Source organism: Centruroides vittatus, unplaced genomic scaffold, assembly GCF_030686945.1.
Source record: "Centruroides vittatus isolate TY-2023 unplaced genomic scaffold, ASM3068694v2 contig_343, whole genome shotgun sequence".
Classification (NCBI taxonomy): domain Eukaryota; kingdom Metazoa; phylum Arthropoda; class Arachnida; order Scorpiones; family Buthidae; genus Centruroides; species Centruroides vittatus.
In genome coordinates this window covers 29627-101715 of record NW_027122168.1, presented here as the reverse complement: position 1 = coordinate 101715, position 72089 = coordinate 29627, and the positions used below count along the sequence as shown (strand labels likewise).

At 32.5% G+C, this 72089-nt stretch overlaps 2 protein-coding genes and 1 long non-coding RNA gene across 3 annotated transcripts in view; 2 read left to right on the top strand and 1 right to left on the bottom strand.

The window, feature by feature from the left end:
• Nucleotides 1–35340: 35340 nt before the first annotated feature.
• LOC136974137 (uncharacterized) lies at nt 35341–39654 on the bottom strand. Its single transcript, XM_067268937.1, has 2 exons — nt 39625–39654; nt 35341–37208 (listed from the first exon to the last, which is right to left on the bottom strand). Exons 1-2 carry the CDS (start codon nt 39629–39631, stop codon nt 35341–35343), a joined length of 1875 nt encoding a protein of 624 aa, XP_067125038.1. The 5' UTR covers nt 39632–39654.
• A 24264-nt stretch (nt 39655–63918) lies between these two features.
• Nucleotides 63919–65208, top strand: LOC136974136 (uncharacterized protein F54H12.2-like). The gene has a single exon (XM_067268936.1). It carries the CDS (start codon nt 63919–63921, stop codon nt 65206–65208), a length of 1290 nt encoding a protein of 429 aa, XP_067125037.1.
• A 3230-nt stretch (nt 65209–68438) lies between these two features.
• Nucleotides 68439–72089, top strand: part of LOC136974135 (uncharacterized) — a 4673-nt gene continuing 1022 nt past the window's right edge. The window contains exon 1 of the long non-coding RNA XR_010880608.1: nt 68439–68539. This is a non-coding gene — a long non-coding RNA (uncharacterized lncRNA). The remainder of the gene's footprint in view (nt 68540–72089) is intronic.

Below are 72089 nucleotides of genomic sequence, written 5' to 3'. Positions count from 1 at the left end.
CTATAGATTACCACCTATGGAATTTCAGAACTTTGATTACATATTTGAACTCAGGGGACCGAGACGAGTTCAACGGTACTCTATTTTTGGACCGGAGACGAAAAATAAAAAAAGTTATCATACTTTTTAAGTTATCATACCTTTTTAATGCTCTCATGAAGACGGCACCATAGTTGCTAGTACTGCCATCTTGCGGTAAAGTCTGCAAACCATGACGTCGGACTACTGTCGTCTCCAGTAGGGCTAAACACGTGATACGAGAGCGGAGAGAGCGATGCGACTTTCGATCATCGCGCGATCGCCATTTCGGTTAATGTTACTTATGGCAGCGAACATGGCGGCCGTTCGCACTGTTCGTGCTCCCGACTGACCTCCCGGAGGGGAGCCGCCGGCAGGCCGCCATGTGCTAAATGTCACTAGTTATTGATTCACGGTAGTTCTTGAACGAAGTTAAAATAAAGGGGGGGAAATGTCTACTAAAGGCAATTTTAACGGCAAGCGATGCGACTCCCGATCGCGATAGCGAGGCCGACTTTAGCGGATAGAGCGACGCGACTCCCTATCATCGCGCGATCGCTGGAAAAAAGTATGATAACTTTTTTATTTTTCGTCTTCGGTCCAAAAGTAGGGTATCGTTTAACTCGTCTCGGTCCCCTCAGTTCAGAAATATACTCAAAGTCCCAAAATTCCATAGGTGGTAATCTATAGTATCCCCAAATTTTTTAACGAAATCAAAAAATTTCATAAAACTATTAAAATTTAATAAATTTCTTCATTTATATTATCTTTAATGTGCAATAATTATGTGCATAAGTCAGATGTCTTATTTTTAATAAGCAGCAACACTAATCAGAGCTCAAGTTTTCTTATCATGACCAAATATGGTAAACATTTGTAAAGGGGACAGAGCTTAATGGGCATTATCGTCGCGACCAACAGTAGCGGGTCCAATCCTGATTCAAATAGTTTGTCAATTTTCTTAAAGTTCGATAGTGATTTTGATAGAAATTTGGGAATCCTTATAAGTTACGCCGCATCGCAAGTAACCAAGTGCTGTAATATAGTGTCATTTTGTAATAATATTATTTACTATTATTTATTGGTATTGCAATTTATTATTTATTACCCTGATATCAGTGAAAATGCCAAATGAAAGAAAATACACTCAAAAATTTCGAATAGAATGGCTAAGTGACGATAGGTATAAAAATTGGTTGCAGGAAATAAAAGGAGAAAATACAAAGTGTCGCTGTAAATATTATAACTGCATTTTGATAGCAAAAGTAAATGATTTAGAAAAGCATAGGAAAACTCAAAAACATATAAAAGCCGAGCCATCGTTTAGTATTCAGCGGAGTAGTGAGACTCGTTGGATGTCAATTAAGACCGCTATTGATAGAATTTTGAAACAATGGAATGATTTAAAAGCAAATTTTAATTTGGCCAGAACAAACGAAAGATGTTATACGGCAGAAATTTTGTTCTCAATGTTTGATGATCAAAAAAATTTCTTATTTCTTTTATTTCTTAAACCTGTACTTGATGAAGTTCAGAGATTAAATAAAATATTTGAATCTGAGAATACGAAGTTGCAACAGGACTTACTAAATTTAATAGAATCTTGTTGTTCTAAGATTCTTATTCCAGGAACAAAAATAACAAATGATGTAGTGATTGAAAACCATTTAGCACTTAATCCATATTTGGGTTATCAGTTTGAAACTGAAATAAACAATTCTGTACTGTTAGATGAAGTAAAGAAAAACATTCGTAGTCGCTGCATTGCCTTCCTTTTGTCTCTTATAAAACAACTTCGGCAAAGGTTACCCGACAATATATCAATGTTGAAAACCATAACGTCACTAAGCATTGACCATTGTCTCGACCCAATTAAAAGTGATATAATAAACCTTGCGAAAATGTTTTTCACTGATGATGCAGTATTAACTCGCATTGACTTTCAATGGAGGAAAATCCCTACAATTTAGTGATAAGAAACTTCCAGCACGATGAACCCGTGGATGGAGGTAGCTCAATACCGAGATGCTGCCAGAAAAAATCCCTTTCAAGACTTGGTCAATTTTGTTCTAAAAATTCTTTTATTGCCTCACTCAAACGCAGATGTAGAGAACGTTTATTTAATCAGATGAATATTCTTAAGACCAAACTGCGGAATAGATTGAATATTATTTCACTCGGTAGCATATTAAGGATTACCCTGAAGGAGTCGGCTTCTACTGTTCTATATTAGATGCGGTGCTTTGCGTTTTTGCGGGAAATCGAAGATATTTTGACCCATCTAAATTTCTCTAATTAGTTTTAGAAGACGGTGACCTAATTCTTACACTCGATGAAAACGGATAAGATCGGTTATAATTCAATAATCTTATTCTTCGCTATCGTTACTATTTGCCCGAGCAACGTTGGGGTCACCTGCTAGTTATATTTCATGTGTAGATATAATAAGCTTTATAATAGTCCATACTTTTTAATTCAATTTAATAAATATTATCGTTGCGATAAGCTTTTATTATTTTCACAGTTTACAAACTAAATCTTAATAACCGACTTTAAGCAGAACATCCTGCAGGTGCTCCAATTAACACGAACAGAAGAGAAAGATATAGAAACTTGGACAGACTGGGACAAAGGGTGAGGAAAAGTATAAATTTCAAGAAAAATGGTGTCAGAATTTTAGATCAACCCCTTATATAAAATATAGCTTAAAGGTTTACTTTACACGTATTAAATACAGTAGCGAAGATAAAATAATATTTTTTTTTTTTGTAAAAGTTGGCAGTTAAGGAGACACTCTCTTTCCGCTCAAAGAGCACTAAGAGAGTTACAAGAGTGTATATTTGGTTTCAAGAATGACTCACCAATGCACAGGGAAGCTGCCCATTCGGTAGTCTGTGGGACAACACCATGTAATATACCGAGAAGAGATAGAGATGTAGAAGTATCACCAAGCCTCTGAGCATTCCATGAATTGTACATATAGCTTATTATACTAATCAAAATAAAAATAGAGGGCTAAATCTAAACTTATATACAAGAATAAATACTAAATTAAGACTTAAGTAACATATAGTTGTAGACACCAACACCCAAACGTAATATACATATAAAGACAAGAAACACAAAACAGTATAATTGGTTTTTTTTTTATTTATTTATTTTTTAAATTGTATTTATTTATTTATTTTTATATCTTATTATTATCATTATTATCATCGTTATCACCACTACCATTATTATTAGTATTATTATTTTATTATTATTATTATATATATATATATATATATTTTATTTTTTGTATTATTATTATATATATTTTTTTTAAATATAAATTTATATATACATACAAGTAACACAAACAAATACAAAACATAACAAATTATAAATAGATGACAAACAGAGTACAGTAAAGTATACAAAGTACAGTAAAGATAGGAAAACGTTATTTGTCTAGTTTGGTTCATATTTGTTGAAGCTTTCTATGATGCAACGTTTGAAGATTTTAAGATCGTCTTCGTTCTGTGTGAGTTCACTTAGTGCCACGGGCCAGGTAATTAATTTGTTTGTGAAGTGTGTAATGAGTTGCCTCCGCCAAGGGTCGAAAAGAGCACAATTATATATTATGTGTTCTACAGTGTCGGGTACATTATCTCCACAGTTGCAGTTCGGTTGATTTATAATTTTGAATCTAGTTAGATAATTATTAAATTTGCCATGTTCTGTAAGTATTTGTGTTAGCCGAAAATCATAGGTTATAATTTTGCAGTTGTGTCTAGTTTCTAATTTCGGGAAGAACTTGTGTGTAATCTGTCCTTTATTATCTTCATGCCAACGAGTTTGCCATGTCCTGATTGACCAATGCTGGAGATGTAAACGAGCGAATACCACAGGTACGTCACTGTATTTAATTGTATCATTTAGATAAGCGGTTGTGGCAAGCAAGTCGGCAAGCTCATTGCCGCCACAACCTGAATGGCTTTTTATCCAAGAGATTTGCGTGTTGTGTTTGGTGTAACTTGCTTTGAAGAGTAGGTAAGTGTTGTAGTATAGTTTACTGCTAATTTTAGGTGTGCTCAAAATTTTAATTGATACGTTTGAGTCTGTACATATGAGTGTGTCATTATATTTATATTTTAGAATGTATCTTAGTGCGTGATTGATGGCTAATATTTCTGCCTGTGTTATTGTGCAGTGATTTTCTAGCTTAAATGTTGAACATTGAAGTACTTTATCATCCTTGATGTGACAGAAACCAGCACCCACACCTTTTGATTTGGAGCCATCAGTATATATGATGGAGCGTATGTTAGAAGTGTATTTGACTACTGCTTGTGCATGTGTATATGACGGGTGAGGGAGGGCGCGAAAATCGGCTGGAGAGTCTATTTCATAATGTTTTGTATTTATGATTAATCTGTTTGTTTTTATTGTGTTGTGTAATTCCATTTTACTTTTTATGAGTATGTCTATAGGAATTTTATTAGCTAGGACCAAGTTGATGGCCGAGTGGTCAAGGTGGCAGCCTTTACATGCTCTGGGGGACCCGGGATCGAATCCGAATGGGTTGAATAATCCCCAGGAATTTTTCGGGGGGTGGTCCGTTCGGATATGTCGGGCCCCGTCCCTCACCACCCAGGTCGCCCCATTGTGGGCCTGGCCGAACCCATAATGGGCCTTCTAAAAGAAGCCCTCTTAGTGCCCACAGGGTGGAAAGAGTTAAAAAAAAATTTTTTTTATTGGCTATTACCAACGTTGACTCTCTTGAAAGTGTTCTGTATCATTTTAATGCAGATTTTTCGTTGAAATTTTAATAACTTTTCACAAAGATATTTGCGATTTAGCGCATGACCCCACACCTGGCAGGCGTATGTTAGTTGTGGGAGGAGGACACCTTCATAGATAGTGTCTAATGTGTTTGAATTTAAACCCCAACGTAAGGTAGCAACTCTGTGTAGCATTAGCAGCATTCGCTCAGCTTTTTGTATTTTTGTATCTATATGTTCTTTCCACGTGAGTTTTGAGTCGAGATTGCAACCCAAGTATTTAATATCTTCTTGATATTTTAAATATTTACCCTGTAGTCTTAACGTAGGTTTTTTGTGCTTACCTGCTTTGTGTATTAGCATTAACTTAGTTTTATCCGTATTAAATGTAATTTTGCACTCTTCCCCCCAGTTTTCAATTTTACGAAGGATTGATTTTGCTTTGTTTTCTAGTGCCTTAATGTTATCAGCAACAACTGTTACGAGGGAGTCGTCAGCAAAGCAAAACAGTTCGCAATGTGCTGGTAGTTTGATATCAAATATTGTGTTCATTAGGATGTTCCAAAAGCCTGGCCCACAGGCAGAGCCCTGGGGGCAGCCCAGGGAGACATTCCTGGTATAAGTGTTATTGTTGTGTATTAGTGTTGTGCATCTGTTTTTAAAGTAACTAACTGTTAGATCATATAAATTTTTTGGGCAGTTATATCTACGTAATGTGTAAAGTATCTTAGGAATCCAGGCACGATCAAACGCCGCGGAGATATCAAGTGATATTAGTAAACAGTAATCTTTGTTATCTTGACTATTTTTAATTATTTTGGTAACTGCAGATAGGGCGTCTACAGTACTACTTTGTGGGGTAAAACCAAATTGTTTTCTATTAAGTATGTTATTTTTGTGAAGGTGATAATTAATTCTGTTTATTAGTAATTTTTCCAAAATTTTTCCCATAACTGGTAGGAGACTGATCGGCCTGTAGTTTTTGGGTTCACTGAGAATTTGGGTGCCAGGCTTTGGAATTAATTTGCATATTGCCATCTTCCAGGTATTTGGAAAGGTAGCTTGTTTTAGACAGCTATTGTAGATATTGTGTAAGATATCGGGAGTTATCTGGAATATATGTCTTACTATCTCTGGAAGGATCCCGTCGTGCCCGGGTGCTTTTTTATTTTGAAGTGCTTTTATTACATTTTGGATCTCATGTATCTGAAACAGGGAGTCATTTTCCTTGAGATATGGTTCATTAATGCAGAGACGAATTGAGCTATGATTGCTATTGTCTGTGTTTTGCTCATCCTTAGGATAAAAGTAGTCAAGTATTGTTTTTGCTTCATCCTCGCTAGTCATACATTTATTTCCATTTTTATCCTTTAATAATACAGTTTGTTGGTTGATGTTGCTTTGGTGTTTTAGAAATTTATATACTTTGCCCCATGGGTTTTGATTTCCTACATCAGTACAGAATTCTTTCCAAGAGTGTGCTTTGGATTGTTTGATTAATTTTTGGTAATTGTTTCTTAGCTGGGTATATGTTTGTCTTAGTGTGTCTCGTTGGGATTGTTGCTTACAGCGTTGGTACTTTCGCCTCGCGTTATTTAATAGTCTCCTCTGTAGGGTTAGTTCGCTAGACCACCAGGGAACTGATTGTTTATGTTGGGAGTATGTAGGGATATTTTTATCACAGCAATGTATGATTTTCTTCGTGTATTCCTCGAGTATTTCGTTAATGGGTAGGTCTAATTGTAAATTATGTCTAATGCTTTGTGCTTCATTATTGTAATCCAAGTTAAAGTTATCCCAATTTGCCTTGTGTATATTATATTTTTTAGTTATTGCTGTGTTTCTTTGATGTTGATTTCCTATGAAAAGGCTAAATGTAATATATCTATGTCCTGATAGTGTTTCTGTTAGCAGTGTTGACCAGTCTGTAATATGCTGGCCTATGTTCCCAGTGGTTAGTGTGAGGTCTATATGGCTAGAACCCTGGTGGTTATAGAAAGTAGGCGGGCCTTTAGTGTTTTGTAGTGTGATGTTGTTGTTCAGTATGAATTCGAGAAGTGCAACGCCACGGCCATTTCCAACCCTGTTCCACCATGCTGTAGATCTGCAGTTTGAGTCTATTCCTATTAGTAATGGGTAGTTTGCTTTTGTTAAAAGGTATTTTATGTTTGGAATCTGCTCGTTAACATTGCCACTTGGTCGGAAATAGGTGGAGTTTATTAGTAATTTCAAATTATTAACTTCCAAATAAACTGTGGTCATTATCTCATTGCTGAGCTCTTCTATTAAAGTAGCCCGTAGTTCAGGGTTGCAAACAACAATGGCTGTGTATTGATTCTTTGTGTGTACTTTGAATCGCTGGGGAAAGCCCTTGATCTGATCTGTATGGTATGGTTCTTGAATTATTGCTATATCTGTACTGTTTTCTGTGATATATTTTACCAGGTGGTCCGTAGCACTAGAACCTCTATCCAAGTTAATTTGTATGAAGTTAATTGAGTTTTTCTTTAATATTCGCATACTCTTGCTTTAGCTACCTCACACTGATATTTAAAGACAGGACAGTTGCGATTTCTGGCTCCATGATTGGTATTAACCTTATCTTGCTCTCTTCGGCATGATTTGTTATATTTCTCACAGTTGATGCATTTTAACTCGTGTAACTCACACTCGCATTCACGTGAAGTATGACCTGCTTTTGAGCAGTCAGGGCAGTGAATCCCGGCATTACATTCATTCCCAAGATGTCCATATTGAAAGCACTTGTTACAGCGCTTGAAGTTATAAAAGTCTCTTATCTTTGAGCTGTTCCAGCCTATTGAGATTATGTCTCCATTGTCCTTTAATTTCCTGCGACAAGATGGCATTAGTTCTAACACCCAAGCACACAATTCCGTATGCTCGTTCTTGTTGATGGGAAAGAGTGGTTTGAAGTTATCTTCTTGCAGTTCTGTGTTATATATCATCAAGTTTTTTTTTACGTCTGTGTTTTTCCAGCTCAAAGGTATTTTGTTTATTGTAATCTTTGGGTTTTGTTTTCTGGGAGCCTTTGCCTCGAATTTGTTAGAATTGTTTATTTCAGATTTTAGTCTCTCTGCTCCCTCCTTGGAGCTGCATCTCAGTATAACTCCATTTCTTATTTGTCTCATATCCTTGACGCCTACTTTTATTTCTTTAATGTCAATTGTCTTCTTTAGTTCTTCATCCATCTCTGTTGGTTTTATTTGTGATTCCTTTGGAAACACCATTATGTCTGTTTCTGTCGTCTTATGTATTGGTTTTTTCAAGATCTCTGCATATAATTTTTTCTTATGTTCAGGTTGAATAGTCATGCTTTTAAGTGTTTTCAACTCTTCTTCAAGCTTAAGGGTTCTATTTCTTTCCTCATGGTAGAGTAACAATAAGTCTTCAAACAGTTCAGACACACAATCGACATGTGTTAGGGCACTCTTTTTTAAAACTTTATTGATGTTTTTGCTTTGATTAATGCATCTCTGTATTTCTTTGATGCTGTTTCTGTATTCTTTTACTTTGTCACCATCGTTTTCTTCTACTTCCTGGATATCCTTTGTTTCATCTGCAGACATTTTGAGCAGCGATACGTACAAATACGGCTCAAAAGATTTGCGTAAACACAGTAATAAACTACTCCTTAACTAAATTCCCTATCTCAATAATATAAGACAAACGGGAAATCAAGATGAGAAATTTTTACAAATTGGTAACTAGACAAAGAAGTAGTTTTACTGAAAGTGAATTAAAAATAAAACTACTGAACTGATTTCAAAAATAAAAACGGCGCGTTAATCTACGCAACGAGCCAGGTACAACGATATTTTACTATTGATAACCCGCATAAAACTAAAAAGTTACAAAACACGTGTCTAACAACTAGACCCGTAAGCCTAACTAGGCTTAGCTGCCTTTGTTTAAAGGTAAAAACTTTAAACTCTAGTAGCTTCGCAAATAATTAACAGAAATTAATGAAATAACCAGTGAAATGCTCAGAGTAACTTAATGAACAAAACCGTGTATAAGAAACACTCACCAAACAGCGATAAACCACTAAAAAGTCCAAAAAACAAGAAGCGCACAAAAGTGTGGCCTCTCACTACCGAGACCAACTGCCAACCGATAAAATAATATTAATAAAGATATAGTTAAAAGAATAACGAGTTTCGTAATGTATGATAATCGTATCGATAACAATATTTTTCACTACAAAACAATACAGTATATCAACATTTTAGGTTATTTACAGTTATCAAGGTAGATTTTAGAAAAGTTTTGTCAGAAGATCAGCAGAAAATACTAAAACATTTCAAGGTTAAAATGCAGTTTCGTTTTCGAATTTCATAAAACTACTTCCTTAAGCTTTCAACATCGTAAAGTGATGTGACGAAATTTACTGATAACGTGGATTTAGTAACGCGCTATGGGAGAGATCCCACACATATTTTCATAGGCCTTAACCCTTCGGAAAAGTAAGAAATTTTGCTATTTTTTAAAATGAATTCATTAAAATATAATATCTTTCCAAACTAAGTTAAGCATAAATATTTAAATTTAAAAAAATTATTTATAAGACATATAGGCCTATTACTTTATAGTTAATCTGTTATTATACGTAATACACATTTTTCGTTGAATAAAGAAAGTTTGAACATAGTGTACACGTTAGATTTAAATATCTATACTTCTCCTGATTGTAATTATTAAGATTTCAGAATTTCGTTGTAAATTCGTACAGTTTAGGATTAGAATATCAACTGTATAGAGTAGGACAGTTTCATTTATAAAACGTCTGATTTGTATTGTATGAAAATCATGTTTCAAGTTTTTTCAATTTTTCACTATGATGAAAACAACACAACATATGCAGCATTAGAAGACATTTTGATATTTTTCTGTAAAAGTCGTTTTCTTTCAGTTCCGAAATGAGTTTGGTGGCTTTACTCTTGTACTCTTTAAACATTATTTCAATGTATTTTAATTGATTTTCCATAGAAAACCCTTCTATCGAAAACCTTATCTTCGTGTCCTCTCTGATTACTTTCGCTGCTTGAGGTCAACTCGTAACCACAATCGTCATTCGACGAGAAATATCGTAAGATTCTTCTTGTAAAAATTTTATAATTTTAGATTTGTCTACAATCTCATCGAAACCGTCCAAAATCACCAAAATGTTTCGTTGTCTGTCTTGTAGATTCCAATCTTTATCAGTTGGTGAGTATTTACGCGTGTCACCGAGAACTGCATCTTTTGCACTTCTATCGCCAAATTCTCGTAGAATTACAATAAAAAATAGATGAAAGTGTTGCAGATAATTGGTAGATGCCCAATCGTACGCAATTTTCTTGCATAGAGTAGATTTGCCATAACCGGCATCTCCTGTTACTAAAATAGTTTGATGTCCGTCTTCTTGTATGGAAAATATGTCGTTCAAACTTATATTGTCTCCTCTTTCCTTCCCAAATAAATCTGTTTTTTCTACTGTCAATTCTGCAAAGTAATCTTTTAGTGGAAAATCGTTCCTCTTACTTCTCCTCAAGAAAGATCTCATGTAAGAAAAAGAAATCACATATTTGTCCTTCATCTTCTGACGACAATTGTTCAATATTTCTGTAAGTAAATAACAGTAATCTTAATTAATCTAGTATAATGTTAGTAGGGTTTATTTTATTATAGTAGTAGAAGTCACACAAAAATTACATCTCTGTTTATATATATAAAATTAAAGTTTTAAATATTTGAAAGTTTTCAGATGTATATATCTATAATTGCCGCGGTATACTGTCGAAATTTGATGCGATCACGTAAAGTTTCATATTGCGACAATGATAGAATACAACCGATGGATTTATCATAAAGATCTGAATAACATTGCAATGCTATCAATTTCTCGTCGAATTGATGAAATAACGCGATCTGCTAAAGGTACGACTATCTATATGAAAGTGACCCCTATTTAGGTGCTAGATACGCGAAGAAAACACGGAAAACGCCACTTGGCCAGCTCGTTGGCAAAATAAGATCATTGTTCAGAGGTTTAGTTCACCCAGCCGCTAATAAATCGGAAGTATATACAATAATATGTCTCGTTTAAAATTATTCAGTTTATGTTTAGGGCCATGATGGGTTCGGACGGGTGTTTTGAGACAGGTCCTAGAAGATCATCTTAAAAAGTTTACGGCATCACAAAACAGAAATCGAATCCGGATCCTCAGTTGCAACTATACCAGTGGACATTCGGACATTTTAAAAGTCGTCTAGCCCCTTGATGACTAAATTTATTTTAAATTAACAAGTCCCGAGGCTTGGATTTTTTATAAAATAATTTAAAATTGCCATATTTTTCGTAATTTTTGGGCTAGACACGCGCTGTCTTTTTATTTTGTCTATAAACACTTCTCTCTTTCTCTAATTATCGTAATCTGATCTCCGAAATTATTTTTACATCTTTGTTTTCTTTATTATCTCTACTTTTAAACAGTGTAAAATATTTTTATATCGACAAAAATGCTTTATTTGCGTCGAATTTAATGTAATTTGTTACGAAAAACGCAAAAAATAAATTATAAAAAAATATAAAAATTGACATCGCTCAAAATATTATTCAATCCATTGAAATTCTTTGCTGATAGTTTATATATAAATGTTTCCTGTGCATTAAATGAAGCAATCAAAGTAATAATTGGTGAACCATAAAAAATTCGGCAACTTACGACATGGTGTCGAATGCGTAAATTTGTTTATTTATAACTAAAAATATTCTCAAAATTTTATCCAAAAAAATGCATTTGCAACAATACCTAAATGAAATTCTTACGCAAGAAAAAAAATTTGTACACTTAGCGCAATTTGTATTAGAGAAATTAATTTTGAAAATTTTTGTGCTGTTATTTCTCGCAGAGTATAATGAGACTTTGCTGAGTTTGATAATATATTGAGATATCTCGCTTCTAAATCGGGCTAGAAACGATCTTTTTCTTGAAAAAAAAAATTGTTGGGAGAAAAGAATTGATAGCAAAAAGATGCTCGCGATCGACAATAGCAATTATCGCAAACTTGTTTTTTTATCCGATTTTTTTCTAACCGAATGGTCGCGTGGATTCTGTGATATGGGGGCATTTTTTCGACTTTTATCCCGCGTAAACTCGGCGCGCAACAAAAACGTTATTTATTGCATTTTTCTCAGCTTGACGAAATAGAACGTGAAGTTTTTTTCAATATTTTGAAAAATTTCCGAAAAAATGCGACTAAAAAATCCGCCAGGGGGCTTCTAGTGGAATTCACGTGATAAAATTTTTAAAAAGACAAAAGTTTGACGTATTTAAGTTTTAAAAAAACATTATTTTAAAAAAATTGTATTGTTTAACATACTGGTTACAAAGTTGAAGTGTTTCTGCGGCTATCAAAACAAACCCTGGCATTCTAGCTTTAGTAGGACCTACAATGGAATAATCGTTCCTGTCTCAGTTAGTGTCCTTGAATGACCGTTTGAACATCTGTTATAGTTATTTATAACTCTGTAAACCAGTGGCGTGCCGTGACCTTCGATGATAGGGAAGCTGTGTTTCTGTAAGAAGCCGACTTACAGGGACAATCAATTAACTGCGTGTCAGGGCCCGTTCCTATTCGTTTGTTCGATAAGCCAGTAAAAACCGTATACTTCTTTAAAAGTATTTTTAATAGATTATCTGACGTACTTAATAAATAACAGAGGTAATTATATTGAACTTTCTTATTAGATTCAATAAATTCCCTATGCTGTCTAAATGCCAATTCTTGCTTTGAGAAAAAACATATAACATCTATTAATTTAGACATATCTATTAATCGTAATTATCTCGTTATAATTTTCAATATTTATTTTATATTGTCTACCAATGTTAAATTCTATTCTATTTTGCCTCCTTTGTCGCATCACTAGTATATCTCAAAAGACGCCACAGGGCTGTTGTAAATTTTAAACGTTTCTCACCATAGATGTAAATATGTTAAACTTAATAGTCATTTGTTTTCTAACTACTGTAATTCGTTTTAGTACCAGGTGTACACGGAAATCAGTTCCCCGCTGTACTGAACTAGTAATTGGTTCGGTTAAGCTTTTGTTTAACTAAGTAAAATTCTGGTGCTTTTGGCAGGGTTTTATTTATGTCCCCATTCCCTAATCTCTTAATTATTTAACTACTTCTTAGTAGAAATAAGTCGAAACCAGTTACTTTGTAATTGAATATCTGTAGTCTTGGGAAAACATTGGAAAGACAAATTTTTATGACAATGGATATGTAAATCGTAAATGTAAGGAAAATAAATTCTAGAGCTTTTTTCGTACCATTATATGTCTCATTCATTAAATTTGGTTGTAAATGATGTTGCCAAAGTAACAGTTAACTTTTTTAACACTGTACTAGAATTGTACACGTATTTTCTGCATCCCCTTACAGATGGGACATACGAAATCGTAATATCACCGGTTTAACATTGAAATCCGTAAGTAATACAAGATGGGAGAGCGGAATAAACGCAGAATAAATATATCAAATGGATTTTTTTAACTCCAGTCAATTATACAGAACTAGAATAAAAACATGCCAGTAAAGTCCTATCGGTTGGGTTAAGTTATAAATCTAATCTACTCATGATTCACATAATCGGGCGAGGGTGGCCGAATATCTAGCAGGCGGCTAACAGCCCAGAACCGCTCCGGGATATAAAATTGGATGCTTTATGCGTGTGTTGCTTCTACCAGCTAAACCGTCACGTTGGTGCTCTGTAAAGCGCATGCGTCAATGCCTATAATCTGGCTGCTTGGGAGTTGACAGGCAGGCGGCTAACAGCTCAGAACCGGTCCGGGATATAAAATTGGACGCTTTACGCGTGTGTCGCTTCTACCAGCTAAACCGGGTGAGGTTGGTGCTCTGTAAACCGCATGTGCCAATGCCTATATAATATGGCTGATTGGAAACTGACCCAGTTTCAACATTTCTTCCGCCACCGAATTATTCGAATATACAATAGCAATCTTATCGTTTTTTTCACATGTAGTATAGAAATTTGTAAAAGATACATAATGCAGTTATAATAAAATATTAATTTTAATTAATTAAAAGTACGTTAAAATATGAAAATTTATATTTTATAAAATACAAGGGAAGGTCATTGGAAGGTGGAAGCGGCACTTCCATCGCTTCCAATGACGGCACGCCACTGCTGTAAACAGTGAGTAGCGATTTAGCGGTAATAAATGTAATGAACGAACCGGAATTGCAGTTTAACGTGTCGCAACGCGATGGGGGATTATAAAATCGGTAAATAAGTGAAATAAAGCAAAAAAATCATTCAAAAAACATAACCTTATTAAGAATCCAACGAATGAAACCGAAAAAATCGTTAAATACATGGTATCTTATAACACGAGTTCACGCAAACGCAATAAATTTTATGAGAAGGGCCGTTAAAAGTATGACGTCAACGGTTCTACGCGGCTAGCACCATGACGACATGTCTCTCGTGATAATGTAAAATCTGAAAAATTTAATGAGAATTATGTAATGCTATTTCCGAGGAAACAAGATATTAATTTTATTCCATAAAACTTAGCAATTCAAACGCTTGTTAGTTTGATAATGTTTGCAGAATAAATGAATACACGAATTACGAGGCACATTAATGTTTACATTTTTGAATATGTTTATGATATGTAGCAACCTATAGCGATTATTTCATTAAGTTCGTGTCACGTTAGTGTATATTAGGCTATTACAGTACTTCAATTTCAGTTAATAGCTGAATTAAGATCGATTGAATTCGATTAGCTTCATTACCGATATAAGACAAGGCACTTGGGCAATCTGCCAAATGGGAAATTATCCTCCATTTAAAAATTAGACGCGTGAATAATATATGTGAAATTTTACTTTACTAGTTCCGAAGTGATGAGCGAAATTACCACCAAATACAAGTGTCCAAATTACAGTAATGATATGCAAAATTTGGTTATTATGTAATCGAGTACGTTACGAGACATGTTATTTTAGTGTAATTCTTGCTTTGACTAGTGTTAAACGTAATTATCAATTTTTTATGTGAACATTAGGAAGTGGTCTTCATTAACTGAAAAGTGAACAGAATGGTCAATTTACTCTTACCGGAAGTAGTTTTCTCGCCTTTTCTGATACTTATGAAATGTATTTGTGCAGATTTATCTTTTATCACACCAAAGAGAAAAAGATTTATATATATATATGCAACGGTTTTAAAATTTCTGTCTGTAGTTAGAAGTATAACTTACGTCGTTATTTTATGTGCCGGAACAGAAGATATAGCATTATTTCTGTGTGATGATTGCGGAGTATTCCAGAAAAACGCAAACGATGTAAGATTAATATATTTTTTCTTAAGTCTTTTCAATTTGTATTATTTTCGAGTGTGGAATTTAAAAACTATGAGGACCCCCATTGAAGAAAATCGATTCCTACTGCAAGACATCATAAACGAACCAATATTCAGGCACCGAAAACTCCCCAAACTCTTAAAAATCCAAAATATACTTGTCTTATCGTGGATTATTATTATTGTAATTTCAATCATTGCTATAATAACGGTAAACGGTTATTTCTTTCTATTACTAGCCAACACTACATGGACAATTCGAGATTCTATATGTGTAATTGCAATGAATATAAACAATATTTACATAGCAATGAATAATATTACTATCTTATTCTTTATCATTCTGTTCTGTGAAATGTTAAAGATGCAGTTTTCAATATTGTGTGAATATTCGAAAAATGAGAGCAGAAACATTCCGTTAAGAGTTGTAAGAAAATGTTTACAAAATATCAAAGACAATTTGAACTTTATCAACGTTATTCAGAATGAATTTACAACTGTAATAATAATTACTGTAATATGCCTTCAATTTTCACTAGGAAAGATCATTCTGTTCAATTACGAAATGAAAGACACGTTAAAGTTCTGCATCGAAATGTTTAATATTAGCATTTTATTTCTCTGTTTAAGTTACCCGTATTACTTGTCGACCTTGTCGAGAAATGTAAGTAACTCTTTTAAATTAATTTACTATTTTTCATTTACGATTAAACAGTGTATAAAATTTTTTAAACGTAATATATTGTCAGGAGATTGCTCGGAATTAGGTATATAGTTGTGAAAACGTGAACTCATTTTTTATATTTGCCATCTCCAGCAGATGGATAGAACTAATTGTTTTTTTACTTTCCCGGCCCTTATACGTAACAGAGGAAATCACTCCCAAGAGTTTTAGGCTAGGGACACTTTAAACGTCGAGAAATGCAAGATAGTTTGAGGGTTTCTTTTGTATATATGATGTTAGTGTGTGTCTGTTTGTGGCAGGGATGATTTTGTTTATCTACTTTAACCCTGTGTTAAGCGCACGGGGTGACTGCACACGGTTAGGCGCACGGGGTGAATTTGCAGCCCGCGTGACTAAAAGTGTTACTGAAAAAATCAAAATTTTTTTCGCGATTTTTTCGTTTTTGACGTTAGTGGGATTGTGTTTCTGATGTGCTAATCAACAATACTACTTAAAATATATCATTTTTGTTTATTTATAACGAAAACAAAAAAGTATTACGTTTCGCGAATTTTTCAGGAAAAAAATCGTCAACTTCAAAAGTCTATTTTTCAAACTGTAAACATGTCTGTTGCTATCTAATCGTTGAATCGTATTTCCGTATGTGTTTTTTAACTGTTCCAGTCATTAAATGCTTTGTCACAAACCCCGGGCCAAAAATATTTCAGTATTTCCAAAAGTACACCCCCTGAAACTCTACAGCGACTAGAGATAAAAAAAGCGGATTATTGCCAGATAACATCGATAGTCAACTTTTTTTTTCACTGTAGTTGGTTACTTGTTTTGTTTGTTATTAGATCCACCAGTAAAATCAATTGTCGGTAAAATTCCCGCGAAATGCCACGCCCCCGCAGACTACCACTTTGACTTATGTAAACAGTCGCGATAAAATCGCTTGTTTTAATCGTTTTTCTTACTTTTAATTTAATAACGAGAAATTGTTTGACGTTATTTAGACAAATAAACATGTTTTCAAGACAATTTAGCAATAAATATTTACAAAAAAGCCACTTTTTAAACTTTCAATGCTAAGTCTATGGGACACCTTTTTCCGTTTATTGGCCTTAAAAATCTTATTTACACGCCTTCTATGCTCTTATTCGTCATTTGTATTATGACTGATTCGATATCAGGCAATGACCGTTTTTTCAGTACACTAACTCGGGTCCACCCCCTTCAATGGTCGCGCTAAAAAACTTCCTCTGTTAGGCGGGGGGGGGCAGGTGCACCTCATGCATTTTGCTGTGTTTTTTTGTAAAAAGTTTTTTTCCTGAAATTTTTAACATTTTCAGTGCAATCTTCAGTACTTTGAAGGTAGGTACTGAGGGCATCATTTTTGAGCAGTCATTACATGAAAAAAATACATGCGTTTAAAAATATTTGGGGTGCAACTGCACCCCGCGCGTTTAACGCAGGGTTTTAAAGCATAATAACTTCTGTGTTTTGGAGAAAATTTCTGAAAATTTGCAAGAAGGTTTGTGTATAAGGAGAATCGATGCTATTAAATTTTAATGGTCAAGAGGGGGTAGAGAGAGGGAGAAGAGTAGAGTAAAACTTCATGAAGATCTTATACATTATTAGCATTTGTAATTGTTTTTATACAACAAAATTTTACTTTAAAAATTTAATATTGTAAATAGATTTTTAATTATAATATTAATAAATATTGTGGGAAGGTCACCATAGTTTTTAATTTTTTTTTCCTGGAAAGTTACAAAACTCCTTGCTCGATATTTTACATTTTTAATAATTTTTCTAACAGCTTTTTTAAAAATTAATTTTACTATTCGTGAAGTATTTTTAATACAAATTTGCACATTTTTCACATGCTTTTCGCAGGAAATGGATATCTGCACCATATTGTACAATAGATATCTTCAATGCGATAGTGAGGAAGATATTATCATGGTAATATTATTAAAAACTTTAATAATCTTTTCTAGAATTTCAGTTTTTCGAATATTAAAGATGTTGAATGTTTTTGTTTCAGATCTACAACATGATGAAAGACTATCAAACATCAGAACTGTATTTCAATTATCTCGGTTGCTTTCCTATCACGCGCTTATTTATATTGAAGGTACGACAAGCATTATATTATAACTAGCGAGTGGGCCCGGCGTTGCTCGGGCAAAATTAACGATAGCGAAGATTAAGATTATTACATTATAGTCAACCTTACCTGCTTTTACAGAATGCAAGAATTGGGTCCCCCTGTTTCCAGACTAATTAGAGAATTTTCAGATGGGTCTAAAAATATGTTCGATTTCCCACAAAAACAAAAAAAAAAAACTGCTTCTACGTCTTGCACGTCGCTTTCTCTTAACAATTCTATTGTTATTGTTGATAATTCCATTGTTTCTCTTAACAACTCTATTGTTACGTAATACTTTTATTCTTGACAATTCCATTGTTACTTAACATTTCCATTGTTGATAGAAGTGTTAAGAAGTATTCCTGTCCCTCTCCCCCGTGAGGAGGAATTTCGGAAAATCTCTTCTTAGTGTGCATTCTCGTGACGTACCCTAACTGTGTACCAAATTTCAACTTTCAACTCATAACCGTTTGGGCTCTGCGCTGATTATTATTAATACTATTATCAACTCGTCTCGATTATATATATAGATAAGGTAATCTGTCGGTATAATTTGTATAGAACAATTTTTAAATGAAAAAAATTAGTTTAATTAATACACTCGTACCTCATTATACAAATCTGAAAACAAGTCGAATGTTGAGAAAGTTTCGTTTTTTCATAAGAAAATTTAGGAATGAGTTGCGTAACATTCCCGACAAAAACATTTAAAATTGAGTATGTGACATCTGTTATGATGTTTTATTTTATAACGTTTTTGTATAATTAATTATTATGAAATGGCAAATAGTTCGACATGGAGAGTAAAAGCGAGTGTTATAAAAATTGTAAATGGTAATAATGAGTAAATTCTACTAGGGATATGACAAACGACCTCCCACTCTCTCATTATTTACGCCATTTTTATCCCGCAAAATTTATTACAATTAATTCTTCTAATACCTAAATTTCCTTTTGAAATTTTAGGAATTTTCAACAACGCGCACTAGAATTATTCACTTCAAACTGGATTAATAAAATCCTTTTAATTAATGTGAATTTAATAAAATTCCCTTCTCATATGACCGCTAATTTATAAGTGGTGTGTAAATAAAAGACACAAACAATGTAAATAAATGGAGCAATTATTCATTGTGATATCATCATAATATTGTCAATTTTAATAGTGTTTTCCCTGTGCATCGTACTTTCCGGTCAACACTACTGTCATGCCTAAATCCGTTTAAAAAAAAATTTTTGAAGTTGAAGCACGTCACATCCGATCGAAACTGGAAGTTAGTATATAGTTAATCTAGACTCTCGCCTATAATCTTTCTATATCTATGCCCGATTTTCACCTAACTAACTCCCTTCTCGAGATTTTTTTTAAACTCTTTCTGCCTGTGGGCACTAAGAGGGCCTCTTTTAGAAAGCCCATTACGGGTTCGGCCAGGCCCACAATGGGGCGACCGGGTGGTGAAAGACGGGGCCCGACATATCCGAACGGACCACCCCCCGAAAAATTCCTGGGGATTACTCGACCCGTTCGGATTCGACCCCGGTCCCCCAGAGCGGTAGGCTGCCACCTTGACTGCTCGGCCACCCGGCCCTTCCCCTTCTCGAGATTAAGGAAGGATAGTCAGACAATCAGACACACGGCAGTGGCAATTTACAGGTCTGCAGTTTTTGAAAATTGCAATCGAAATCTAAATGTATAAAATTACTTGTGCTGATTGACTGAGCCACTGATTGATTCATCATCGCCCAGAGCAAACCGCTGAACCTAGAGGTGAAATTTGGTACACAGATAGTGTACGCCATGAAAATGCACACTAAGAAGGGATTTTTCGAAATTACCTTGTGGGGAGAGAGGGAAAGCATTAACTCTTATCCTGAAGAATGGCTTCTACTGTACTATTCTAGATGAGATTTTTTGTTGCTAACTGCGTTTTCGTAGGGTACGCCATGAGAATGCACACTAAGAAGGGATGAATAGCCTGTGGGGGAGAGGGACAGCATTAAGGCTTATCCTTATCCTGAAGAACGGCTTTTTCTTTACTATTTTAGATGCGATTTTTTGTTTCTGGTTATTGACTTAATTTCCAAACGTATAATATTTACGTATTACGATTTTTTAACCAAATATTCGAACCGTTTTAATTTCGAATTTGTTACTGCGTATTTGTTCGATTATAGAACGATTGCAAACGTTCTAGAAAATTGATCAAATTGACATCGATCGATTGCATTAGAAGTTTCTCAGTTATTAGGGGTATGTGTAACGCAAGTAATTTTATATATTTAGATTGTTATAAATTACATAACAACTATGGTTGTTGAAATACTAAATATAAATAGTGTTTGAGGCCCCACACCATTGTTTGAATTATATTTTTCTGTAAGTATTTGTACGTTATTTTTTAATTCTAACATTATTTTCTTGTATGTATTTATAAATTTATTAAATTAGCAACAACTAGTGATTGAGAATCTTAGTGAAATATTAAATGAGGGCTTTTTCTATCAAATTGCAAAATCCTCGCGACAAAGCCGCGGGTAACAGCTAGTGCTAAATATTAAACACCGTGATTTACTGTAGCAGGAATTCTAATACATGAACATAAAAGTCTGGAGTATGTCTGAATTTGTTTATCGATTTATTGATATTTCTTACATATTCGAATGCATGTAATAAAATAGAAATTTCACTGTAATTGAATTTGTATAATTTGAATGACATTTCTATTCAGCACTACAGCATCTCTGTGTTTTACAGTAAGATACATTTTTGCTTTTTATTTCAGATGCTTGCCTACTTCTCTACTCAGGCTGTGGTATTCAAAGGAATATACGAAAAGTTTCATATTAAAAATACTTGAAATACGTTTAAAATTTGCAAATGAACTGAAGAAAAGGTCAGAATAAATAAATAAAACTTTTATTTCTTGTTAGCGTATTTATGAATGATTATTTTTTGGAAAGTTATTTCAATAATATTCTCGATAATAGAATTAAACAGTTTTGCTTCTTAAGTAAACGCAGAAACGCAGACCAATTCATAACAGTGTTTTTCACTTTTGGTTTCCCGGCTGTGATATATAACAGAGGAAAAGTATGGCGATCAAACAATATGACTCCCTCTCTGATATTTTTATATTTTTGGACTCAAAGAACGTTTAAACCGCAAGAAATTAATTAAATTAGGAATTATTATTTATGTAGTTTAAAACAAACACTGTTTTAATAATTACACTAAAAGTATTATCTCTCTACATTACACTACCCGAAAAAAAAACTTACTGTTTATGCCTTCTATTCTTCTGCACGTTGAAGTTCTTTCTATGAGAAAGGAATTTAAACTTTGTGTTAGACGTTTGACGCTTTCGCCATAGTTTTTTAAACACCTTTCCAAATATTCTCGAAAATAGAAGTAGATATAACCAATAAGTTTCGCATTAGAATCCTATTGAATTCTTTTGTTAACGTTCAATTCATACTAATGAATACTTGTCAATTGTATGGTGGCCAGGAAAGAAGCATAAAAATTGCTTATCTATTATCCAATTTTCATTTTTCTTGTATAAAAGCTCAGAAAGTGAAACCATTATCTTCGCTCTCAAAATGATTTTTTTTTCTTGGTTATTTCCGCTATATTTTTTCTATTCTGACAAATATTTACCGTTCTATTTCTTTCTTCTGCCATTATCAACTATGCTGCGGCTGAACAATACTCGTCTATGCAAACATTCTTTTTCTGATAGAAATATATTAGAGTGTAACGAGTACAACTTGAATATCGTAGTATCAAACAGAATTCTGTTAGCACTAAGCTCAAATATATTCGTGTAAAGAAACTTTCTACTAAGAATGTTTCTTGTTTGGTCAATGTTTTAATTGCCGTGGGCTATAAAGATCCCCCTCTAAAACCTTTCTCACATAAAAAGCGAATTTACGGAGGTACCCGAGCTTAATTGTTTCCCCATCTGATGCCTCATCTGAGTAAAGTTGTACTTGAATAGTAAGTATTTGTATTCTTGTATCTGTATTCTTGTGAAATTTTCTACATCCTCTATTGGTCCCCAGCAGCCTCCACTGTACTAATGAAGTTTACTGTGTTTAAAATGGATAAATCACTTATCACTTCATTAGTTTGTGTAGAATACATTAGGCTGTGTCGTAAGAAAAAAATTATCGAATGTCAAATTAAAACCTTTCCTGAAAAATGTCACATAGGGGCAATTCATGTGTATTCACGCTATTGATTCTTAGTAAATAATAACAGTTAAAATGAATAATTATAATTTGAAATAATTCAGTTTTATTCTTTTATACTAATACAATAAATGTACATTTAGATTCAGAGGTTAAAACATTTGAATTTATCGTGGACAAACACATGGCGGAAACACACTAAAACACATTCTCTTTTTCTCGATTACGCATTCTCTTCTACATGTCGAAGCTACTCTTAACGGTTGACAATAAAAAATAATGGGATTTGGAGTATATTTTCCGCCATAGTATGCTGTATTAAACATAAACATCGCAATTTTTTATTTCTCTATAATATACATTAACGTACAAAATCATTATGAATAAAACAACTTACCATTGGCAGAGATTACAATAATTGCTAATAATAATAATTTCATTGTTATATTAAGAAAAATGCAGTAAATATTTTCAATTCGGTTCTTATAAGATGATCCTAATACATTACTTATATATATATATATATATATGATTAATTCATGTCATCATACTATAAAAAGTGCGAGTTTTTTCCTGTAAAAACAATGATGAATTCACAATTTTATAATCATTTTTTATTAAAAAAAACATATTCACTTTATTGCTACATGTAAATGTGGCAAGAAATTGAAAGCGCAAAAGTCATTATTATTTGCTAAAATTCTTAAGGCATAGAACAATGGAAGTTACTAAGGTTATATGTCTTTACGAAACACTGTACTGTACATTACTTCGTGATTTTAAGAATTACTAAGACAATACTGTAAATACCTAAAATTTTTAAAAGCGAAAGTTGATTTATTTTAACGTAAAATAGAACTTTAAGTAATGTTTTAATGTTTTCATTATTTTACACTGAAAAATTATACAAAATAGAGTAAGAATTCTTATGCTTTCAATTTAATTTGTTTCAATAATTTCAAATTACATGTTATCATTATGCACAGTACAGTACATACAAAAATGAACCAAACATTGGTAAATGTAGAAAAGATTTTCTTTTATTAGAAACATTAAAGTACAGTACTGTATTTTATCTTTTAAGGCCTATTCTAATATGCTAAATAATCATGTACTGTACATGTGTGGTCTCGGACGGAAATCGATTCTTAAGGCTCCGGCAATCCGACGAGATGGTAAAGTTACCACCTATCAAAAATGGACAAGGCAATACTTAAAGGTCACGTTTAAACAAAAAACATTTTTTTGGTAATACGAAAAACAAAAGATGAATTGTGAGGAGAATGTGAAAGTCGAGGGAAATGTAGTTAGAAAGGAGTCGCGTTTAGTCGCGAAATGACCTGCCTATCGCACCTCCCCCGAGAGATTTCGAATTGTCACCAGCTGATGAGTGGAAGCTAATCAAAGAGTGGATTCGGGGGTTAAACGCATAAAAACGCAAGATCCAAGGTCATGACGTTCTTTTTTATTGTTTATATATTCTGTAACTTGGTGGTTTCGTGGGTGAGCAGCTGTAAGATCCCCGTCTTCTTCGGAGAAACCTTCGCTCACCTGTCGTGACCTGTACCACAAGGTTTATCTCTCACCAAAGACTTTTCGTTTGACGCTGCGCCACGCACCACGGAGCCGACACTGTCAACGAGGGACCGAAGGAGAAACTCCATACAGGACGTTCGAACTTTTGTTTGGACTGTCATCCCGATCCCTAAGCGGTCACGACAGAAATTTAGAAAATTTCTTGTAATGAAAGTTTGGTAATTTAATAAACGGGTTAAACGATGGCAAGCCTGTCTTAGAAAGCTTTACATGCCCACACACGACAGTCTTAACCTCAAAACGTGCTGACCTCTCGACTGTTTTGATTTACTTCTCTAACTGGCAAACCTCATATACAGAATCAGGACTCCTGCTTGTAGGCGTGCATGTTGTACACCGCACAAAAATAGAATTTTGGTTGATTATATGTAGAATAAAATTTATTTTTACAATACCATTTGCGGAATTACGGAATTGTGTGCACAATGTCCTCATGATGTATCCAACCAGTATTCACTTAAACGTAATACAACCTTGGTTGCAAGTGTTTCGTATTCTCATTGTATCATTATATTTTGCGTGCACCTAAATATATTAGAATTGATTGTTTTTCAGAAGAAAATTCGCATATGGTTCTAAAGATGGGCATGTATTCTTAAAGATAAGTAAGTGATATATTTTACATATATATGTCAGGCTCAAAGATCGAAAACGCTCTTTCAGCCTAACGTGATACTTGTAAAAACAGCCACAAACTGTTTAAGATCTGCGCTTATTATTATCATTAACCCATCTCGATTAGCCCTATATTATAAGACCTGTTTCAATCAGAAGACAAAAGTTGTCTTCACGTGTTGTCTTATAATTTCATGATTGTCCTATTAAATTCGAGTCTCACATTTCTGTTTATAAACTGCATAATTGGTTGGCTTACAATTTGTCAAAAATTGTAGATCTATAAATTCTCACTGTTGTTCTCCTTCTGCCTGTCTCTCCTTAATCTGAAGAAAAGAGTTAAATAGATTATATACGAGACCACACAGTGCATACATACGGACAGGAAGCCCCGATTAACTATATAAGAACTTTTGCTATGGACCGAAAATCACGTTATTTCAATTCAAACAGTTTCCCCGCAAATGATGGATCACCTACATGAGTCTATTGTTAAAGAAAAGGTATGATATACCGAGGCAAGCCAGTACTAATTTGAGATGGAGAGAATATATTTTTAGTTAAATAAATTTAAAAAATTGTTAAAATCGGAGCCCGGCATTTTGACTATGTCACAATAAGTAATTGTTTGTTTTTATTGTACTTTTTATTCGTGTTTAAATAATTACTAATTGATTGTGTTAGTTGTTTTTATTACTTCTATTAGCTTTTTCTGGTTTTCTAGAAAGCAATACATGAACATGACACCCTTTCTGTGGGGAAAAAGTAGTAAGGTTTGCACCCAGAGCCGGATTTGAGGCGATTGGAGCGATTGGTGCCAATCGGGCCCCGCGCTTGATGGAGCCTAGCATCACATCAAAAATAGTACATGTTACACAAAGTTAAATATCTAGGTATATTACTATTAAAAATAAAACAACATATTTCAATATGTAAATTAACTGTTAATTAATTTTGATTAATTAATTAATTAATTAAAGTTTGAGGGGCCCCGCAAGAAAATTCAATCGGGACTCGCACCTATTAAATCCGGCGCTGTTTGCACCACAGACTATTTCATGGAATTACTCATGAAAAATTAGAATTTTTACGATAGAAATGCCAGGATTTAGTAAAGTAGTGTCTTCAGATATTTTCAATTAATTAAAGTATTTCTCGATTTGGCAATTACCAAAAAATTCCATTAAGTATATAATATGAGTGTAAAGGATACGGTCTTTAGCAGAATATTTCAGCATAATATTTTACATTAAGGTAAATAGAAATCGAAAGACCCATATTCTCTTGTCGTTGTGAATGAATTTAATGACATGTTTTACAGAAATTACTTTATAAAATTTCTTAGGGAAGACTTTTCGAATGTCGCTTACCGAGTGACGATTCTTATTAATTGACGACGTGGCTCAGTAGTAAATATTAGTGATGGCCACGTATGAAATGCTAGTCGAGAAATTTCCTATGAAGCAGCAACAATATGCATTAGTATGATCTATGTATAACGGCATAACGGCAGTATAACAGTAATAAGAAAGATCTACCGTTTAAATCTCGAAAATTAATTTATTTAGATCGTCAAATTTCATACGAAAAATTAAAATAAAAATTCGAAAATAAAGAAAAGTTCAATTTACAATTAATTCTGTCATTTGTACGTTTCTTACGTTCTACTTCAAACAAGGATAACAATATAATTTATGAATTTATTCATCAGTCGTTATTTGATTGGGCTTCAGTTTAAAAAAATTGTAGACCTATAAATTAACACTGTCGTTTGTCTATCCTTAATTTCGAGAGCGAAATAAGATACATGAAAGTCTATATCCGATGTGAAAATACTGGAAGCACAAAGCTTTGTTTAACTATATACTAACTTTTGCTACGCATCGGAAGTTCTGTTATTACAATACAAACATTTTCCCTCGAAAGGTATTAGATAGATGACTGGCATGACTTCATGAATTACAGGGACAAATCGAAAAATTTTTTCAATTTCTTCAAAATGGAATATTCGATACAAAATTTATACTCCGCCGTTGTAACCGATTCACACCTTACAATGCTACAAAGTTAACCCGCGGTAAATTTGCAAAAAATCGACTCGTATTTAAAGTACAGTGTATTATTTTTAATCAGAGAATAACGTAAATCACTTCATTTATTGTAATTTATGCATTATCAAAAAATATTCAATACGCGGACCACGTAAGCCGCAGTTAAGCAGTTTGGACCCCAACCACAACGGCTTAATGGCGCTCCACTGTATTTAAATAAGAGCCAGTTTTCTATATATATATGTATATAGTAAAACGTCGACAGGGTGGGGCGATAACGGTAGGTTGTTTGTCACACCTCGACTTAAATAAGATTTTACTCGTTATTGGCATGTACAATTATTTATATTTATTATGACGTCATGAAGATTTACAACCTGTGAAACCGCGTTCTGTTATGAGAAGGTGGCAGTACAATCTGTACGCATACTGACATTCCAAATCTTAAATAGTGAACATTCTAACGTAAAGTATTTCCTAAATGTTGGTATCATCTATTCTGCAGGAGAAGTCCAAGTAGACAATTAACAATAATAATAGAATTTAAGGACAGTAAGGCTTTTACAATTAAATAGCAAGTAACTTAATGCTAATTTTTCTATCCGTAAGGTATTGATTCTGTATTGTTTATCTTATAATGCAGGATCTCTATTACCTTACGGATTGTAAAACAATCAAAGTTATTCCCATTTAATGGAAACCTTACACCGTTCGCCCTGCAACAATACCTAGTAAGCTCGATTTTAGAGCGATATTTACAAAAAAATGCTATTTGTAAATACGTATAATCATAAATTTCACAAATGTTCTTTTTTATCTTTCAGTTGAACTGTCGTGGAGTTTCTAGAAAAAGAAAAAGTTAGGGTGGTTCCAGTTAACTGAGTTAAAAAGAAAAACAACACAATAATAAAGAAACTGTAATCTATTTACTGTACTATCATGTTTCTGTTTTACATAGAATTCAAACACGTGCTAGTAATGTTCAAGAAACATTCAAAATTGCTACAAGTGCTCATAAACCAAAAAACATAACAAACCAATAATTTAGCTAAATTAAAGCCTCTAAGTATTTCTTTTGAAATGCCTATATAAGAATTAAAGACAATCGAATAGCACTCTTCTGTTTAACTAATAATCTCGACAAAAGTATAGAAAGTTATTTTCCAATAAAGTTTCATATTGTTGCTTTGAAATAATGACGTTAATACGCTCAATTTGGCTGTCGGTTTTCAAAATAACAACGTCTTCGTTGACTTTACTTTGCAATCTTCTTTTCTTTGTAGGAGGTTGTTCCACAGAGTCATCTACTAAAAATTTACAAAATTTTGCATGACCGGGGGCATAACGAGTGCCAATAAAACAACGTTCGTATCTCTCATTAATTCTTATACCGTAAAAATATATTTTACACTTTCGAGGAACTTCCAACAAAAAACGTAGCATGAGTGAAGTTGGCTTGCGAATATCGAAGAACGATTCCTTTTTCTTTCTTTGCAGATCGAAATAAAGTAAAAGTGTCAAACTTTCGGGAAGATAAAGATAATCAAAATAATAAAGGGGATTATCGTTTAGATCTTTATCGTAATCTAAACATAATCCGTAACGACAATAAATTTTACTGAATTTGTACAAACAAAGTAAGTTCATTAAATTCTCTACACGCATCAAATCGAAAGCCACACTTACTATTGAGCATAATTCTTCCCAATTAAATTTTATTTCTTTATGGGCTGCAATCATAAATTCGACCGATACTAAACATTTCGAAAAATAATATTTCACATTCTCGGGAAATGGCCCGTATTCGAGATGTCCTAATATAAATAATTTTGTTTCCCAAGACAAATTTTTGTCAGGAAGAAACGAAGAATCTGTACAAATAGCCAAGGCTATGAGAAAATCTTTAAAAACGTCGAGAAGAAAATCATAATGTCTATCATTGTCAGAGTATGAAGACTCGACGAGAATACCCATTCCTACAATAAAATTAAATTCTTTTTCGTTCGAAAAATGCTCTCGCAATATTTTCCGTGAGATTTTATCTAATGAATGTGAAAGTTTTCCCAATCTAATTAGCAAATTCTCTCCTATGAAATGTTTTCCTGTCTCGAAATTTCGTTCATTTCCATATCTACATAAGTAACTTTCAGTAAAAACACCAAACATTCTAATAAACAAGTCAATGGGCCTACGTATCTCATTGATTTTAGCGCGTTTGAAGATACAGCACAACATTTGTATGAATAGAGGATGTGTTTCAAATTGAAAATGAAATCGGGGATCGAGCAATTTCTGAATGAATTGCATTTGTTTCGATTCGTCTTTCACATCTCTAAACATCAGATTAATGTATTCGGCTCGTTGCATAAAATTAAAACCGTAAATTTGGAAATGACAATGCATGTACTCTTTAACATATTTACAGGCCCATTGTCGACAGGTGAGGAGGATCGTCACTCCGTGCGAAATGTGAAACGATTCTTCTGTGATGAATTTCAAAACTGATTCTTTGTTAGATTTCTCGTCAAACTCGTCCAAAATGATCAAAAGATTTAATTTTTGCTCCTGTAAAACTCTTTCTCCTTCGTCTTGCGACTCCCGAAATAATCTGCCTAGAATAGCATCTTTTACATTCGTTGTACCAAGATCACGTAAATTTATGACCACGACCAAATCGAAATGTTTTATGTAAGCCGTCGATTCCTCATCGCGCGACCAATCGTATGCAATTTTCTTGCAAAGAGCGGATTTTCCCAGGCCAGGATGACCGGAAAGTAAAATAGTTTGATGTGTGTTATTTTTATCGAAAAACACTTCGTGTAATTCTGTATCTTCTTTCTCGTTTTCATTTACGAACATTTTTCCTACAGTTATGTCCATGTAGTAATCTTTTAACGGAAAGTTGTAAATTTTTCTTTCGCAACAGAACAATCTACTACGTGCGAACTCAGTTTCATAATCGTTTCTCAGCCTTTCTTTGCATGTTGACAGTATATCTGTAAGAAAAACCTAAAATTACTGCAAGTGAAAAATAATTTATATTACACTTAACCGCAAATAAACAGAAGATTATTCACAATTTGATACGAATGCCGGTTATACTTAGATTTTAATAGTAATTATGGAGTCGCTATTACCTCGGAAGAATTTCGAGGAATAAGATAGGAATAATTTGAGAAGCGCACCTCAAAAGAACTGATAAATAATCCTCGCAAGGAGGCGCCCGCGCAATTTAGGCTAACACCCCAATCCGCTACAAAAACCAATTTCGGGAGGGGAAAAGCGCAGAATTATTCGAGCGGGCCACGCCAACCACGGCCTCCGAACTTTTCTAGACTGTCGGGTGGGCGATCATTTAGGCCACCTCCCGCGAATTACTATCCAATGTCGTTGTGGCAATACCGCAGACCCAATCCTTTTCCCCTACCGGGACAAGTAGACAGGGAAAAACCCTTGCCTTTTGTCCATCCATACTAGGTATGGCTGGAATTTAATCAGTGCGATCAGTCGGTGTCGAGGAGACAGACCCCAATAGCACCTTTTCCGCACCCATCGTATTTGCAATATACTGGTCGTGCACCTTTTTATCAGGCACAATATAGGCTGTTTGAGCAGCATGAAGACCAAAATTGGGAACAAACGACTTATTTTTCGGCGCGTTACGTTCGGGATTGGCCGGAAAGGAGCTACGCGACGCGGCGAACACCGTTTAGGGCGATTGCCAGCAAATGCCTAGCCTTGCCAAGTTTCAGAAGGAAGCTGCAAGCAAGCCGATTATCAGAGGGAAGGAAGATCGAGATAATTCAAAAGGGAATCGCGGCGATAGAGTTATTTCAGTTAAAGTTAGAAAACAACCGCGCGACTTGGAACGTTTACAGGAGGAAGCGCGCGATACAATCCCATTAGCGGGAATCGGGAGATCAAAGAGTAGGGATTCTCCGCTGGAATTACCACCGTGTACCTTAGTCTGCGAAATAGAAAGCAAAAGAACGCGACTAACGATAGATACGGGCGCAGCCGTTACATTAGTATCTAGATCTCTCTCAAGATTTAAGCAAATTGCAGAAAGCGGACACGAGCGCGGTAGATTTAATAAGCGTAACAGGGCATGAAATAGAAACAATGGGAAAATATAACATAAAATTTAAAATCGGTAACCTAGCGTTTTCGCACGACTGTTACGTGGTAGACCCTAAAATAACCGAACCGAATGAGGGGATTTTAGGAAGGGACATAATTGAGAAATATGATATAACCATATCCATTAAAAATGCGAAGCTAATATTCCCAACGGGAGATGAGATAACCTTCTGGGGATTAGCGAGTTTTCACAACAATGTTAGTAAACCGCGAAGATTAGAAACAAGGGATAATAGACAGAAAGAGAAGAAGCAACACGTTAGGGTCGAGGAAAATTTGACAAGATTAGACAATGTTAGCAAAGTTCGGAACAAGTTTAATAAATGTAACAAGTATAAAAGAAAAAAACAGGTAGCCGCATGCAGATAAACAAACCCGCAAATAATTTAGAAACTCTAAACCAAAGATCAGCAGTTAGAAAAAACAAAAGGGAAGATGACGCTCCAAGTGACGTCATGTTGGTAAACGATTGCGTAATTCCCCACGATCGGAAGTCATTGTGGAAGGAAATGTGAGAGAAGAAGTCGTTAACCAGGTAGGAGTAGTAGAACCTTGCACCTTAGACCGAGAAGAAAGCGTTTATAGCAGGTGTCTTAGTGAAAACACAACACCGCGGTAAAATACCGATTAGAATTATGAATGTTGCAACTCAACCCATTAAATTAAATAAAGGAAGTAAAGTAGGCACCTTTTTTAAGGCGGAAGAAGAAACAAAGGAAACGGGCGAACGAAATAATGCATTAGGTCCTAAGGAAAAAGAGCTAACTAGAGCTCAAGTTGCAAATCTATTCGATTTAAGCGAAGTAGGGAAGGAAAAATTGACCCCTTTTCTGAACCTATTGTATAAATACAGAAAATGTGTTTGCAAAAAATGATTTCGACTTGGGTTATTGCAATTTGACCGAACATAAGATAGATACGGGCGATAATCCTCCACTCTGTCGGGCTCCATATTGCATTCCCTATGCGCAACGAGAATTGATGGACAAATTAATTAGAAGACATGATGGAGAGTGGGGTAGTTGAACCATCCAGCTCCCCATGGTCATCGCCAGCTTTATTAGTTAAGAAAGCTGATTCGAGCTATCGATTTGTGGTAGATTATAGGCAATTAACCTACTTTGCGTTGAATTTTCATCGATGTTAAGCCTAACAAAATTTTTTTTTAAATAATAATCATCGTTAAATTATTTCTTTATTTTGCACAAAATAAATACGGAAATAAAGAAAAAATAGAAAATTAAGCCTGGTTTAAATACTGGCCTTCCCCTTCATGGTCTAGCCAGTGTTGCCAGCGGACATTTGAATTTGCCGACTAGAACGCGGTCGGTTAACCGATGTGACGGTTGATCGGAGGTCGGATAATCGATGCTTTACTGTATTTATATACAAACTTCTGATACAAACCTGAATTCACGTTATTTCTTATTTCAATTGGAACATTTTCCCTCGAAGATGTTAGATGGATGACCTGCACGACTCTATTGTTATAGGAAAAGTATGATGTACACGGGCAAGCCACCACTAATTTGAGGTAAAGAGCATATATTTTACATAAAATAAATTAAAAATTGCAGCCTGACAATGTGACAATGTCACAAATAATTGCTCGTTGGTATAATTTTACGACAGACGATGAAAATATAAATTTTAAATTGTGAAAATGTGGAAATTTACAAATTAATGTGATGAACCTCTAATAGTAAAAAATGATCAATCTATATTTTATTAATTTATAAAATTTTAACAATGAAAGGGTAAAAATTTTTAAAAATTAAACAAATTTTTATTATCATTTTCTTGACTTATGTATATACAGCATGGGAAAGTATTGGAATCGCGTCAAATTTGACCTCTTCGTCTTAGGCAAATATCCAAAATTAAGCTTTCAGCAATTTCATAATAAATAATTAAATAAAAATCTTTTAAAAATAAATTATTATAACACATGGCGTCATACACAATTTGAGTTATTTTGCTGGAAAAGAGATGCAATTCGTTGTTGGAATTTTGTATTTTGTGATTATAAACAACAGAAACAGTTTGTGAACTTTAATATAAATATTGCAATTAGGGTTGAAATTCTTCGACAATATCGATATAATTTCGTCATTTGTTTTACTTAGTATTGCGATTTGTACAATGTTTAGACACGTAAAAATGTTTATATTTTAAGTAAAATGAATTTTTGTATAATTTGACATTCTCATGCGTAGAATAAGAGCACGTATTGCCGTATTATTATGAACCCTTTTCTATTAAATTCGAATCTTATATTTTTGTTTATAAATTGCATAATTAATTGGGTAGCAATTATAAATATTGTAGATTTATAAATTCCCACTGTTGTCAAACTGTCCGTTGTCTCTCCTAAATCCTGAGAAAGGGGTTAGAGAGATGAAATCTGAGACCGGTATTACAAACGTAGCGGAAGACGGCCCCAAATAACTACATAAAAGTCTCCGCTATATACGGTAAATCACGTTATTTCAATTCAAACACTTTTCCCGATGATGTTAGATACATAATCTACATGACTGTATTGTTGAAGCATAGGTATGGTATACAGGGGCAAGCTACTGCTATTTGACACGGAGAGCAAATATTTTAAGTTACATAAATTAAAAACGTGATTAAAATTGCAGCCCAGCATTGTGACGACGGCACAATAAATAACTGTTCGATTTTAAGTAGATAATATGAAAGTAAAGGATAGGTCTTTAGCAGAATATTTCAGCAAAATATTCTAGGTTAAGGTAAATAGAAATCGAAGTTCCATGTTCTCTTGTCGTTGTGAATGAATTTAATGGCATGTTTTACAGGAATTCCTTTATAAAATTTCTTGAGAAAGACTCTTCGAATGTCCCTTATCGAGTGACGATTCTTATTAATGTGACTCAGCAGTAAATATTCAGTGATGGCGTCACGTATGAAATTTCAATCGAGGGATTTTCTATAAAGAAGCAACAATTATGAGCAAAAATGCATTATTATGAGCTATGAAGAAAACAGCAGTAAGGAAGATTGATTATTTAGATCGTGAAATTTTAAACAAAGAATTAAAATAAAATTTCGAAAATAAAGAATTACAATTTACAGTTAATTTTTGGCATCCTCATATCTCTTACATTCTATTTCAAACAAGGATAATAATATAATTTATTAATTTATTCATTAGTCATGATTTAATTGGATCGAAGTTTGAAAAAATTGTAAACCTATAAATTCCCGCTGTCGTTTGTCTATCTCACGTTCCTTAATCGCGAGAACAAAGTTAGATACATAAAAGTCGATACCAGATATGGAAAAATTGGGAGAAGGAGCTTCGATTAACTATATACGAACTTCTGCTGTGCAGCGGAAATTACGTTATTTCAATACAAACATTTCCCCTGAAAGAAGTTAGATAGATGGCTGGCATGACTTCATGAACTATAGAGGTAACACAGCACTAATTAAGGAGAAGAGAATATATTTTAGATAAAATATATGTAAAAACTATGACTAAAAATTGCATCTTAGCATTGCGACGATGTCACTATAAATAATTGCTCGCTTTGTTTACACCTTTTATAGCTTAGATCGATTATAATTGTTATCTATGTTACACAACAAATTTCACTTTTCTATTTTCACAAAGGTCTTACAATTGAGTCTTTTCCAGAAAATATTTTTCAATTTTTTCAAAATGGAACATTCGATGTTAAATTTATGCTCCAAGTTCACACAGAGATTAAATTAGTAAGTTTTCTGTGATATTATACCAGTAAAACATAGTTGTCCGAAATGTAAGGCCCATTAATGACCGGAAAACTCCATGTGGCGTGAATAACCACATGGAGTTTTCCGGGTTTATGAGGTCATCAGGATTTACGACCTGTTAAACAGCTCTCTGTTATCAGAAGGTGGCAGTTACTGCCACCTTTTTAATAACTTTAATAATTATAATTTTTAGTTAATTAATTAAAAACTATAATTATTAAAGTTATTAAATTAAGACACGGCGACTAACGCTTCTCTCTAGCGCCAAATTGCATGCATAACTTAATTAGTAATATAGCCGTGTCTGGCCCGATAGAATTCAGCATTGGTTGGTGTCTAGTTTACTTATGTTTTGTCAACGAGCCAACGCTTAGATTGTAATGTCATTAAATTTAAAATAATTAAGCCTCGTAAAATATTTTTTTAAAACAGCAAGTGACCCTGATGCTAAATTTTCTATCCGTAAGGTATTGATTCTGTATTGTTTATCTTATAATGCAGGATCTCTATTACCTTACGGATTGTAAAACAATCAAAGTTATTCCCGATTTAATGGAAACCTTACACCGTTCGCCCTGCAACAATACCTAGTAAGCTCGATTTTAGAGCGATATTTACAAAAAAATGCTATTTGTAAATACGTATAATCATAAATTTCACAAATGTTCTTTTTTATCTTTCAGTTGAACTGTCGTGGAGTTTCTAGAAAAAGAAAAAGTTAGGGTGGTTCCAGTTAACTGAGTTAAAAAGAAAAACAACACAATAATAAAGAAACTGTAATCTATTTACTGTACTATCATGTTTCTGTTTTACATAGAATTCAAACACGTGCTAGTAATGTTCAAGAAACATTCAAAATTGCTACAAGTGCTCATAAACCAAAAAACATAACAAACCAATAATTTAGCTAAATTAAAGCCTCTAAGTATTTCTTTTGAAATGCCTATATAAGAATTAAAGACAATCGAATAGCACTCTTCTGTTTAACTAATAATCTCGACAAAAGTATAGAAAGTTATTTTCCAATAAAGTTTCATATTGTTGCTTTGAAATAATGACGTTAATACGCTCAATTTGGCTGTCGGTTTTCAAAATAACAACGTCTTCGTTGACTTTACTTTGCAATCTTCTTTTCTTTGTAGGAGGTTGTTCCACAGAGTCATCTACTAAAAATTTACAAAATTTTGCATGACCGGGGGCATAACGAGTGCCAATAAAACAACGTTCGTATCTCTCATTAATTCTTATACCGTAAAAATATATTTTACACTTTCGAGGAACTTCCAACAAAAAACGTAGCATGAGTGAAGTTGGCTTGCGAATATCGAAGAACGATTCCTTTTTCTTTCTTTGCAGATCGAAATAAAGTAAAAGTGTCAAACTTTCGGGAAGATAAAGATAATCAAAATAATAAAGGGGATTATCGTTTAGATCTTTATCGTAATCTAAACATAATCCGTAACGACAATAAATTTTACTGAATTTGTACAAACAAAGTAAGTTCATTAAATTCTCTACACGCATCAAATCGAAAGCCACACTTACTATTGAGCATAATTCTTCCCAATTAAATTTTATTTCTTTATGGGCTGCAATCATAAATTCGACCGATACTAAACATTTCGAAAAATAATATTTCACATTCTCGGGAAATGGCCCGTATTCGAGATGTCCTAATATAAATAATTTTGTTTCCCAAGACAAATTTTTGTCAGGAAGAAACGAAGAATCTGTACAAATAGCCAAGGCTATGAGAAAATCTTTAAAAACGTCGAGAAGAAAATCATAATGTCTATCATTGTCAGAGTATGAAGACTCGACGAGAATACCCATTCCTACAATAAAATTAAATTCTTTTTCGTTCGAAAAATGCTCTCGCAATATTTTCCGTGAGATTTTATCTAATGAATGTGAAAGTTTTCCCAATCTAATTAGCAAATTCTCTCCTATGAAATGTTTTCCTGTCTCGAAATTTCGTTCATTTCCATATCTACATAAGTAACTTTCAGTAAAAACACCAAACATTCTAATAAACAAGTCAATGGGCCTACGTATCTCATTGATTTTAGCGCGTTTGAAGATACAGCACAACATTTGTATGAATAGAGGATGTGTTTCAAATTGAAAATGAAATCGGGGATCGAGCAATTTCTGAATGAATTGCATTTGTTTCGATTCGTCTTTCACATCTCTAAACATCAGATTAATGTATTCGGCTCGTTGCATAAAATTAAAACCGTAAATTTGGAAATGACAATGCATGTACTCTTTAACATATTTACAGGCCCATTGTCGACAGGTGAGGAGGATCGTCACTCCGTGCGAAATGTGAAATGATTCTTCTGTGATGAATTTCAAAACTGATTCTTTGTTAGATTTCTCGTCAAACTCGTCCAAAATGATCAAAAGATTTAATTTTTGCTCCTGTAAAACTCTTTCTCCTTCGTCTCGCGACTCCCGAAATAATCTGTCTAGAATAGCATCTTTTACATTCGTTGTACCAAGATCACGTAAATTTATGACCACGACCAAATCGAAATGTTTTATGTAAGCCGTCGATTCCTCATCGCGCGACCAATCGTATGCAATTTTCTTGCAAAGAGCGGATTTTCCCAGGCCAGGATGACCGGAAAGTAAAATAGTTTGATGTGTGTTATTTTTATCGAAAAACACTTCGTGTAATTCTGTATCTTCTTTCTCGTTTTCATTTACGAACATTTTTCCTACAGTTATGTCCATGTAGTAATCTTTTAACGGAAAGTTGTAAATTTTTCTTTCGCAACAGAACAATCTACTACGTGCGAACTCAGTTTCATAATCGTTTCTCAGCCTTTCTTTGCATGTTGACAGTATATCTGTAAGAAAAACCTAAAATTACTGCAAGTGAAAAATAATTTATATTACACTTAACCGCAAATAAACAGAAGATTATTCACAATTTGATACGAATGCCGGTTATACTTAGATTTTAATAGTAATTATGGAGTCGCTATTATGGAAGAATGGCTGCTTAATAATAAAATAAAAGAATACGGTGATGTTTGTACTACCATAATGAAATCCTGGCAGTGCAAATATCACCATATATACATACGGTACCGTCACAAAGTTTATAACGCGATCCTTAATCGCGGTTAGTCTCTATCAAACATTGCAAGTGAAACCTCACACGATAAAATCCTACCGTAAGTATTTGTATTTTTACGGTCCAACTAATTCCAGTCTTAATCGAACGTTTGTTACGTTCTTTGTTCAAATAAAATAAATGTTGAATAATCGTATTAATCGTTAGATAATCTATATATATAATCGAGACGAGTTGATAATAATAATAATAATAATCATCAGTGCAGAGCCCAAACGGTTAGGAGTTGAAAGTTGAAATTTCGTACACAGTTAGGGTACGTCACGAGAACGCACACTAAGAAGGGATTTTTCGAAATACCTCCCCACGGGGGAGAGAGACAGGATAAGGTCTTAACACTTCCAATAACAATGGAAATGTTAAGTAACAATGGAAATGTCAATAATGGAATTGTTAAGAGAAAACGACGTTCAAGACGCAGATGCAGTTTTTTCGTTTTTACGGAAAATCGAACATAATTTTAGACCCATCTAAAAATTTTCTAATTAATCTGGAAACAGGGAGGACCCAATTCTTGCATTCTGTGAAAACGGGTAAGGTTGACTATAACGTAGTAATCTCAATCTTCGCTATCGTTACTTTTGCCCGAGCAACGCCGGGCCTACCTGCTAGTTTATTAATAACAATTCTTTCATGGTACAGAGAAGTAGACAGTTCCTTATTTATTCTAAGTGTTGGTGATGGCTATTCCTGGTGTTAACTTAACTCTTGAGTTTTTCACTGAGAGTCAGTATTGAGAATGTGGATATTATAGGGCCCATAGAAAAATTCGAAGAAGCAGCAAGTGTCTATGCTACGGTATAGCTCAAGTTCTTATTTTGGTCATTTAACTACTCGATTTGTTGCTTGCTTTGAACACCCTGTTGTTTAGTAAAATGTTTTCGAGTAAACGTATTACATAGCTTAATTACAATTGTTTCTAAATTATATTTAATGTGTTGCATACAGCAACACTAAATTTCATACCAGACATCTACATTTGTTAAAGAATAATGATAAATATAAATTCTCTCTTTATACGATATGGGAAATTTGAGTACAGATAGTTCAGTTTTCATTCTTGAATAATTACAGAAATAAGTGACTAATAAATTTTGAAATATTAAATAAGAAAATAAACGAATGTTCACTCTCTACAACGTAAAAAGTGAATGCCTTTCGAAGATTTCCGAACTCATCACATCCAAAGAAACAGTGAAACACAAGTTATTTCTTTAAATCTAGTATGACTGAAAAAAGAAACTGTACTGACGAAACACACTTTTTTCAATAAATCTGGTGACGGGATAAGTAACTGTTAACTGCTGTCTTATTTTTTGCTATGATCATCATTTATACATTAGTCGGTAGCCAGTTAATTAACACTGAAACCAATTGTTTAACTCTGGCCTTTGCAACTACACAGAAATCGTAACTAAAATTAAAATAACATACTCATATTTATACAAACGCCGAAATTTTAGTAAAATTTAAGTTTGAAGTGTCATTTCCATTTTAATTGTATTTACTAAACTTATAATTTATTTTAAAAATTATATATTAATCAAGTTTCAGAGCAATCCATTAAGCAGAGAATGTCCGACCACGTCGGGTATTTACGCTTAATGGTTACGCTTTAGCACTTCAAGTTTCACTTAAATATTTACGTATAACAATAGTCGCATTTATATTTATTTGGTGTTTCTACACCATTGCAGTCTTTGTGTGACAATTTTTGCTATTTTTGTCTGGGTCTTCTTAGATTTTTGCATTCTAATACCTCTAGATTTTCGGGAAAGTGGCACCTATTTACGTGTTACGAACGTAAATACGTGGCAAATTCACATAAAAGACCTAACGGACGCATTACCATTTCGACAGATTTCGCACGTGTCGAGTTGCTTATACGAATAAAACCAAACCGAACTTAGCCTAAAGTAACGAAGAGCAAAAAACTAGACAATTGTCTAATCAACAGCAACATAACAAGATATATGTCTAATTACAGAGATAAAATGTTAGCTAGGTACAAGGAATGAAAAACTTAACACATTTGAAACACAATATACCCTAAATGAAATTAATAAGTGTGAGATTCATTTAATGGTAAGTAAATCTAACAAAAGACTAGGAAAGTAAATACTTACCTGCCATAATACACGTTACAAAAAGTTGACTCCGCCCGTAAACAACGTACAAAATAATTAAAATAACTAGAGGAGAAAGACGACAAAGGTAACGTTTTATTGGTATTTATTGCCAACGTTCTATTATTTTTGGCCAATGAACGACAACGTTTACAAAGAATCGAAACAGTTATTGGGTGAATTGCGAAGAGGACAGTCACGTTTTCCTGAAAGGAAAAAAATAAACATCCAGTTGCAATTGATCGTGAAACACGATCAATTGTAACTGGATGTTTTAATTTAACTGACCAGAAAAACCTCGCAGGCATGTAAAATTAGGCTTTTAGAGGATATGAGATATTAATATTGCAATTCCCAGTCGAGACATTAATTATGGAATTTTTCAATATTGGGTTTTGCACTTTAGATACTTCTTTGATTGTGAGAAAAACAGACTAGACAGATTTATTTCTATACTAGAATTTTCCTGTAATACTTACATAAGGAAATTTCCCTACAGAAACGATAAATAAATTGTCTCTTAAAATAACTTAAGATTGAAGAGATTATTTTTGCAGTATTCATTTAAAAAATCTAACAAAATGTTCCTTTTTATTATGAAAAATCTGATAAATCGTTTGATGTTTCCTGTAAAATATATTAAATTTGATTTATAAGGCACATTTAACGTGCCGCAGAGAACGTTTAGATACGTTCTTTAATTCTTTCACTTCAAAAAGATATTTGTAATTGTAATTACCCTTTAAACCGAATCAGAGTTTATTTAATGCATATTTTGTAATTATAAATCAGGAAAACAGTTTGTCGAAATTACTATAATTTTTTTAATACTCGAAAATAGAAGGGTTGCATTTACAGTTAAATAATTGGGTAATTCGCAGGCAATATCGATAACATTAATTGAAATGTTTTATTTTGTCTTGTAGTTTGCACGATATTCATTTGCATCTTGGGTAGAATTAATTTTCTTATAATTTTACATTCTTATACTTGAAATAATAGAACACATTTTCTTATTATTCCATGAAATTTTCTCATCTTATTACAGTTCAGTCTAGCATTTTAATTTATAAATTCTACAATTAATTTTCATTAACTTTTTTATTTGTAAGTTTCAAAATACTTTGTTTAATTAGTAGAACTCATTACACGAAAGACTATTATATCCCAAGTAAGTTTACATTTTTCATGAGTAATGCAATGAAATACAGTTATCAAACATGGTAACTGTAATTTCAGTAACAGTGTTGTTACGGATAAATTTACATTTGAAGATACACTAAATTACAAAGAAAAGAAGGATAAACATTAGATTTCTTTAATGACTATAGGGCCAGGTTATGGAATAACAATCTTACATGAGTAAAGGATTCATGACTGAGCTTTGGATGAACTATCTTCTATGAGGTATTTCGATTTATCAATTACCATAGAGTTCAGGAAAGTAGAAAAGATTGTTGTATAAAAATTACGATTTCTACCGGAACATTCAGCAAAATTCTTAGGATGATGGTAAATAGAAATGAAGAGAAATACGTAAAAATTCTACTTAACTTGCATAAGTTGAATGAGTCGTATTTCTTCGAATAAAGCTCGATTATCTGAAAGATACTTATGAAATAATGATTAAATCGATATGTGACGTACAGCTACTCCTTGGTTCATAATAAGTTACGAGTGTACAATATTGGTAACTTTGTTTCTTGTATGGAACAATGCTACGTTTTAAACAGGCGAATTTTAAAGTAAATATAAGAAATCAGTATTTAAAAGAATACATATTGAGTTTGTTAAGTAAACTAAATAGGCTACTATTAATTTAATACTTCGATACAATAATAATCAACAAAACTAAAAATGATTATATTTTTATTATATTACGGTCTGGCCTAAAATAATTTATTTAGTAAAAATATTTATAAGTTTAAAGCTCGTTTTTGTAAGTGTATAAAATTGATTTGTTTAATTATCTAAACATCCAGTTTTTCAATAATAGTGTAAAGTTTATAGTAATAAAACATACAAAGGTCAAAGAGAATTTAAATAGACTATAAAAGTAGTAAAATATGCTTATTTAGTGAATAATACGAAATAAACAAGATTTAATCACATATAAAATAAAATTACCTTTTCTGTTTTCATTTTCATAATATTGGGCTGTTTATGACTTATTGTTGTCTCGAAGTTAGCAAAAACAAGAATTAACACAATTAATAAGTATTGAAAAACTAAATGAAAATTGTGTAAGTTTATAAATTAGAAAAATTTTATTTACTTTTTTTCATAATTTTACATAAAAAAATCTAGTAACGAATTGCATATCTTTTTTGGTTTTCATTAGATTTTATCATAAAAAAATTTGTATTATTAATCATAATAACTAAAATTGTATGTGGCGCCATCTGTTATGAGAATTTCTTATAAAAATTTTATTTATTTTTAATCATAATAAAATAGCAAAAGACTTAATCTTCAGGGTAGAGATTAGTTCTGTACAACACTGTAAATGCTAACAACAATTAAAATCATTAAATCTGACCCCTTACCAGATATATGATGTTATCACTATCTATTTCTCAAATATCCGTCTTCAAATATTAAACGAAATGTACTTCAACACACACATACTCACACAAGGAATTTTTTGCCGTGTTTTTTTTTTTACTTTTTTGAGTTCAGGGGTCTTAAAACAGGAGATTTGCAGAAAGTTCGGAGGGTCAAATTTGACACGTTGCAATACTTTCTCTTATTTCAGACATAACAGCCGGGAAAGTAAAATTACACACTCAACGAGATTTATGGAATGATAAAGCAATACTGTACTTGCTTTTATTCCGAATACAAGAATTTTAAATTATATAAAAATTAATTTTACGTAAGGTGTAAATAAATTAACCTGCCTAATTATCGTACAAATTACAAGACAATAAAACAGTTAACATAATGTTATGAACATTTCGTGAGAATTGCTACTAGCAATATGTTAGTTAACGACCATTAATTGAAATGTAGTAAAGTACACGAACTGTTTCTGACATTTCAAGTTACAAAATACAAAAATTACACTCAATAAACACTGAATTGGATTCTAGACACGATTTGTATAATAAATTATCCGTAAATTTAACGCATTTTTAATTCCTCTATGACGTCGTTCTTTTCTTGTTATTCCGAGTATTTATTCGGTTGTCGAATGCCAGTGTATGCATAGCTCTTGCAACGTGTATTGTGCTCCGGTAAGTGTTCGTTTGTCTATCCTTCTGTTATATTTAATTATTGCTAGTTTTGTCACATTAGTAAATAGTATAAATATGGAGATCAGTAACAGATATTTTAAACTTTTTATTTTTTTCGGCTTAATAGCTTTTATTTAGATCAGATTATTTTAAAATTATTTTTTTCTTTGGCATTTCGTATCTACATCCGCGATCAAATGTTTTACTTGTTCATGTCTCCTCTCAAACGTTTATTTTCTGTGTATGGTTTCCATCAGCGGCGCCTGCAAGTATAAAAAAGAGCATGATGCATGATGCAAAATGTTTTTTTTTATAAGATGTAATGTAGAATTTACGCTTAAACAAGGTTGCACTGGTCGCGATCAGGAGTAACGTTAGAGAGGTTGAGGCTGAAGTTTTAAACGCGAAAACGTGTACGTCAAACGTTCGGCGCCGCTTTCCTGTAAGCCTAGAAGTTTGGCAATGACGTTTGGAAAGTCAGTGGGATCGTGCTCCACATTCCAAACGCCATTGTCAAACTTCTAGGCTTGCAAGAAAGCGACGCTGAACGCCCGACGTACACGTTTTCGCGTTTAAAACTTCGGCCTCAACCTCGCTATTATCATCTAAAAGGTAACATTACTTGTTTTCAAGGTCTCGGCTTAGTCAACTTATTGCCAAAATTGCATTGGAAAATCGACAAATATAGTTCTTTAGTATCTTTATATTTCTAGAATTGGCAAAAAGTCACGAATTTTCTGTTTTTTGTTAATAATGAAATTTGATGACCGTTGATGGTGGAAATGAGCAACTCAGAAAAATGGGGCATGTGTCTTCGTTATATGGGCACTCTTGGTTGTCACAAGTCCCTGTAAGATACTTTAAGGAAATTGTGTTTTTCAATACAGGTAAAAATTATAGCCATTTTAAAATTCAACAAGTATCCAAATCAGCAATTACAGACAATTGAAATTTTCAAGAAACTACAGTTTTAAAATCTGTTGACATAATTTTTAATTTTATTTACTATATTTTGCGCTGAATATTAAAAAAAAATCTTCAATAATAGCTTAAACTTTCTAATCTATACTTTTAAAAATGTATAAATATGCTGCGATTTCGATCTAAATAACTTAATTACAATTACTATTCTGTTTCTTTCAATATGACATATGGTAATATGTCATATTGATACAAATACGCTAAACGAAGTAAAAGTAATAGTATAACACAAGACACAATTGAGTAGATAACGATCACGAAATAACTCATAGGCTAGGCATAGGAAAACCTGACGACTTCCTTGTCTTCTATGGCCTCATACTATCAAAAGTCCTAATATCGGTGGTCCGTGTTTCTAAGTAAACAATACAAGTGTTAAATTAATAGCAGTCGCACAAAATATAGACAAATCTCCCTCCTCTTACCAAAAAAGAACCGATGAATTGTCTAACGTTTAGTAAGATAATGTATCATCTCTTTGTTAAGACACAAGAACCTGCACGAAGTACTTTTAGGGTGCTCTCTGTAAAAACAAAAAAACTATAGCAAATTCCATTCTAAATCTTACGCACCACATCCAATAGGCAAATTAAAACGACGAAAATTACTTAAAGTCATAGTATCAGCTTTTACTTATTAGAGAATCGTGCGCAAATCAGAGCATGGAAATATATATACAAACAGCAAAATGGTCATACCACTTATCTCACTATTTACTGAAAAATGCGAAAAAATAACAAACAAAGAAATACAGAAATTATTATAGTTGCATTAGAAGTAAAAGTAAAACAGTGGAATACAGTTGTAGTAGTTCATGCAACTGATATAAAACTAATGTACTGGTTAATTTTTTTCGTCCAATGGTTCTTTTAATTTAAAATATATTTGGAGACAAAGTTCGCCCAAACAGGGACCACCACTTATTAACTCTGTGTTCCAGACAATACAATTTTATATTTTTTAATTGGAAATTTTGTTTTTTTATGGACTTTTTAGCGTTTTGGCGACTAGTAGCCTAAAAAGGAAGGTCGGTCGCCAAGATTGTATTCTCTAGAACACAAAGTTAATAAATGTTGGTCCCTGTTTGGGCGAACTTTGTCTCCAAATATTAATTAATGTACAGGTATTATAAATGAATAAGCAATTGTTTATAAGTATCTATATATTGTTACTATATAGTCTATATATGGAATATTTTATACAAACCGTAAAAAATTTTGTAAATTTATATCTTTTATCGGTAGGTGCAAGAAAATCGATAAATAGTACCAAAATGAAGAAAGCCGGAATTATTCACGGGCGACAATTCGAGCAAAAACAACATTGCATGATTGAAAAAAATGCAGCAGAATCAGCTCGGAGAGAAGGCAAGTACTTGAATAACGTATTTAAAAACTATGGAGCAAACCTCCATAGCTTTTAAAAGAAAAGGTTATATCTGTTTTTATACGGTGTATCTTTATATAAATATTACTATAAAATTTTAAATATTATAATAAGTTTTTTGTTTGTAAATCTATTGTAACGCGAAACTGGAGGAATCTGCCTATGGAATGCCTTCAGGAAGGTCTTTTTAAGTGTAACTGGCCCCTATTCAAGTGTTGCAGACGTGGGGAATACCCGGCAAACTTTACGTGGCCAGCACGTCCTGGCGAGGCACGATCGAATGGAACCGCTTGGCTACTCGGGGACACGAGAGAACTGAGAACTGATCTTAAGTAATTGTAATCGCGTCTTCTATTGGACGGAATACTTTGATTGGAAACAGACTATGAGCAAATGACACGTGCTCATAGTCTGTAATGACTGAAAGCGGTGAATCCGAACAATGGAAATTTGCCATAGCACTCAGCGACTACAAAGCAGCCAATCATCCCAAAAACGAATTCGTAATTGAAGTTACAATCGACGTATAACTCGATTTCCTAATAAGTGATCTATTCTTACAATTTACACTAAAGTAAATATTGTAATGATAAACTAAAAATTAATGTAAATATAATGAATTTTCTTTTTATTGCAGAGCAACTGTCAATGTGTAAGAGGAGGTTGAAAAAATATTATCAAATGAGATTTTCGTGTATAACATCGTTCTTCTGGGAAAAGAAGATGTACAATTTTCCACTAGAAAGTTTCTACGTAGATGTATTTCTGGAAGATGCAACTCCGCCTGTAGATAATGCTACAGAAAAGATAAAGAAAGAGATGATATTTTTATTCACGTATAAAAAACATCAAACTATTTTGCTTTCTGGTGATCCGGGCTACGGAAAATCGATTCTTTGCCAGAAAATTGCATACGATTGGTCACTGGATGAATTGTATACGAAAAAATTTGATTTCGTCATTGTCATATTTTTATCAGAATTTCGTAAGGGTAGTGTAAAAGATGCTATTATAAATATACTATCTCCAAAATCGCGACGTGTAGGAGAAGAAATTTTACAAGAGGAAGACTTGAATCTTTTGATTATTTTAGATGGATTTGACGATGCCCCAAATAAGAATTCCGTTTTGAAATTTATTACAGAAGAGTCATTTCATATTTCGCAACAAATTACGATTCTCGTCTCCAGTCGACCGCAAGCCTCTGAACCCATTAAAAAGCATATGGAACAGCATTTTAAATTGTATGGCTTTGATGTTATACAAAGAAATGAGTACATAAATCTGCTTTTCAGTAACAAGAACGATAATTCAAAACAGATACAACTGAATCAAATATTGTCGGATGCTAGATTTCATTTAAAAACAGAAAGACGTCCTCTACTAATACATATGCTGTGCTGTCTTTTTAAATATAGCAAAGTCAATGAAATAAAAACGATGTCTGATTTGTATCCTCAAATATTAGCTGTTTTCTGTAAAAGTTACATAAGCGAGTATGACGATGAAACACATTTCGAAAAAGGGAAATATTTCTTAGGTGAGAATTTGTTAATTAAATTGGGAAAAATTGCAAATACGTCGAACGAAATTTCACGAACAACATTAAATAAGTATTTCCTGAATTATAAAGAATTTCTTTTTATTGTCAGAACGGGCATTCTCGTCGGTTCTTCAGACCTTCATGGAGTTACCCATTATGAATTTTTTGACGAGATTTTTAAAGACTTTCTGATAGCTTTAGCCATTTGTAACGATTCTTCATTTTATCCCGAGGATAATTTGTCTTACCGAACAAAATTATTTATATTAGGACTATTAAGCAATGAGCCATTTTCCGAAAATATCAAATATTGTTTCACTAAGTATCTAGTATCTGTCGAATTTATGCTTGCGGCTCAAAAAGAAATGAAATATAACTGGGAACAGTTATGCTCAATTGTCACTGTTACTATCACTTGCGTGTCTATAGGCCGATTAAGGGAATTACTTAAATTGTACAAATTTACTAAAATTTACTATCGCTACGAATTATGTTTAGATTACGACAACAATAAGAAGAAAGAAGTTCGTGTTTATCAGGATTTACCTGAAAGTTTAGAACTTCTAGTTTATTTCGATCTGGAAAGTGAAAACGGGAAATCGTTTTTCGATATTCGTCAACAAATTTCACGTTTGATACGTTTCTTCTTGGAAGTACCTCGAAAATGTAAGATGTATTTGTATGGTGTAACGATAAATGAGAAAAGAGGAAAGTTTTCCTTCGAATCTCTTTATAACCCCGATTATAAAAATGTTTGCCAGTTTTTAAAAATGGATAATTCTGTGAAAAAAAATAAAATTAACAAACAATTGGGAACTGATATTGAAGAAGAGATTGTTGTTTTGAAAGCTTGCGACGATAAGGAGCAGATAAATGTTATTATATCAAAGAAACAATACGAAACTTTATTGGATAATAAGTTTTTATATATTCGTCCTTCTTGTGATGATAAATAGTGCAGAGATGCAAAGAGGGGGCTAAAGGCAAAACCTGAACTGGGTCCCATTTCGTCGGGTCCTTTACCATTTATTTCTTTTACTTTTTTCATTAATAATGATTTAATTTGCTAAAGAGCCTTAATATGTATTATTCTGTGGGTGGCTGTGGAAGTTTTCTTTTAAGAAAATTTTAAGAAGATTAAAAGTAAATATACATCTAATAAAGTATTATACGGCTTATACCGTTTAAAAATATTGTTTGTTTTATTAGAATTAGTTGAATTGTTAACGAAAACGATTATTTACCATAGAATCGTAATTACAAGTTACGTATTTTCTCATATTAAATACATTATTTACACTTTATAGAATAAATGCGCTTCTAAATGAATTAAAGCACGTAACGCATTTAACATAGGTCTAAACAGAATAAATTGAAATAATCCGTAATAATTACTAAAATTATTAATACAATCGAATCTACAGATTTTTAACTAAAGTATACGCTACTAACCCAAAGTTAACTATACAATAAGTGGTAGTCTATGAGTAAAGGCTATAATTACAAAGGCTTATCACGTCAAACCGCAAGGAATACAATCACTAAATAACCGAACAAAATATACAAATATAGCTACAGCATTTTGGGTACTAAGACCTACGGTATTCATGGTTAGACATATAGAAGGTGGCTCACGTAAAAGTTGCCCGGCAGTAGACATGAAGAAAGAGCAAGTGGACTGCTTGTCTAAAGTTTTATTGTCTTACCCATGCATCACAACAGATGTTTAAAGTCGCACATTGCCTTCCACTATCGTTATTCGCTGTTGCAGAGAAAACACCATCTTTTTGACACGCGAAGCGCACAAGAACTGGAAACTGCTGGATATATTTATTTATTTATTTATATTTAAAGTTAAGAAGGGCTGTCTGTGTAAGCAACAGACTTTGCCCTGTATGATAAGGAAGGAAGAAGTAATAGAAAGTAGAATTAGTGGAAGAGGAAATAAAGGAGGAAAGGAAAGTGTGAAATAAGCAACCTTAAGCCCAAGGGACCCCATGGGCGTCTGCCTCGCTTTTATTAAAAGAAAACAATTAAAGTATATTGGAGTCAATTACAAATAGAAATTACATAAATAACATAGTTAATTGACTATGTTAGTGGCTGGTTTGCCAACAATCACATTACAATTTACACTATGTACAGTACATTATTTACACAAGTAGGTCCAGTTAGTAACGTCGTCGTCATCGTCGTTGTTATTCTGCTCATTTGGTTGTTGTATCTGATATCTTGATCTTCGTTTTCTTAGTTGTCATGGTTTTCGTGGTTTTGTTCATTTGTGTTTGTTGTTGTGGGCGTCGTTATAGTTGTGATGTTTTCATTTTGTCAAAGTCATGGTTGGCATTGTTGTCTTTGTCGTTTTCGTCGAGTGTTTTATTGTTCATCATTGTCGTCTTGATCTTCTTGTTCCTAGTTGTTGTGGTCATCTTGATTCTCGTCGTCGTTCTGATCATTATCTCGGTTTTCTATAATTGGTGGTATTAGTGCTTTACTATCTCGTATGAATTTTGTCATGGCTTTTAGTAATTTGTCACAGGCGAACAAGTCTTGTGTTTTGGGTGGCCAATTGTGACCCTCCTGAAGACAAACTCTCTCAAAGTTCATTCTGTGTTCATGATATTTTGTGCATTCGAATAAGAAGTGGTCTACTGAGTCTTCGCAGTTTATATCTATGTTGCAATGGTTGTAACTTTTCTTCTTAAAACGATGTAAGTATGTGTTAAAGGCTCCGTGGCCTGTCAAGCATTGCGTAAGTTCGAAAGTTGTTTTGAATGATTTTTTCTGTTGTCTTTTTTCTATTGATGGGATGAATCTGTAGCATTGTCTACCAGTTGCGGATTCGTTCCACTCCCTCTGCCATAAGATGTTGGTTTCTTGTATGACGTAGTTTTTAATGAAACTGATGGGGAGTTTAGAGTAAGTAATGTTGGAGTTTTTAATTGCTTTTTTAGCTAGCTTGTCCGCTAATTCGTTTCCCTCATATCCTCTGTGTCCGGGGATCCAGTTGAATATAATTTCCTTGTGTCGTCCCATGTCGTTTGTTAAGTTTATTAGGTCTGTTGCAAGGGCTGATTTAGTCTTTTTGTTGTTGAGAGTGTAGAGGGTTGCTCTGCTGTCTGTATAAATGCTAGATATAGGAAGCAGGCTACTTTTACGTTGGCCCCCTGTATTATTAAGTTCAGAAATATCTAAAATATTGTTTACAGATTAGACTTTCTGTTGTGCTCCGTGTATACAATTAATAAAGTAAATAATATTTCTAAACTAAGACAATAAAAATTAGTTTGTATTTATCATTTTCAGCCTCATTTTTATGTTTTAAAAGTTCGCTACAAAATAAATGCCAGTAAATTGATGATGTACCAATGGAAAGTTTATGAATTGTTTATGTCAAAAAATCAATTGTAAGTTTGTCTTTGTTTTCTTCTCATTTATAAACTCTATATTGTCTGTTTTTATTTGTAGTTTGAAGAGGGGTGACGTGATATATAAGGAAACGCTCACCCGAAATGCATTGCTTGACACAAATTTAAAATTTTTTTGAGTTTTCTTAGTGTTTTGTCTCTAATTAAAAGTCTCCATATAAAACAATAAACACGACGTAAATACATTTGTGCACACATCACGCGATTCATATACTTTCGTAAGTTAAAGGAATACATTGATATGACATTTCATTAAATGACACTCACATAAATTGTATTCGATAATTTTATAAGCAACGATGCACATTGGATATTTTATTAAACAATGACATATTATTCTGGTCAATACGTTGTTTTTACTTTTCCCGCTTCAGTATATTGTCAAAAGGTTTCTATGACAAATGAAGTAATTGGTAACAGCAAAACTTTTCATCAAATACAAAACAGATATTTCTTTATTAGACCCTTACTGCAACATTGAAATTCTTATAAAATTTTAGAGTCAGGGTGGCCCACATTGCGGAAGAAGACATATTGCAAACCTGTAGCATATTACGTCGTTGTGTTAAAGGAAATAAACGAATGAATATTGCAATGGGACTCCATTTTCGCGGAGTTCTGGGCAATTTACACCTGATGACGTCTGCAATATTTTTCGACACAAAAAGCATGTTTCATACTGGCATCTTGTTGATAAACTTTACAAGAAATTTCATTACAATATATACAGATGACATGTATTACAGTGTATTTTTATCCAAGTGCAATAGGAAGCTGATATGACACATTCCAAGTTTCATCGAACTTAATAGGACATTGGATACTACTGTTAATTGAACTTACTTGCAGTTAATTTTTATATCCAATCGCAATTAGTTTATTACTGCATCAATTAGTTCATAAGTTTCAAATTAACTGTCTCAGTATTTCCAGCGAGTTTTTCTAGCCAGTCAATTGAAAAACACGAAAAGAATCGTTTGTAAAAGTTTAAAGATATTTTATCACAAAAAACTAATCTTTTACAAAATAGAAGAAAAAGTCGCTCCAAAATTTAGACGATCACCATTTTTCTCTGATGTTCTAGAACGGAATTAGACAGCTGGACCTTCCTTTATAGGCTACGCAACTGCCTATTCTTTAAAAAGTTCCTTTAAAAACACAGAAAAACCAATAAAATTAAAAAATCTTTAAAATTGGTATGGTAGATTTTACGACGTCTTTTTTACTCATCCGACGGAAAACCGAAAATATTTTTGTAAAATTTCGTCACTAGAGTAATGTCTCGGACTAATCTACATTAAACAGCGCTCACTCTCAGTGGATAAAAGGAGCCAGAATCCCGGAAAGATAGGATGACTTAAGATAGGATCGTTTGATAGTTAATAATAATAAGAATAATAATAAAAATAAGAGACGATCGTTTGATAGTGAGATAATCCCGAACAGATGTAATGTCATCTTTGTTTTCTATCCACGACAAACGGAAACTTCGCTACAGAACCTGTCTTTCTCATACCATCAGCACCCTAAAAAAGTCGGCTTGGTTTGACTTAGTTTCATGACAGAGAAAGATCAACTTCTACGAATTGGCAACACGTAGTTTTTATTTTTAGCGACGAATCCAGGTTCTGTTTGGCAACGAACGATAACCGTGTTAGAGTATGGAGGCCAGCGGTAAGAGTAATGAATTGTGTATATTTTCTTCTGCTTTGACTTTCGGTTTAATTGTTAGAAAGATTATTTTCAACTTTAATCACAGATTAGTCCAAAAATAAAACGTGCGGATATACTATTTAAACTGATACTCGTAATCAATTAATATCAAGATAAAAAGTTTTATTAAGTAACATTTTATATACACATTTAATTGTTCTACATAATTATAATTGTGGCTTAAACATATCCTAACTGCAATATTTTCCTTTTGTTTTTATTCTGGTGTCTAGTGTTGACACGCACGTTGCTGGCGAAAATTCATTATTTTCCGGTCAGAATTTCACCAATCGAACATCCTCACGACCGAAGACGGGGCTAAGTTGTCACCGTAGACTTTAATTAAATGAAGTGGAAGAACACGTCCCTCGTGAGCGATGACGAAGGACAAGTATCATTCCAAGTACCGTCAGCAAAAAAGGGAAAACGCCAAACCACCACAAAAAGTCACATCCGATGAATGAAGTCGCATCCGGTCATTAGGTCACAGCCAGGTAAAAGTCCATATCCGGGTAAAAAAACGTCACAATCGGGGTAAAGTCACACGGTGAGAAGACCTTCAAGATTTATTTCTTCCAGAAGAAGATCTTCTTTCACCAAGGCTTCTTTTTCCACTTTTTCAGAATCGATTTACACTCCTCTTCCGGTCCTTCTTCGCGTGCCTGTCTCTGCACCGACTATTCCGGAACATCCGGATACCTTTTTTCCAGGTAGTCGATGACAGACGAGGTGCTTTCATTGGGAGAGATGACAATGACCCGTTTCTTGTCGGGTTCGACAGATTTCTCCTTCGCACCCTCCAGCACTTCTTTCGGTCGCACGCGAATCACTCGAATTGAAGAGGAAGACGATTCCCACGTCGAGGTGCTCTCCTCTGGACTGTCTTCTCCAGAGGTATTCCATTTCTTTAACGCCTTGAAATTTTCCATTCTGCAAGCAAAAAAGAAACCAGCGTTAAATTAAGACAATATTAACAAGTGAAATGAAAATGTAATAATATATATATAGGATAGAAAATTATAAAAAAGTTCGTTTTAATTCTAATCATAAATGAATATGAAGTTGTAATGGAACTATAAACTTTGTCGACAAAATTAAAATTATTCATTCAATTATTACGTATAATAATTAAATATCTATGGTTTACAAACAGTTATGCTATTCTGTTGATTTTCATTAAAACTACTGAAAATATTTTAGACAATAAGAGAAAACAAAATGACGAATAAACTCATTTATCCTACGGCCGGATGGCCGAGCGGTCAAGGTGGCAGCCTACCGCTCTGCGGGAACCGTGATCGAATCCGAACGAATCGAATAATCCCCAAGAATTTTTCGGGGGTGGTCCGTTCGGATATTTCGGGCCCCGTTCCTCACCACCCGGTCGCCCTGTGGTGCGCCTGGCCGAACTCATAATGGGCCTACTAAAAGAGGTTCTCTTAGTGCCCACATAGCGGAAAGAGTTAAAAAAAAAACTCATTTATTCTAATTCGTTAATGTTTAGATAAATTTAACAGTGCGAATGTCATACGAGATATAATGTGTATGCATATGTAACATACACACACAAAATTATGGCGGGGAACGACAGAATTTATTACTCGAGTTTGCTTTAACACTTCGATTCGATTGACGAAAATAAACAATGAAAAGATTGAATGCACTTTCCCATAATAAGTCAAAGGCTGGATTTTTCACTTCGAAGAAACCGCACAACGATTGTTATCGAGATATTCGTTCTAGGAAAATTTTCGCTGATAATTGTGATTTAGCGTCTAACAATGCTAAAAAAAATACCTAAATCTAGAAAGATCAGGGAAAAAACTTACCGAAAAAAATCGCTTTTACTACAGCAAAACTCAGAAAACAATCGCAACAATTCAGTAAAGCGAAAAACAATTGTCGAAATTCTATTGTTACGTCGCGACTCAGTTTAATGCTAAAAATTTCGATGTTTTGACAGAATTTCGGGGTTGTCGCGTTTGTCTTTCTATAGAGACAGATCGTTCTTCTTTTCGTCTGTAGTCTTTCACTCATCCCCACAGACGAGGTAGAATCAATTTTGTTAGAGTTTGTATGTTCGAAGATTCTCATAAACTAAGTCGATTTGACATTAAAGTAAACTCAATCAGCAAAATGCAAATCACAACACAACACCTTAATTTGCTGAAAAATTTATTAAAAAACTGACGTTTCCAGCTAACTGTATTGGCCATCGTCGAGTTAAACCAAATTCGAATATAAATATAATGAAACATATTTAAATAAAAAAAATTAACGAAAGAAAATACGCATATTTATGTATAAAAAATAAAAATAAAAAAATTATTATAACAAACCATACGTATATATAATTACATGCATAAGATAAATAAAATAAAATATTATATCATTATATAGTAATAAGGTACATAAAATAAATGTACAAAAAATGAAGGCATATACTATGAGCGCTTTAACTTTTTCATTTGGTATTTCTGATGATAATTCTTCAGCATTCTTAGCATTAATGCGCATATCATGCAATCTGCTTTTATAAATTTCAATCTTCTCCACGTTGATAACCAAAGTGGAAAATGCATCTTGCATGAACTTATGAGCTTCCGATGTCAATTTATAGGATCAGTGTTGCAAAAAAAATGTGTCTTACTGAAAATCAGTTTTTTTTCTACCGTGCATTCGTAAGTTCATTAGAATAGCGAAAATAAAAAATACGTAATCTTGCATGGGCCTATCAATTTTGAAGATATTGTATAGAACAGGGATCTTGAAAAGCTAGTACAAATTAACAAAGGTGTCGTTGAGCTAACAGATACAGTTCAGATGAAATTAATGAAAAAATATATTAGAAAAATGAAATAGATCCTTGAGAAACAAGCGACAAGAGTGACCAAGGGCAATCTTTTAACATTCATTTTTTGGGACCAAATAGAGATCTTGAACAAAGACCGAACTTCGTCCTTGAAAATACAACCTCTTGGGAAACCTCAATTCAGGAAACAGAAAGAGGGATAACTGGGCTAGATTCTTTAGAAAAAGAATACCTTAGATGGAAAACCGTCATTAAAGACCATACAGCTTGAAAAAAAAGTAGTACAAGCAAAGACATCAATCTTACTAACTGTTGGCCGAGAAAAAACGATTTGGTTAAAATGTTTGGTCTAAAATGTTCACGGGTGACAATCCCTTCACAATTAAAAATATAAAATTTCTTTGTAAAATAGGGCTGGCATACAGTATAAAAAGTACTGTATTACAGTTTATTAAAAAAATTCAATATTTGTTTTATATTATAATTATATTCTATAATCAAATCGCGCACCTTACCATACTATTCACTACGACAGTACAGAACTGCGGCTCCTATACATTTTGCAAAACCTACATTGCGGCTCCCACTGAACTCTTGCCTACCCTTAATATATAATAAATAAAATATAATATTTTATTTACCTTATGCATGTATTTATATATACGTATGGTTTGTTATAATATTATTTTTATTTTTTATACAAATATATGCATATTTTTTTTCGTTAATTTTTTTTATTTAAATATGTTTCATTTATATTTATATTCGATTTCAGTTTCACTCGACGATGGCCAATAGAGTTAGCTGGGAACGTTAGTTTTTTAATAAATTTTTCAGCAAATTAAGGTGTTGTGTTGCGATTCCCCTTATTTTCCAGATATGGTTTGTAATCAACGCACCGCCAAGTGCGCGTTTGAAAACCGAAATATTGTTTTATTAAAAATGACATTGACACCAAAAGAAAAACTGCATATAATGAAAATTCTTGACATTGCTATTACAGCTTTTAACGTCGGAACCATTACTTGACGTCCCCGATATCACGACGTTCCATACCGAAATAATTACGACTGTAAAACGTAGTCATTGAATGAAGGTTTCATACTTCATTGTGTTTTGTGTACATCTAAGATAAACGGTAATAATTTGGAAACAATTGACATACGCATGCTTGACGGCAGTTAATCTTACAGGTATATTTTTGGAGATATCAGCAGTTTTTTTTTCACCTACTCAAATCTACTTAGTTTATGAGAGTCTTCGAACATCTTAACTCTAACAAAATTGATTCTACCTCGTCTGTGAGAATGAGTGAAAGACTACAGACAAATAGCAGAATTGTCTGTCGAGATCTGTTTCTACAGAAAGACAGACGCGCAAACCCGAAATTCTGTCAAAACATCGAAATTTTTAGCATTAAACTGAGTCGCGACGCAACAATAGAATTTCGACAATTGACTTTTGCTTTGTTGGAATGCGATTTAGTAAATTGTTGCGATTGTTTTTTCAGTTTTGCTGTAGTAAAAGCGATTATTTTCGGTAAGTTTCGACCCTGATCTTTTTAGATTTAAATATTTTAGGTATATGTTAGGCGATAAATCACAATTATCAGCAATAATTTTCCCAGAACGAATATTTCGACAACAATCGTTGTGCAGTTTCTTCAAAGTGAAAAATCCAGCTTTTCACTTATTCTAAGGAAGTGCATTCAATCTTTTCATTGTTCATTTCCGTCAATCGAATCGAAGTGTTAAAGCAAACTCGAATAATAAATTCTGTCGTTCCCCGTTATAATTTTGTGTGTGTATGTTACATATGCATACACATTATATCCCGTATGACATTTGCACTGTTAAATTTATGTAAACATTAACGAATTAGAATAAATGAGTTTATTCGTCATTTTGTTTTCTCTTAATTTCTAGAATATTTTCGTTAGTTTTAACGAAAATCAACAGAATAGCATAACTGTTTGTAAACCATAGATATTTAATTATTATACGTAATAATTGAATGAATAATTTTAATTTTGTCGACGAAGTTTATAGTTCCATTACAACTTTATATTCATTTGTGATTAAAATTAAAACGAACTTTTTCTATAATTTTCTATCCTATATATATATATTATTACACTTTCATTTCACTTGTTAATATTGTCTTAATTTAACGCTGGTTTTTTTTTTTTTTCTTTTTTGCCTGCAGAATGGAAAATTTCAAGGCGTTAAAGAAATGGAATACCTCTGGAGGGGACAGTTCAGAGGATAGCACCTCGACGTGGGAATCGTCTTCCTCTTCAATTCAAGTGATTCGCGTGCGTCCGAAAAAAGTGCTGGAGAGTGCAAAGGAGAAATCTGGTCAACCCGACAAGAAACGGGTCATTGTCATCTCTCCCAATGAAAGCACCTCGTCTGTCATCGACTACCTGGAAAAGAGGTATCCGGATGTTCCAGAATGGTCGGTGCAGAGACAAGCACGCGAGGAAGGACCGGAAGAAGAGTGTAAATCGATTCTGAAAAAGAGGAAAAAGAAGACTTGGTGGATGAAGATCTTCTTCTTCTGGAAGAAATAAATCTTGAAGGTCTTCTCACCGGATGTGACTTTACCCCCGATTGTGACGTTTTTTTACCCGGATATGGACTTTTACCTGGCTGTGACCTAATGACCGGATGCGACTTCATTCATCGGATGTGACTTTTTGTGGTGGTTTGGCGTTTTCCCTTTTCTGCTGACAGTACTTGGAACGATACGTGTCCTTCGATATTGCTAACGAAGTACGTGTTCTTCCACTTCAGTTAATTAAAGTCTACGGTGACAACTTAGCACCGTCTTCGGTCGTGAGGATGTTCGATTGATAAAATTCTGACCGGAAAATAATGAATTTTCGCCAGCAACGTGCGTGTCAACACTGGCCACCTGAATAAAAACAAAAGGAAAATATCGCAATTAGCATATGCTTAGGCCACAATTATAATTGTGTAGAACAATTAAATGTGTATATAAACTGTTACTTAATAAAACTTTTTAACTTTATATTAATTGATTACGTGTATCAGTTTAAATATAATATCCGCACGTTTTATTTTTGGACAGTTTGTAATTAAAGTTGAAAGTAATTTTTCTAACAATTAAACCGAAAGTCAAAGCAGAAGAAAATATACACGATTCATAACGCTTACCGCGGGCCTCCATACTCTAACACGGTTATCGATCGTTGCCAAACAGAACCTGGATTTGTCGATAAAGATAAAAACTACGTGTTGCCAATTCGTAGCAGCCCATCTTTTTCTGTCATGGAACTAAGTCAAACGAAGCTGACTTTCTTAGGGTGCTGATGGTATGAGAAAGGCAGGTTCTACAGCGAGCTTTCCGTCCGTCGTGGATAGTAAACAAAGATGACATTACATCTGTTCGGGATTATCTCACTATCAAGCGATCGTCTCTCCTCGTCCTTTTTATGTGTGAATAAATACAACATGAAAAAAGTGGCTAGGTAATGGTATATTACCTATCCACTTTTTTTCCCTGGAAGTGGAAAGGCCAATTTTAAAGATTAAACACTTCAAATTGGCGGCCGAAGGGGTTTTGATAATCACACATCTTGCATTCATTAGACAGAATTTCAAGTATTCGCTGCAATAATCAATTTCTGATGACAGCCGAATCCGGATTTACGACACTTTACAGTAATTAGAACAAATATAAAAACTATTAAGAAAATACATGTGTATGTAACAAAAATAAGAAATGGTTTGATAAATTATTATAAGTGTCGATGTACGTTTTACTTTATGCAAAATATAAAATTAATAGAAATTAAATTTATTTTCAAAAGTTGTACTCTCGTAAAATATATGCAAAGACGTGATTTTCAGGGAATAAGGGATGGATAGATAAATGGAAAATGTCACTATTTCATATTAAACACAGATTTCGTTTTTAATTTAACATCAAAATCACTCGAGATTAATCGATTTCTGTCGAAATTATTCTGATTAAGTCGGTGGCGGAGACGCTCACCTTTGGCCTGGTAGTCTCGCGAGATCCACAAAAATTACTTACCAAAAATTATATTTAGTAAAGATGTGTTTTAGAAATAAAAGAAGTTGTTATTATTTTAGGATTTTATTGTCTTTTTAACATTAAAAATACTTTTACATAAAGGTAATTTGTAACAAAATTGTGTGTATGGCATCAAAGAAACATAAACTGCTCTTGGATTAATTTAAGGACAGATTTCGGTGACATTTCTACTTTGATATAACTTGCCAGCATAAAACTAATTAGTAGGAAACTTAATAATAAAAAAACAATTTGATTTGGCTATAAAATCCTGCTAGTTTAATACCTGAACAGCTGATATTATGTACAGTTTTTTCCGAGTACAATTTCACTTCATATGCAATTCCTTATAATTAAATAACACAGATTTTTCTAAAACAATTTTTTTTATTTGTTTTAATGTTATTTTTTAAGGCTGTATTTTTCTTGGAATAAAACAATTTGTTCACTGACAGACAACTTTTCACTCATTGGAAATCTTTTGAAATTTTATTTTTGCACACCTGAGTAGTAGTAGTAGTCAAATGACACATACGAATCACAAAAATTGTCAAGTAAATAATTTTACAAATAATTTATTAATACTTATCTTATGATTGGTTGAATTTTGATATAAATTAAATTTTAAGATATTGTAGAATTTATTTTAATGCTAGGATCGGTCATGGAAGCATACGGTTTTATTATTACCTACGACAGTAACAGAAATTATTCTGTTTCTCCCCGTTTGTACAAGTCACTTGATAGTTGCATTGCTGCGGTAAATAATTTTTCTTTCGATATTCCTGATAATTTTCCTATTGTTTTGCGTTATTTTAAAGTTAACGGAGAAATATGGAAAGGTAATGGAAAATTTGGTTTTGTAATTGTTGATGATGACGGTAGAATTAACGAAGTTAGTAACAACTTATATCATTCGTTTGAGGAATGTTCAGATGTTATGAGGGAAGTTTATGTTGAAAAGAATAAAAGGAATATATTAATATTTAGAGAGATAAATTGTGGATCGAAACATTATAAATTTACTAAAGTTCATAAAATCGATTGATATGTATTTTAAACATCCAAGTAACTGCATAATTGCTGGACCGTCACAATGCGGAAAGACTACATTAGTAAGAAAAATTATTCGTTGTAAAATTTATGATAAACCATTTAAGAAAATTTTATGGTGTTATTCTGTATATTTGCCGTTTTTTCGAGATGAAAAAGAAATTACATTTATGTATGGCCTACCTGAATCTGTACAAGGATGGGATTTGGTAATAATTGATGATTTGATGCACGAACTTGGTTCAAAAACTGCGTTTCTGTTTACAACAGAGTCGCACCATTATAATGTAAGTGTGATCTTGATAATGCAAAATTTGTTTCCAAAAAATAGAATTATGAGAGATATAACATTAAATACGCATTATTTGATTTTATTTAAAAATAATCGGGATGAAAGTCAAGTAAGTTGTTTGGGCAGACAAGCTTTTGCAGGAAAATGTAATTTTTTAATGGATGCATATAAAAAAGCAACAGAGAAGGATTTTGGTTATTTGTTATTGGATTTTCATCCCAAAACGGACAAGAAACTTTCGGTGCGGGATTCGTGTTTTCCGGATGAACAAGGTATTGTTTGGATATACTTACCGATAAAATGAAAAACGTAAAGAAAAATTATCATATGCTAGCATTTTTAGCCAAAACTACTCCCTCTCAACGAAAAGCGATATTGAAAGAGGCCACTCCCGATCAAGTTAAAGTTTTGTGCGAAATATGTGATAATTTGCGGAGGGGAAATATACCCGCTAATGTTCATAAATTACGAAAATATAAAAAAATAATTAGGAAATTAAGTGAAAAACAAGTCCCTTTAAATACCAAGAAAAAAATTTTGGTTAATCAATCTGGTGGATTCCTTCCTCTTCTATTGGCACCACTTTTGTCTATGGCAGGAGGATTAATTGGTAAAGTAATAGGAAAAAGAATTTAATGGCAAAGCAAATGGCACTGGTTCCTCCCGAATTGTTGGCTGCGTATAAAATTAAACCTGAAATAAGAATTGGAAATAATATCGAAGAATTACTCGAGAGTACTGATTTATCTGACGATAGTAAAGTCAAATTACTAAGTCAGTTGATTTCGAGATATCAGAGAACCGTCCATGCCCCGAAAGAGCCAGTCAGAGTATCTGTTGTGTCCGATGAAAATCAAGAACTGCTCGATGAAAAACCCTCTGCTGACGATAATGGTGAGGATGCATTTATTAAACAAATAACTATATCTGTACCGCAACTATATCAAAAATATATTCCTCACTTAATTGATAAATTGAGACAAAATCATTACGGATGGAATACAAAGGGTGAATTAACAGTTAGTGGCAGCCCCGTGGGGGGCAGTAATATGGTGGATTTAATTTCGCACTTAATGAGAAATCGAAAAACGCCGTTATCTCCAGTGGGCTTTAACGTTTTTTGGGAAGCTGTAAGAAAAATAAATGTTCCCAGAGAATGGATAGGAAATAAAGGTTTGGCAACTCTACCCGAAATCGGCGAAAAACCAAGATATCAACCGACGCCAGTCGAAAGTCCCGAAGAAATTTTTTCTACAATTTCTCCAAGAGTATTTTACCAGTGGAAAAAGTCATCGAAAAAGAGGAAGAAGAGTCCCGAATGGAGAAACTATTGAAATCAATATACTATAACCCGAAATCTTCGGCATCGTTCGGAGGAGTGAGTAAACTAGTTAAAGCTTCTAATTTATCGAGATCTACTGTCAGAAAATGGTTATCTTCTCAATCTGTTTATTCTCTACATAAACCTGTAAGAGTTAAATATTCTCGAAGAAAAACTAAAGCTTTTCATCCTAATGATTTATGGCAGGCTGATTTAATTGTGTTAAAGCAATTTTCCCGATATAATAAAGGGATAAAATATTTATTAACAGTAATTGATGTATTTAGTAAATATTGTTACGTTGTGCCAATAAAGGATAAAAAACCTAAATCTGTTTCGGAGGCATTTCAGATTATTTTTAAACGAAATATTCCAAAAAATGTACAAACTGATAAAGGAACCGAATTTTATAATAGATTAGTAAAAAATTTGTTTAAAAAATATAAAATTAATCACTATTCAACTCATTCAGATACTAAAGCTTCTGTGGTTGAGAGATTAAATAAAACTTTACGAAATAAAATATATAGATTATTTACTTATCGTAATTCTTATCAATATATTGATAAATTAAACGATATTGTAAAAGGATATAATAATAGTTTTCATAGAAGTATCGGGATGGCTCCATCTGAAGTTGGTCCATTGCATTACGGTACAATTTTTGGCAGGCTATATGATATAAAAAGGAAAAGTAAATTTAAATTTAATATTGGTGATTTAGTTAGAATTTCGAAAATACGTAAAACATTTAGTCGCGGATATCTGCCAGGGTGGACAAAGGAAATATTTGTTATTCACGATCGATTTCTATCGCATCCTCCGACTTACGTATTAAAAGATACACATAACGAGATTTTAGAAGGAAGGTTCTATACCGAAGAATTACAAAAGGTAACAAAATGATGCAATCAGACTTTTTCGTAACGTTAATAAGTAATGCAAGTATGGACTTGTTTCCTGAGAATACACAGTCTCGTTTTATGGTGAAAATGAGCCCTCCTATTAATTTACATGGAAATTGGGGAGTTGGACTTACAGAAGTTATTATTCCAAGAAATTGGTTTAATATATCTAATCACAATAATGATTACGTTGTTACATTTGAAGAAACTGTAAAAGAAAAAGATGAGCTACTGCCAGATAAATCGTATATGATTCCATTAACTGCCATTACAGATGATAAGAAGAAATTGATTAATATAATAAATGAAAATATAATTAAAATAACGGGTTCTAAATTAGCTGAATTTATTTTTGACGAAAATAATCAAACTGTAAATATAAATATAAAAGATGCGCACGAGTTGCATGTTACTGTAGATCATTCGTCAAAATTACTTTATATGCTAAATTTACCCAACAAAGATATTGTATTAAGGGGTAGTTCAATTTATAATTTTCGATTATCAACACAGGATTACTCTGGACAATTTTTTACTTTTGTGGAAAAAAATAGAAAAAAACAAGTAATTAAGAAAACTTATAGAGATGAAAAAATATTTATTCCTATAGGGTTATATTCGTCTCCTGAAAAATTTCTGGGAATTTTTAAACATGTAAAATTAGCATTACTACCAAATAATAAGGTTATTTTAAAAGTTCCATTGAATATTTCTGTAAAATTTGGAAATGAATTAAAAGATTTTCTTGGGTTCACAACTGTAAAATTTCCACCCGGTGAATATATAAGTCGCTATCCTATTGAAATGTCTGCAGGAATTTCGGAAATTTTTATTTATTCGAATATTATTGCTTCTCATCATGTCGGAGATATAACTGCACCATTATTAAGAGTTATACCGGTTATGACTGAGAAAGAAGAACAGATAAATAGAGTTTACCCGACACCTTTGTATTTTCCGTTAAAGAAAAATTATATTGATATTATAGAAATCGAACTGAGATCTGTAGGTGGAAAAGAAATTGTTTTTTTTTGGAGGAAAAACAATATTAATTTTATCTTTTAAACAGTTATAAATATAACATAGTTTTATTTGTTTGCATTAGTTTGTCTTTGAGAGCAGCAAAATGAAGCTCGATCCAAAAGTTTGTATAAATTATTACTGCAATCAAGCAGGAGGTAGCGTATTGACTCCCGATTTAATATTCAGGCACCGTTTGGGAATGGGAGGAAGAGGTTATTTTTCAGGGCCCCAAATACAGCGTGGTTATGGATTTTTTGGAGATTTATTTCGTCAATCTATACCTATCCTTAGGAAAGTTGGAAAATATCTTGGACGAAAAGTATTAAATCTTGCCACGGGTGTTGGATCAGACGTAATTGCGGGAAAATCATTTAAAGAGTCAACAAAAGCGCATTTAAAAGATATCGGCAGCGAAATCAAAGATGATATAGTTAAAAAAGTACAAAGCGGATCGGGTATAAAAAGAAAACGATTGAGAAGATTAGTTCAGTCACAGAATAAAAGACGGAAAGTACAAGATATATTTACCGAATGAGAAAATGGACCCCCATTCGTGCCCCTGCACTAAAAGTGAGTTGGATTTATTTAGTACCGTTTCGACTCAACTCGCTATCGACAGTACATCGGAAGTTATAGTTCACCCAATTGCGACAATTTCTGACAGTCGTGCACCTATTGAATTTTATGTATCCGGTTCTGGTGAAAATTATATCGACTTACATTCAATTTATCTGCATGTTCAAGTAAAAATTGCCAAAAAGGATGGAACAGATGTGGGAGCTGATGAAAAAGTTGTACCTGTTAATTATTTTTTAAATAGTTTGTTTTCACAATGTACTGTTTTTCTAAACGACAAGCAAATTATTTCAAATGTTAATTATCCATATCGGGCGATTTTAGATGCCTTATTATTTTATTCAAAGGATGCTCAAAAAACATTTTTAACAAGTGCATTATTTTATAAAGATACTGCACAATATATGGATTCGATAGAAGAAAATAATGAGGGATTGACTAAAAGATTTAATGTTGCTAAACAAAGTAAACTAATAGATTTAGTAGGACGATTACATATTGATTTGTCGCATCAACCTAAATTGTTAATTAATAACGTAGATTTAAGAATTAAATTGGAAAGATCTAAGGATAATTTTGCTTTAATGGCATCTAATGATAACTATAAAATTATTATTAAAAATGCATCTTTAAAAATTAATAAAGTAGATGTTAGTTCATCTGTTCAAATAGGCATAGAAAAAGCATTGCAAACGGGTGTCATAAAAATGCCATTTCGAAGAGCAGATATAAAAGTTTTTACTTTAAGTAGCGGAATACAGTCTACTAATATCTCAAATGCAGTAATTGGGCAATTACCTTATAGAATGACTATCGGTTTAGTTTCTAATACCGCATTTAATGGAAATGTAAAATATAATCCTTTCAATTTTAAAAATTACAATTTAAATTATATATGTCTATTAAAAGACAACCAAATGATCCCATCAAAACCGTACACGCCCGATTATACAAATAGCATATACGCAAGAAATTTTATATCATTATTTGAAGATATAGGATGTATTAATCACCATAAATTTACAAATATATCCTACCGGGATTATAAAGATGGCTATACTTTATATTCTTTTGATCTTTCTCCCGATCGTTCGGCATCAGAATCGCATATTAGTGTAAGCGAACAAGGAAACATATCAATTGAATTAAAGTTTGCAACCGCTATATTAGAAACTGTAAACGTTATTTGTTTACTTGAATATAATAACACTCTTGAAATTGATCACTCAAGGACAGTATTTGTAGATTACTAATGAATACTATTACGTTATGGAAATTGGCCTCCAGTGACCAAAAAATTAAAAGAACTTTCGGAGGAGTTTTCGCATCCGATGATTTACCCGTTTGCATCGGTAAATATAAATCATTTATAATTAATCTAGACGAAAAAAATAAGCCTGGAAGTCATTGGGTATCCGCATTTTTCGATGGAAAAACCTGTTTTTACTACGATAGTTATGGAATGAAACCAACTAAACCGAAAATTATTACATTTGTTAAACGAAATTCCAGAAATTGCTGTTGGAATAATATTGTTCATCAGAGTTTATATTCGATGAATTGTGGATTTTTCTGTCTGTATTTTCTATATAAAATGAATAGAAACCAATGTTTAAAAGAACTGAGTAAAACTGATAAATTTTATAATGATGAATTTGTAAAGAAATTTGCCGAACAACATCTATATTTGGCACGCCCACCGACTATAATGTATAATCAATGTTGTAATTCAATGAATAAAAATATTTAAAATATAAAAAATTGTTTTATTTTTCAAAAACATACAGTTATTTAAAATGCAGTTATTGCCAGAAACCTGTACAAAATAAATAAAAATATATATATATAATCATATTTACCAATTTTTATATAATAATAATAATAATAAAATGTACTTACCTTGCTCGATCATAAATGCTTTATACGAAAAAACATCGCATAAGCTGCAATGTTGTGTAAACCGGGTGTGGAATGGGCAAATTTTCCCGTAAAATAACGCATTTGGTGGCATACATATATGCGGGTATATTTCATGATGATGAGGACATGGCCTCTCTATATTCCAGTTCTTCGGAGCATGGCAATAATGCGGATATATTTTAGTATGATAGGGACATGGAACTCGAATTTTTGAAGATTTGGGCACTCCCCGTTCTTCAAGATCAAAATACGGAATATTCACATTGTATATTTCTGAAGTTAAGTTCAAATAATTTTTTTCAATTTCTCCTCCTTTATAGTAAAAAAATTTATATTTTAAAAATAAATTATATAAAATTTTGCACACATTATCACTTTTTTCCCAATTTCCGAAATATTGTTTTTCATATGCTAAATATAAACCATGTAAATAATTGCCAAATCTTACATTTTTTTTATTAGCAAAACTTAAATCTTTAAAAGTAATTATTTCATTATAAAATTCAATTTTTTGATATTCATTCGAGTTTTGTGCCACAAAACCAAGTTGTCTGCATAACGTATTAAACGGTAGGTCCATGCCATCTATTGTGAAAGCTTCAAAGTCTATAATTACTCCGACATTATCCCTCCATACATTGCAAGGGTTGAAATCTATTTTATATTAATATGAATTAAATAAATAAATATATATACATTATTTTAAAATATTATGTTTATTACTCACATCTTGAATATGAAGTATTCCAATCTAATGCACCCGAATCCAAAGTACCGAAATCTAAAATATTTTCCCTATTTATTATATTATTAATTAAATAGATATATAAGAAAAATATACTTACAATTCATTTTAAGTCGGATTTCTTATAATGTTCCCGGATGCGTGGATGAACATTATATAGGTAATTTCAGGGGGGGAAGTTGGAGGAGGGGGGAGGTTGAGGAGGAGTTTATGAATTTCCTCCCCCCTGGCTGCTCATACCGCTTTCTCTTTCTCGTCTTTTCCTTTCTTCCCTTCTTTTCCTTTCTTCCCTCATAAAATGCAAGTATCCTTCTAATTCTTCTCTATTTTCTTCCCTCCACTGAATGTATTCACTGTCTTGTAGTTTTTCTTTTAAAAACATTTTTTCTACAGATGCCTGTATATAAGTTACCTTGTTATACTTTTTTTAAATTTTTTAATAAAAAAAAAAAAAAACTTACTTGTTCCTCTCTCATCCGTATGATTCTGTCACATTCTTCCTGCTCTTTTTTTTCAATATAATCATCATCATCATCATCATCATACATCATACTTACTTGTTCCTCTCTCATCCGTATGATTCTGTCACATTCTTCCTGCTCTTTTTTTTTTCATATATCATCATCATCATCATCATCTTCTTCTTCTTCTTCTTCTTCCTTTTTTAGTTCTTCTTTCAATCTAGATGCCTGTATATAAATTACTTTGTCATTTATCAACAATTTTTTTTTACCCCCCTAACTTGTATTCCCTGTTTGTGAAAGAGTTCACTTCGATTAATTAAATCTATTATACTCTATATTTATTTAAAATCATAAAAATTAAAATCTAAATTATAAACTATATTATTTTAAACTACATACAGGAGCATCCATAGTCTTGTCATAACTATCTCCTGATGGCTGTTAAATAAAATATATTTAAAATCATAAAAATTAAAATCTAAATTATAAACTATATTATTTTAAATACTTACTTGGGAATCTACATCAATTACATTATCTTCCTGTTAAATGAAATATATTTAAAATCATAAAAATCTAAATTATAAACTATATTATTTTAAATACTACTTACAGGAAAATCACTACTTCCTGCTTCAAAATTTAAATTTCCTCCTGTGGCCTGTTAAATGAAATATATTTAAATACTATAAGAATTTAAATCTAAATTATAAACTGTTATTTTAAATACTTACCATTGCTTTGAAATTAGTATATCTTTCTTTTCTGAATATCTTTTCTGAGATTTCCTTTACTTTTGCTTGTTTGATATGGTTGTTTTCTTAAGTTTATCGCAGCTTATATTGTGCACGCTTGGGTTGTTTTTTTCCTGTAAATTCAGTACACACCCAACATTCTTGACCAACTTTCTGCAGACCCCACCCAAGATATAAATCTATTTCATAATTTAGGTCACAGCTATTAAAAATGTTGACTCCACCAAAGATAGAAATCTATTTCGTAAGTATAATTTATGGTCATATAATTATTTTAAATTCTCAACCTGCTTTCTACAACTGCCACACCCGAAATTAAATATATTTTTCCTTCAAAAACATGACCTCGCCCAACTATTTCGTAAGTATAATTTATGGTCATATAGTTATTTTAAATTCTCAACCTGCTTTCTACAACTGCCACGCCCGAAATTAAATATATTTTTCCTTCACAAACATGACCTCGCCCAACTATTTCGTAAGTATAATTTATGGTCACATAGTTATTTTAAATTCTCAACCTGCCACGCCACGCCCGAAATTAAATATATTTTTCCTTCATAAACACGGCCACACCTAAGATAAAATCAGTTGACCACGCCCTATTATTTTGTATAAAAGCTGTAACTCCAGATTGAGAAAAATATCTTCTACAAGACTTCCAAAGACAACGAATAAAGCATCATGTCGTCTGCTGATGGTAATATTATAATTTTTATTTAAAATATTTTTAAATGTTAAAATTACTTAATAAGTTAATATTACTTAATAAGTTACTTAATTACTTAATATTTATATAGAATGTGAATTTGATTTTAATATGAAACAGAATGTGGGCAAAAAAAGAGGTCCAAAACCTAAAAATGTCGAAGATGAATCAAAAAAACAAAAGTTTGACCTAGACCTGTCTACAGATACTGCAAAATGTTCTAAAATTCGGCCATTTAAGATAAAAGTATGCGACAATCAAACAATGGAAGTCATCGAATTCAAGTCAGTTTGGTATATATCATTAACAAAAATGAAAGGGAATTATCCGCCCAACAAGTATAATATCAATGTTAAGGACTTTAAATTATATAAAAAAGCTTTCGATGCAATGACTGAACATTTAGATCAGAATGTTTAATTTAAGGAAAAAAGCTTTTAGAGGGTATGCCAAAACTTATAGGGCTTTTATTTTAGAAAATATAGATCCAGCTGTCTGTTTTGAAAAAATAACATCAAATATTTATGATATTTTAGTTAATGATAATTTTGTTTGTAGAAGGAAATTTTTAATTAATTTAAAAACTAAATTTTTAAAATATAAAGAAGATGATATTATAGAGTATCAAGATGTATATTTTTCTAGCCATGTTGAGCATATTTTGTCCTCATATATGATTGGTGAAAAATTACGAAATGCATTTGATACAATTCTAAATTATATTGAAGAGTTTATAAAATATGGATCAGGGTGGATACTAAAAGAAATTATATTTATAGATGTCAATATTGGGATATATAAAAATGAAATTGGTGGCTGCGGCCATATTATTCTTCCTAAACATCTAGTTCTCAAACGTTGTGTATTAAATATAAAGTGCTCAGATAACCAATGTTTTTTATATTGTATAGTTGCACATTTATATCCCTCAACTAGTAGTAACAGAAATTCTATTTATTTATATAGAAAATATTTAAAATATTTAAATATAAACCGTTTAAAATTTCCCATAAATGTGAAAAATATTCCCACATTTGAGAAAAATAATTGTCTAAGTATTCATGTATATGGGTATGAAAAGAAATTAATTTATCCAATCTATATAAGTAAATTTCAATTTGAAAAAGAAATTAATTTGTTATTGTATAAATCTCATTTTTTTTAATCCGGAATTTTAATAGACTAATGTCTGATAAATCATCAGCAAGAAAATTTTGTAAACTCTGTTTAAATGGTTTTGAAAGAAAAACTACTTTAAACGATCATATAAAATTTTGTTCTAATCATAAATATCAAAAAGTATCTACTCCAAAAGGAGACAATACAATTGTAAAGTTCCACTCACATGAAAAGTCATTATTTCATGCAATCTGTATATATGCAGATTTTGAATCAATTTTGGAACAGGTATCTTCTGATGAAATAGACCCTAAAATAAGTTGTACTAAAATTGTTGAAATTCATAAACCTATATGTTATTCCATTATAATTATTGAAAATGAGGATAAAATAATATATGCTAATTTTTATTGTGGAGATAATGTTGTTAATAATTTTTTAATTGATATTCAAATGCAGCTGAATAATTTGTTAGATAAAATAAATCGCAATGTTGAAATTAATTTAAATACTGTTTCCAATAATTTTAAACATTTGTGTCATATTTGTAAAGAAAAATTTGGTGATAATGATCTGCGTGTAATGGATCACGATCATCAGACAGGTCTTTTTCGGGGGTGGGCCCATAATTGCTGCAATTTAAATTACCGACTAAAAACGTTTATCCCCATTATATTGCACAATTTTTCAGGTTATGATTCGCATTTAATTTTTAAAAATATTCCCTCTAAATTATTTTCAAAAATCAAAATTATTCCTATAAATTCTGAAAAATTTACAACATTTTCATTAGATTATTTTAAATTTATTGACAGTTTTCAGTTTTTAAATTCTTCTCTTTCAGTTTTGACTGACAATTTAAAAAATGCAAATTATAATTTTCCAATTTTTAATCATTTTTTTCGTCGCAGCAAATATAGAGAATTATTAAAAAGGAAAGGAATTTTTCCGTATTCCTATTTTAAAAATAAGCAAATATTAAATGAAATACAACTACCCCCAAAAAAATGCTTTTATAATGAATTATTAGGAGAAAATATTACAGATGATGATTACAATCATGCTCAATTAGTTTGGGATAAATTTAATTGTAAAACTTTCAAAGACTATTTAAAATTATACCAATATGTTGATACAGTATTATTGGCAGATATATTTCAGAATTTCAGAAAATTAAGTTTAACATATTATAATTTGGATCCTGTATATTTCATAACTACGCCCGATTTAACATGGAACTGTGGTTTAAAAATGACTAAAATCCAATTGGAATTATTTAATGATTTAGATATGTACCTTTTCATTGAAAGTGGAATTAGGGGCGGAATAAGTTTAGCGGGAAAAAGATTTGCAAAAGCAAATAATCCATTAATACCCGACACATATGATAAAAATCAACCTCATAATTATATTCTGTCGATAGATGCGAATAACCTTTACGGATTCGTAATGAGTGCATATTTACCCGTAAATAATTTTCGATGGCTGCACAAAGATGAAATAGATGCTCTAGACATACCTAATATATCAAATAAAAATAGTATAGGATATATCTTAGAGGTTGATTTAAAATATCCTGAAATTATTCATGACAGACATGATAATTTGCCACTCGCTGCTGAACACACACATATCCCATACAATTTATTATCCAATTACCAAAAAACAGTCTTAAAAAAATTAAATTTAAAATATAGTAATAATAAAAAACTAATTCCTACTCTTTTTGATAAAACAAACTATGTAATTCATTATAGAAATTTAAAATTTTATCTAGAGGAAGGTCTAATAATAACTAAAATTCATAGAGTATTGGCATTTTCCCAAAGTGCATGGCTTAAAAAATATATATATTTTAATAATAAAAAAAGACAAGAATCGACTAACGATTTTGACAAATCATTTTTTAAATTAATGAATAATAGTTTTTTTGGCAAAACGTGTCAAAACGTAAGAAAACGTATTAACCTAAAAGCAGCCACGACATTAAATCAGTATCGCAGATATCTAGCTAAGCCATCTGTAGAAAATTTCAAAATTATAAATGATAACCTTACTATTTTTAAAATGAAAAAACCTAATTTAATTCTAGACAAACCAATTTATATTGGTTTTTGCGTATTAGAATTAAGTAAATTGCATATTTACGAAACATTTTATAAAATATTTAAAAATAGATATGGCAAAAACGTACATTTATTATATACCGATACGGATTCACTAACACTTCAAATATATACAAATGATGTATACGAAGATTTTAAATCATTCCCGGATATCTTCGATTTTAGTAATTACCCTAAAAACCATAAATTATATAACGAAGCGAACAAAAGTAAACTAGGATATTTTAAAGATGAAACATTATCGAAACCTATAATTGAATTTTGCTCATTGAAACCAAAAATGTATTCCTATATTT

Excerpts from the sequence above, each read along its gene's own strand:
- LOC136974136 (XM_067268936.1), top strand. The coding sequence starts at position 63,919 with ATGGACCCCCATTCGTGCCCCTGCACTAAAAGTGAGTTGGATTTATTT.